Source organism: Cervus elaphus, chromosome X (genome assembly GCF_910594005.1).
Source record: "Cervus elaphus chromosome X, mCerEla1.1, whole genome shotgun sequence".
NCBI classification, from domain to species: domain Eukaryota; kingdom Metazoa; phylum Chordata; class Mammalia; order Artiodactyla; family Cervidae; genus Cervus; species Cervus elaphus.
Genome location: NC_057848.1, coordinates 138,464,738 through 138,536,826, shown reverse-complemented (window position 1 = coordinate 138,536,826; position 72,089 = coordinate 138,464,738). Strand labels below are relative to the sequence as shown.

Below are 72,089 nucleotides of genomic sequence, written 5' to 3'. Positions count from 1 at the left end.
TCACTGTATTTGTTCTTTCCCAAGGTTTTCTTCTCAGATCAGGTGTACTTGTTGAAGAGGCTTAGAAGTTATAGGCTCTGAATCTTCATTTCTGTCCTCTTTTTGTTCTGATTCTATTGTTGATCCCTTTTCCACAATTCTCCTCTTGTGCAGCAAGACACTCATTTCTTCCCTTAAAGCACTACCTTCTAAAGGAAGTTGGTCTAGTTTTTTCTATCCACTCTGACAATCTCTATATTTTAGTTGCGATGGTTAGACCATTCACATGTAAAGTGTTTATTTATATAACTAGATTAATATTTACCACCCATGTAACTGATTTCTATGTGTTATATTTCCTATTTGTTTCTTTCTGCCTCATCATTTTCTGCCTTCTCTGATTTTAACTGAGCATTTTATTTGGTTCTATTTTATATCCTGTCTCAGCCTATTATTTATATTTATTTTAAAAGTTTTTCAGTGCTTGCTCTAGGGTTTAAAATACACATGTTTTTAATTAGTCTAAGTTCACCTTCAGATAACTGTAGGGTATAGTTCTGGCGAGGCAGAAAAGGAAAGACGACCTCAACAGAAGTAGGTTACCTTTATTCAGGCAAGGAGGGGCGACAGTCAGCCTAATGACCAGGCTGAGCGCCGAAAGGGATCAGGGAGGCTTCATACTTATAGGGAGGTTTGTGGAAGCGATAAGGGAAACATTAATCAGGCGGGGTATTTTGAGTATTCTTTTGTTGAGATGACATTTGTAGTTGGGCAGGGGGTGATAAGTCTTCTGGGCAGGTGGAGGGGGTGCAAAGTTCCCGGACAGGGGGTGATAAGTCTTCTGGGCAGGTGTAAGGGGTGGAAGGTTTCTGGACAGGGGTTGATAAGTCCCAGACAGATGCAACCGGCCTGGAGCATCAGGGTGGAACTAAAATTCTGTTTTGTTTTCTCCGAAGTTAGATGATTCAGCAAGGGGCCTTTGAGACTGTTGTTCTCTTTTCTAGGCCCCAAAGACTCCTTCAATAACACTATATTGTTTTACATGTAGCACAGGTACCTTATAACAGAATATTCTCAAATCCTTCCTGCTTTCTCTGTCACCTTGCATGTGACCTTGTTTCACTTACCTATATGATATAGCCACTCCATACATTTTTTTAAGTGGTCATTTATTCATTTGTTTTTTTAAGTAGTTATTCATTTATTTTTTTTTTAATATTAAAAATTTTTTTTAAAGTTTTTGGCCGCACTGGGTCAGCTTTTGTGCGGACTTTCTCTAGTCGCAGTGAGCAGGGGTTACTCTTTCTTGTGGTGTGGGTGCTTCTCAATGCAGTGGCTTCTCTTGTCCTGGAGCACAGACTCTAGAACGCAGGCTTCAGTATTTGTAGCTTGCAGGCTCTAGCGCACAGGCTCAGTAGTTGTGGCTCACAGGCTTAGTTGCTCCGCGGCATGTGGGATCTTCCCAGACCATGGATAGAACCTGCGTTGACTGCATTGGCAGGCAGATTCTCATCCAGTTTGCCACCAGGGAAGCCCCGCCCCCCCATACATTGTTATTATTAATGCTTTAAAGAAAGGTATATTTTAGGTTAAGAAAAGGAAATTAAATTAAGAAAAGGAAAATATTTTATCTTCATTTATTTCTTCTCAGATGCTTTTTTCAATGAAAATCAAGTCTTCTGATAAATATACAGGTATATAGCAGATATACTTTTTCTTATACATAAAGATCTTCTCTGAATATTATTGACTGGGCAAGTCTACCTACTGGCACTGATTTGCCACATTTTTTCTCTCTGAGAAAGTTTTATTTTTCCTTTACTTTTGAAGGATACATTCATCACTTTTCATCACTTTTAAATATTTCACACCCCTCTTCTTGCTTACATGTTTTCTGACAAGAAGTCCAGTGTAATTCTTGTCTTTATTCCTTTATAAATAAGGTCCTTTATTTTCCTGACTTTTTTCAAGTTCATTCTTTTTTTATGTGCAGATTGAATATATGTCCAAGTGTAGCTTTTTTTCTTGTATTTATCTTGCTTAGTGCTCTCTGAGATTCCCAGATCTATAATTTATCCATCATTATCTGTCATTCATTTTGAGAAGTTCTTAGTAATTATTACTTCAAATATTTCTTCTGCTCCATTTTCTCTTTCTACTCCTTCTGGTACTCTACACATATATTACTTTCTTATATTGCCCCACAGTTCTTAGTTATTCTTTTTTGTTTTTTTAATTTTTTACTTTAGTTTTAAAAAATAAATTGAAATATAGTAGATTTACAGGGTTTTGCCAATCTGTGCCGTATAGCACAGAGACTCAGTTATACACGTGTACACATTCTTTTTTTAAAAAAATATTTATTTTCTTTGCATTTTACTTTGAGAACTTCCTATTGACCCATCTTCAATTTTTTCCCTCAAACATGTGGAATCTCCTAATTAGGTAGTTGACAGCATTTTTAATTTCTGTTTCTGTGGTTTTGATTTGTGGAATTTGTTTTTCTTAGAGTTTCTATCTTTCTGCTTATATTAAAGATCTGTTCTTGTATGTTCTTTACTTTTTCCATTAAACACCTTAGCATATTACTCAGAGTTATATTAAGTTCATTGATAAATCTAATACTTGTGCTGTATCTGAGTATGGTTCTGATGTTTGTTTTGTTTTTTCAGACTATGGGTTTGTGGTTTTTTTTGCATTTTGATATGCTTTGTCCTTTTTTGTTGTTGTTGAAAGGTAGATGTTTGGGTAATAAAATTGTGGTATAGAGTCTGTTATTGTGAAGATTTATGTTAATCTGGCTCAGAGGAGGGTTGTGTTAAATGTTCATGGTGGCTATAGGTGCTAGAAGCGTCAAATTCCTCTCGTGTCCTTATTTTAGTTCCCCATCCTGGCTTTGAGGTTTCTCTGTACACTGTTCCCCAAAGCGAGTCTGTTTCCTTTTCCAGCTGTTACCCAGAGTTACTATTTTTGCTGAAACTTGGCCTCCATTCACTGGTGCCAAATTGAAACAGGGAGACAGTTTTGGATGAAGTTGAAAGGAGTAGATTTTATTGCACTGACAGGCAAAGAGGGCCACAGCAGGCTAATGCCCTCAAGACTGTGCGTTCAAGGGGCAAGGTGTGATCAGCTCCTGGAAAATTCTGCCATCAGCTGGCATCAAGGTGGAGTTTCAAGTACCATCAGTCTTCTGGTTTCAACCAGTCTAGGTTCTATGTACTTGGGGTCAGCAGTTTTCATATGGGGTGGGGGGGTCTTCTTCCTTTAAAAACAAGTTAAGAATGTGTTAGGCCTTTATCTATATCTTTCAGAGAATTGGGAGTTTGGTAATGTTGCTCCATGGCAAATATATAGTCTAAATTGTTACCAGTTCCCCAGCCCAAGAGCCATTGGATCTTTACCTTTCCCAATCATTAATTCCCTGAGTCAACATTTTACTTTAAAGACAAGGACACAGGGGCTGGTACACAGTATCACTATATTGGAGCCTTGTTGATTCCCTGGTAGGGTATGGAGGACAGGAAGCTTTCCATAACCTTCTGATTGTTAGTCTTTTAGAGGGCCTGTGTTTCAGTGCTATGACCTTCACAATGGTTTCTGTCCCTCCTTCAGTGATATATCATTTTTGCCTTTTTTCTACTACTTGGACTTCTTAGACTGCAACATTCCCAATTCATTTCCTTAAAGTTCCCACCCCCCGCCCCCACCAAGTGAGGCCAGGAAAACCATAGGGGATGGATTGGGGAGGGATTCCCTTTTCCAGCCAGGATAAAATTTCAGAATTATGCTCTTTCAAAGTATCTTATCCTGGAGAGTAGGCTTTTGTTATGGGAAGGTTATGGGGGTATTTACAAACAGTTACTCTCCCCCTCCCTCTGCCTAAGCCAAAAGGCGTATTTCTTTGTTCTTTACCCTGAGAACTTAGTGTTGTCCTTGGAGGGGAAAAAAATCCATGATTATGTAAGCAGATCCATGGGGTTGCAAAGAGTCAGACACAACTTAGTGGCTGAACAACAAGGTGAGCACATCTTGGCTCCTATACCTGTCTTTCCAGATTTCAGGGTAGCATTTTTCAAAGGTAAAACTAGCACACACACTCAGGCAACCTGAAAGTCAGAGATTCTGCTTCACTAGCCAAAATTTTTAAAAAAGAAGATAGAAAAAAACCAAAAGCCTTGAAATTATAGAGCAGAGCTTAAGGTTCTCTTTGTAGAGCCCAATCTGAAGACAGGAAGGATGAAATGCCAAGAGGAAGTCCTGTTTCCCCAAATTAGTATCACTTGTATCCTTCAGTCAGATAAGTCAAATATGTTATTCTCCACAATTGTTTCAAGATTTCCCACTGACCTATTTTTTCCTCCTAAACACCAAAGATCCAGCTGTTGATTAGATAAATATCACAGGGATTTACATGGTGAAATATAGGAATGCCCTACTTGGATGCTTTAGGCATAAAAGAAGAATTAACTTAATCTGAATGAATTGTTGGAGGATTGAGGTTCTTATAGCAAAGAAAAAGGGCTTTCATAAAAGCTTTTGTATCCTTTCAGAAAGATATAGGGATTACCAAATATCTGCAATCTGTAGTGCTCTGCCTAGGTATTCTACTTGCATTGACTTTTCCCATCGTTAATGTGTTACACAACCTAGTTCCAGCTCTGCTTGTGAATTGTAACATTTCCAAATTTGTTCCACAGTGCCTTCCAATAGAAGTTGTACATGGATTTTTTTCTCTAATGGCAAAAAAGAAAGTTTAAGACCCCAGACTTCACTCCTTCTTGATACAGCTTTCAGGTTTGGCTCTGCATAGCCTCAAGGGATTTTATAAAAGCACTATAAACGCCCAGTTCTGTGTTTAATCTTGCTCTTGCTCTCTGGCAGATTTTACTTTTCATTTATGTTTGATTTCATGTGGGTAACAGTTCTGCTTTAATGAAGGCTGCCTGACTAACCTGTAGTTAAAAGTGAACGAGACCCACAGCACACCTATTAGAATGGTGAAAATCCAATTCCCACATGCAGCCTGATCCAGGAAGTCTTTGTTCCTGTGGGCCACAGACATTTCTTCCTGCCCAGAGACCCGGGGGCCTTTGGGGGTGGGGAGGGTGGCAAGAGAAGAACAAGGTAAAGGGGACCCAGTCAGGGAAGTAACTTGGTCCCAGATACCTCTATCCGCGTGAGACTCTTCTCACACCAAGACACCAAGGTGGTCGGCATCAGCACAATGGACCTAGTCAGAGCAAGCAGCCTGCTGTAGGAGTCTCCGTCTCCTTGGGGGTGAGACACTCTGCCTCAGGGATGGGGCTTCCTTGGTGGCTCAGTGGTAAAGAATCCACCTGTGATGCAGGAGATGTGGGTTCGATCCCTGGGTCAGGAAGATCCTTTGGAGGAGGAAATATAACCCACGCCAGTATATTTATATACGTATGTGTTAAGTCACTTCTGTCGTATCTCTGTGCAACACTATGGACGGTAGCCCCCCAGGCTCCCCTGTCCATGCGATTCTCCAGGCAAGGATACTGGAGTGGGTTTCCATGTCCTCCTCCAGGAGATCTTTCTGACTGAGGGATCAAACCTGGCATCTCTTACATCTTTTGCATTGGCAGGTGGGTTCTTGACCACTAGTGCTACCTACACCACATCTTGGATGTGGTATATGGACCTTGGATGACATCGCCCATTCAATGGACATGAGTTTGAGCAAGCTCTGGAGTTGGTGATGGACAGGGAAGCCTGGCGTGCTACAGTCCATGGGGTCGCAAAGAGTCGGACACAACCGAGCGACTGAACAACAAATACCACATCTTCTTTATTCACTCATCTGTTGGACATTTAGGTTGCTTCCATATCTGCACTATTGTAAACAATGCTGCAATGAATTGGGGTCCATGAATCCTTCCAAATTGGAGTTTTTGTCTTTTCTGAATATACGCCCTGGAATAGAATTGCTAGATCATATGGTAGTTCTAGTTTCTTGAAGGAACCTCCATACTGTTTTCTGTAGTGGCTGTGTCAGTTAACATTCTTACCACCCGTGCACAAGGGTTCTCTTTCCCACATGGTCACCAACACTGATTTGTTTGCTTTTTTTTTTTTCATTTATTTTTATTAGTTGGAGGCTAATTACTTTACAATATTGTAGTGGTTTTTGTCATACATTGACATGAATCTTATAAGCATTCTTACAGGTGTAAGGATTATACAGACATGGCTCAGATGGTGAAGAATCTGCCTGCAATGCAGGAGACCCGGGTTCGATCCCTGGGTTGGGAAGATCCCCTGGAAAAGGGAATGGCAACCCACGCCAGTATTCCTGCCTGGAAAATTCCATGGACAGAGGAGCCTGCTGGACTCCAATCCATGGGGTCACAAAGAGTCAGACACGACTGAGCAGCTACAGGGATGAGGAGAGCTCCCTGTGGTTTGATTTGCATTTCCCTGACAATTAGTGATGTTGAGCAGCTTTTTATGTGCCTTTTTGTCTTTTTGTGTGTCTTCCTTGGAAAAACTTCTCTCCCAGTCTTCTGCCCAATTTTTAGGTTTGTTTTTTTTTTAGATATTGAGTTGTGTGAGAGGTAGTATTTGCTTTGAAATGGTTTCAACAAATGCTCACCTGGGAGGCTTCTCCAGCACCGACAGTTCTGAGGTAGGTGAAGCAAAGGCAAATCTCTGAGCTGATTCCTCAGGGAGCCACAAAACAGGTCAAAATGCACAACCACAACTCTGAGAAAAACGTCTATATTTCTCCCTCTGGCACCAGCAAGCTGAATCAGGAATTTAGGCTGCCATCCACAGAGCTACTGCCTAACTGAGGAATGGGGATGGTAGGCAGATAACAAAAAAAGCCTTTCATTCATTAAGCACTCTTTGGTTCTAAGTTTTTAAATTAAATTCTAGAGTTTAAAACCAAGTTGATACTGAGTTGTTTTTTTTTTTTTTTGGCCAACGTTTGCTTGTAGAGGGATGGATTTTTAGATTTCTCTCCTCTGTCATCTTCCCAGGACTTCACTCTGATGACATATCAAATGTTTAACAATAGTTATCAATCACTGGAGGGATTGCTCGGGATTTAAATTTTGTTATCAACTTTTCTGAATTGTCTAACTTTTCTTCAGCAGGGTTTGTCAACCTTGACACTGTTGACATTATGGTTCTGATAGATAATTCCTTGTAGGATGTTATCTTGTGAATTGAGGGGGTTTAGCAGCAGCTCTCTCCTTTACATGCTAGATGCCCATAGCACTTCCACCATTACCAGTTGGGACAACCAAAAATATCTCCAGGGATTTTATTAATATCACATGTCTCCTCAGGGAAAAAAATGTACCTGGTGGAGAACTACTGCTCCTTAGGGGATGTAATCTATGTAAGAAAGCTCTGTAGGTATAAAGATAGGTAGGTTGAGAGATTGATGGATAGTGTGGTTGGTTCAATAATGATCCACCAAAAGAAAGACACATCCTAATCAATGGAAGCTGTTAACATTACCTTATATGGTAAAGGAAAAAAAGAAAAGGACATTGCCGATGTGATTAAGTTACAGATCTTGAAGTCTTGAGGTGGGGAGATAATTCTCTATTATCTGGGTGAGGTCTAAATGCAATCACATGTTCTTATAAGAGAGAGGCAAAGATGTAGAAAGATGTAAGAGAGATGTACAAATACACAGAAAAAGCCATGGGAAGACAGTGTGGAAATTGGGGTGATGATGGCAATCAGCCAAGGAAGGTGGGAAGCTACTAGAATTTGGAGGAGTCAAGAGCAGGTTCTCCTCCAGTGTCTCGGGAGGGACTGCAGGCCTGCCCATACCTTGACTGTGGCCCAGTGATACTGAATCTGTATGTCTTGCCTCCAGGGTTTTGAAAGAATACATTTCTGTTACATTAAGTCATCAAACTTGTGGTAATTTTGTTTACAGTAGCCAAAAGAAATCACAGATGGATGAATAGATTGGTAGGCAGGTATATAGATAGATTGTTGTTGTTGTTTAGTTGCTCAGTTGTATCCAACGCTTTTGTGACCCCATGGACTGTAGCCTGCCAAGCTCCCTTGTCCATGGGATTTCCCAGGTAAGAATACTGGAGTGGGTTGCCATTTCCCTCTCCAGGGGATCTTCCTGCCCCAGGGATCAAACTTATGTCTCCTGCACTGGCAGGTGGCCATCAGGGAAGCCCATATAAAAGTATATATTTAATGTAATATATAAATATGTAAGTCTATATTTAATGAAATTATACATATATAATCTATATATAAAAATATATAGAAATTTCTAGATATGTAATATATTTTTATTTAAAAATAATATCTTTATATGTGAATAAAATTTTTAAATTTTTATATAAAAATATATTTATATATAGAAATATATACATACATATAAGAGATACATACATGGAGAAATATATACATTTTTCTCTCCATTAATAGTTCTCCTTATATGTATTTATATATAGAAATAGATATATCTTTAAATGAGAGCAAAGACAAATGGAGGCATCTTAGTTATTATTAAGTCAAGGATCATCACTCAGTTCCAGAAAGACTACAGAAAGGAGTAAAGGAAGGGACGGATATCAGAGAGTAATCTGAAATGATACCCCAGAGGAATACAGGACCCATGAAACTGGTGAAAGTTGCCCTCTAGAGTATATGGAGTGTTATGAGGTAAGTTGGGGTTTGTTCCTCTAAATGAGTAGCACAACCACACAGGTTGTAGTGGTCAACATGGTCAGAACAGAATCACCAGCTTCGATTCTCTTCCCAATCTGCTCCTCTACTGAGCGAGTTTTCCCTCTTTCAGCAAGTTTTCCCTGTTTCATCCACCCAGATTCTCTGGCCGAATTCTAGGAATCATCACTGATTGTTCTTCCCTCATGACCTAGTAGCCATTCAATTTTTTCCAGCTGAGGGCCCAGATACAGTGGAATAGAGACAAACCCAGTCTGAACTGCATATGTGCAGAATCTATAATTGTTGTTTCACAGCATCAAGTTATGGAGCAGTAACTGATTTAAACACATTCTTTTAATGTATTCTTCATTTTAGTGCATCCTCTCATTCATCAGTAATTTCATTTTCCACCTTCCATTTCATTTTTATTCAATTTCTATCCCACCCTTTAAGACATTGTGTTTTATATTTCATTCCAAGTCCCATTTCACCTTTTCCATTTCATCTATTTTTAAATAGTGAATATTTCATAGTCCATTTATTTCCTGCCACTGCATTTTCAGTTCCATTCTGTATTCCTTCCTATTTAATTTCAATTTTGTTCTTTTTCCTAAAAATTTTATTTTATTCTATATTCCATTCCTTTTCTCATATGACATTATATTTTTTATTCTATATGCCATTAAATATTTACTTCCATCCTCCTTTCCATTCCATTTTCCCATTATATTCCATTCAATTTTCATTCAGTTTTCCTTTCCATACCCTCTTCAGGTCCATATTCTATTCCTCATCTTATTCTAGTTTGCTCTGCAGTCTCATTTCATTCCATTCAGTATTACATTTCAAATCCACCTTACATCCCATATTATTAACATTCCAACTATCATTCCATTCTGTTTTGTATTGTATTTCCAGTTGTTCATCCACTCCACTAAACATCCCATTCCATTCTGCCAAAATTGTAATAAAAATGACTTTCAGGAGATCAGATTGCTGATACTTTTATCAAAGAATTACATATGTCATACCAACAATTTCCACCTCTGGGAATTCATCCATAACAATGACAATCTAGGTTATGAACAAATTTTATTTAGTAAGAAGGATGTGTGCCTTGCAGTGATGTGTTAAGAGGGTTAAAAGTTGAAAACAACACAAATGTTTGCAATATAAGAATGATCGAAGATGTAGGTTTCTTCTCTAAGTGGAATATTTTCTAGTTACCAAATGGCCTTGTATAAATTTATTTATTGACATGGAAAGTGTGTTTTCTGGGTCCGAATCACAGGTTACAAAATAATTTTTATACATAATTCTACTTTTATAAAACAATAATGAATGGTTGTTCTGCCAACATATACTTGAGCATTTGCAGTAGTTACCTATGGGTGTGTGAAAATTTAGGTGCAAGTTTTTCTTACCTTTGCCTCTTTTTGGGGTTGTAATAATGACTAAAAATAAATGTCCAAATGTTAAACTTGAAGTCCGTGCAACACATTTACTAGACATCTGTGGCCAAGAATGAATATTAGGTCAAATAAGTTAGTATATACTCATCACTAGATTACTGTGTAGCCTGTACATACGTTGATGTATACTTAAGGGCAGTACCACTCTTTATTTCATGCAACCCTTTGCCTCAAGGAGCCAGGTAGGCCGAAGCAGTCTTCCAGGAAGATGTTCAAAACGCCTTCTGGTGCCAGGTGACTATGGAGGCAGCAGGGCTGAAACATTTCAAGAACAACGTGGGCCCTATCCCGTTTCTACCCTTTCAGAACCCATGCTCCAACTCTTTAACCCACACCAATTCAGTGTGGGGTAATCCAGATGCCAGGAGGAGTCCCAGGACTCTCCCTTTCGTGGACTCAGTGTTCTGACCAGACTCCATGAGGATGGCCCAGTGAGGGGATTATTTCTTTCTGACCAGTGTGGTGTGTCTTTCAAGTGATTTCTTGAGGTTGAGCTACCCAAAGGAGGCTGACACGCTGATGTGAGGTCATTCAAATTGTTTATCTCGAGAGCCCCACCTACCTACACACAAACACACTTTTAGGGGCTATGTTTAAAGACTGAGGAAATCCATGTTACTGAGCATTCCAGGGCAGACCCCAACGCGGTGATGCACACTCACCTGTTTGCTGTCAGAAAGATGTGGGTTGGGCTCTAGGGAGATGAGAAGGGTCATGTGATATCCAGCTCACCAATCAGAAACTAAGGTTCCACCAGGGTCCACCCACCTTCTTCCGTCGGCAAACCCCGGCTCTACCAGAGATGGCATTTGCAATGGAGGACCTGTTTCTGAGAACCTGGCAATGTGACTACCTAATGAGGCTAGGGGGAAGAGGAGAGCAGCAGTAGTAGTTTATTTTTTTTTTTCATTTGTTTTCATTAGTTGGAGGCTAATTACTTTACAATATTGTAGTGGTTTTTGCCATACATTGACATGAATCAGCCATGGATTTACATGTGTTCCCCGTCCCGATCCCCCAGCAGTAGCAGTTTAAATTCATGCAGGGTGAGGCGGCCAGTAGCCCTCAGAAGGAGGTCTCCTCTGCTGCTACCCTTACCAGCAGGACTGGCAACCCAGGTCTTGATGCCCGGCTTCCCCCGTTCTCAAGTGACCCTCCTGATGCTGAAGCTGACGCTCCAATACTTTTGGCCACCTTATGCGACGAGCCAACTCGTTGGAAAAGACCCTGATGCTGGGAAATATTGAAGGCAGGAGGAGAAGGGGAGGACAGAGGATGAGATGGTTGGATGGCCTCACCGACTCAATGGACATGAGTTTGAGCAAGTTCCGGGAGATGGTGAAGGACAAGAAAGTCTGGTGTGCTGCAGTCCGTGGGGTTGCAAGGAGTGTGGCACGACTGAACAAGTGACCCTTCACCACTGAGCTCCGCCCCTGAAAGCTTCCTCCACCGCAGCCTCCATTTCCATTATCACTGACGGCCCACACCTGCTCGCTCTAAACTCTGCGCAGGTGAAGAAGGTCTGGTCTTCGCAGCTGCACGAGTTCTTGCCCAGACCTCAGAGGTACGGAGGCGCAGAAGGGCCAGAATTCATCCCGTGAACCTGGGCGCGAAGCCGCTACATCGCCGAGCGGCACTGGCTCAGTCAGCAGACGAGTGCTGACCCTGGTTTAGGGAGAAAATGTGCCAAAAAGCGGCCCCACGGAGAAGACACTGCCCAGACCCGGGATCCTCCAGCGTGCTTTCCGTTTCTTTGAGCTTCTGGGACTCAGAGGCTTGACTCTTGCTGCCGTTTACTCCAAAACCTCAGCCCAGCACGCGCACTCCTTTCTCAGGCTTCTGTCTGGAGTCCTGCATCTCCACGACTACGACCCCACGCCAGGCCCAGTCCTCCTGAGCCAACACACAGGTAAGAACGGCGCTTCGCTGCCGCCCTGGTCCATCTTGATTCCTGCTTCTCCCTCTAGATTGACCTTAGGAAGGCTCGTCTCCCCCTAGGCACTGGTGGTAATGCCATCTGCTTTAGTCCCGCTTCATCCGGGTCTCTCGGCACATTCTCCTTTCATTTTGCTGGGCAGTGAGTGGACAGCGGCTCCTCCTTGGGGTCTCTTGGCCTGAGCCCCCTCCTCCCTCACTGGGTTTTCTGTCCGCAAGTGCTCTCCTGCCATGACGATGATGATTTGGTTCACCTGAGCTTCAACTCCAAGCCTAGTCCTCCTAGAGTTCGGCCAGCCTTGCTGCCTCGACTGGATGCCCCCCGAGCCCTGCCTCTCGAAGGGGAGCAGGCCACAAGAGAGAGCACCCACCCCACCCCCTGCTTTCTGAGCTGTGACCTCTGTAAGCCGCCTCCAAGAAGCCGACTTGGAACAGACACCCATCCACCCAATGCAGTGATCTGGCTGCCTGCTGGTGCTCACCTGTGAGCTTTCCAAGGGTTCTGCTATAGCCACTAACATTCCGAGCAATTTAAAAGCCTCTCCTCCCCGTGACTCTAGCAGTCAGCTCTTAATCTGATGTTAACCCTAGATTCCAGCCCCCCACCCCCTGAAAAGGGCCTGCCTTTGCTCTTGAGTTGAAATGTCCCTTTTCCAAGTTGCCTTTTTAGAGAATGAAATTTTCTTTAAGGGTGTCACCCTTAAAGACTCTCTCATTCCGACGTTTTCATAATTACAAGTAAAAGTAAACACTTCCTTTGTTCATGTCTTTGGGCATTTATGTTTCTGTGAAGTGCCTATTTATACTCATTGTTTTAAAAATATGCATTATGAATAACCCTTTTTCTGGCTAATGTGGGGCAAATACTTCCAGTTTGTTGTCTAAGTTTTAAAATTTTTATGGAGCTGAATTTTACTGTCTTTTACAGTTTGTGCTTTTTATATTTTAAGAAATCTTTTACTGATCCTTAAGTATATAAGATAGTCTTATTTTTTCTCCCTATGCTCTAAGTCCTACTTTTCACAGAATGTAACCTACCTGAAATTTGCTTCCATGTGATTCCCATTTTATTCCTTGTTTCCATGTGGGTAATCAATTGCCAGGAAGCATTTAAAAATTACCCCCTTTTCCCATAATTTAGCACTGTAGCCCTGAAATGGAATAGGTTTAATTGTGGATCAAAGTTTAGACTCTTCCGTACAGCTGGGTCATTTGTCTCTATGTGCACTTAGACCACACTGTTATAAAGAACTTTGATGTTGTAGGTCAAGTATCTCACTTCATTCTTTTTCAAGAGTGTTTTCATACTATTCACATTTCATAACCCTTTCCTTTTTCATATACATCCTAATATGTCAAATTGCATGAAATATCCCATTGGGGTTTTGTTTGAAATTGCTTTGAAATTACAAGTTATTTTGCAAAGTCTATATTATTGTAATAGTGAATGTTGTCTGTGAAAATAGTGTATTTTATCAAGCGCTTTTTGTGTCTTATTGATTATTTTAATACTTTTCCCAGTAGTTTTATTCTGATGCTTTTAGGTATGGTTTTCTTTTCATCTGTCTTGCTTGGAAGTCTGTAGGGGTTCTTTCTTTCTTTCTTTTTTTTTTTTTTTCTGTAGGGGTTCTTAATCATGTAGCTTGATATCTTCAGTCGGTTTTGAAAAATTATAGGCAATTATCTCTCCATAGAGTGATTTGCTTTTAATAAATTTAAGTGTTGGTTTCCTTTTTTAATGTAATTTTTTTATTCTCTCTGAAATTGTTTTGTGTTATATTTGGAGGATTAAAAAAATGCTACTTAACTCTTTATAAAGGGACAAAGAGTCATCATTTATGGCTTTTATTTGAAATGCAGTTATGACCATAAAATTTCTATTTGGACAATTCATACCCTATTAGCATAGGTGATTTACAGCTGGGACAAGAGAAGTAGAGTTTAACTCAAGGTGTCTAGAGAAATGGAAGGGTGATGGAGGTGCCCAGGGTCAGGAAAAAGCAGTGCATTATCAAATGTGTGAAGGAGGATAACAGAGAGAGAATACGGAGAGCTAGGAGGAAGACTCAGAATCAAGAAGGAAGAAACAGAAGAGGTCAGAACCCTGAGGGGGGAAGGTCTTGGTTTTTAGAGGAGGAACAAGTTTGTGTGTTGAGAACATGGGCTTCTGAAGATGAGGGTTGAAGGGAGCTGGGCAATTATTCAAAGTTAATGATTGGCATGATAAAATGGTCAAATACTAAGTGAAAAAAACATGTTAATAGATAATTGCATTTAAAAAAACAGTTGTGACTGAGTTGTGAGCAGATATGTGAGGGTGTGTATTTGTGCATGTGCATGGACAGTTGTATAGAATTAAATGGGGATACACCATGCTGTGAACAGAATATGTGTTCACTTGTGTTTTCACTTTGACCATATCATCATTTCTGTGATGAGACTAAACTTACCTGTTTCTCAGAAATTTACGTTCTGAAAGGATGGTAGGAAACCACATTCAAGTGAGTGAAGCAAAAACAAAAACAAAAAAACAAAAACAAAACAAAGCCCAAACACTAAAATGAACTCCTCCCATATTTCCCCTCTCCTCTGTTTTTTGGCCAGTCTTACATATACTCTGAGTAGATGTCTTTTTTATTACTGAAGTATAGTTGATTTACAGTGTTGTCATAGTTCCTGGTGTACAGCAAAGTGATGCAGTTATACATATATTCAATATATACATTCTTTTTCATATTCTTCACCATCATGGCTTATTACAAGATATTGAATATAGTTCCTGTGCTATACACTAGGTCCTTGTTGCTTATCCATTTTAGATATAGTTATTTGGACCTGCCAATGCCAAACCCATGATTTGTCCCTTCCCCCACCCCCTTTCCACTTTGGTAACCATAAGTTTGTTTTCTCTGTCTGAAGCTATTTCTGTTTCGTAAATAAGTTCATTTATGTCATATTTTAGGTTCCACACACAAATAATATCATATATTTGTCTTTCTCTCTCTGACTTCATTTAGTAATAGCATGGTGATCTCTAGGTTCTCCTCTCTTTTCTTCTGCTTTTCTGGTATATGCCGAGTACTGGTATTTGACTGGGTCAAGAAGGGCCATAGTGCTGAGCCCTGTATTTTTGAGGGCCCTACTTGGGGACTCCTCATCTAAATTTCATACCAGAGCTAAGAGTCCATAGGGACAAGGGGATGAGGCCCCTGATCTTCTATTACTTTTGTATAAAATATTGTTTTAGCCAAAAATTTCATTTGGGTTTTTCTGTTACATCTTATGGAAAAACTCAAATGACCTTATTGGCCGGTCCAATATATAAGGTACCCTGATTCCCTAAGGACACTTTCAGAGCCAGCAAGGTCCTATTCTCAGTTATTCCTAAGGATAGAAGAGCTGGGCCTGTGATATGCTTGATCTTGGGTGCAAAAAGTGGTCAGGTGGTCACTGTTTTGGGGAGCAAGGGGTAGACAAAATACCCCCTCATATCCCAGAGACTGAGGAAAGCAATAGTTCAAGCCTAGGTCTGGCTCCTTCCTTCATGGAGCCAGCATTGTAGGTGGAATCAAAGATCTAACTATCCTAGTTCATCTCCTGGGCATTTGATTTGCCTAATTGTGGATCCTAACCAAACATCCTTAACTCTGGCCCACCACACCGAAAATTACACAGCCCCAGTGGGCCATAGGCTCTTCTGTCTTCCTTTTGACATTGAGTCCTTCTTACACACTCTTCTTAAGGAAGTACCAAATACCATCATATGGCAGACCTCCACACTGTAGAATCCAGTGGAAATATATTAGACATCATCTTGCTTGACCTTTGGGCAGCATTTAATACAGTCGGTCACTTCTTTTCCTCTATACATGTCCTTTCTTGATCTTTAGAGACTTCCCTCTTATGTTCACTTCATATTCTCTTGGACCTTCCTCATCTTCCATACTTCTATGCGTTAGAATTCCCAAGGTTTTAGTTTTAGGTCATTTTTGTCCTAGACATATTCACTTTGTAGGGAATCCTATCTAATCTCATTTTTTAAAATGTCACTTCAGTTTGGTGAATTGCAAATATGTATGTTCATTTTTACTCATTCCCTTGTGTTCCATTCATACAGCTGCATAATTGTTTTTTTCACTCGAGGTATGTAATAGGCATCTCAGATGTCAATAATACCAAGAGCTGCCCATTGGCAATATAATACTAGCCACACAATGTAATTAACAATTATCTTGTAGTCAAATTTTTTTTCTAAAAAGAAATGTAAAATTCATTTTAATAATTTTTTAAATTCCATCTATTCAAAATATATTTTCCATATGAAAGTAATATAAAAATTACTGATGAGTTGTTTTCCATTCCTTTCTACTGAATCATTGCAGTCTGGTACCTGTTTTACTCTTCCATCGTATCTCAGTTCTGACTAGCCTCATGTCGCTCAGTGGCCACATGTGTGGACAGCACAATTTTGGATCTTCTTTCTTTGATCTCTCTTGTCAGTTTCCTCCTGAATTACTTCCAGCCCCAGAGTTACTGCTATTTGTGGAGTCCTGTCCTAGAAGGCACCGCTGGGGTACCAGTTCTGAGCGTTCACAGTGGTATTGTGCCCCAGTACCTTTGGTCCTTCTTGAGATGTGCTCCTTGCATCTGCCTGCTGTGGAAAAGCCAAAACCCTCCCAATTTTAGCTGCTGTTTCCAGTGAGTACCTAGTGACTAGTTTGCTGTTCTCTGTTATTTTAAAGTTAGATGCTGTGCCATTACTTCTTTTTTTCCCCTCACACACAGACACTGATATTATGTAGGTAATATGTTTCTTAGTGGTTTGTCCTCATCCACTTGAATTTGGAGATTTGAGCATGTTTGTACATTTCCAGTGCTGTGAGATCATCAGCTTTGTGTATTATCAGAGCATTTTCATCACTGCAAAATGAAATCCATGCCAGTTAAGTTAATTCTCATTCTTCTGTCTTCCAGGTCCTGGCAAGCACTAATCTGATTTCTGTCTCTGTGGGTTTGCTCATTCTGGATAGTCCATGTAAATAGCATCGTATGACCTTTTGTGTCTAGCTCCTTTCACTTAGCACAGGGTTTTCAGGTTCATCTAAGTTGTTGCATGAATCAGTGTTTCATCCCTTTTTAATGGCTGAATAACATTGCATTGAGTGTCTTAATTTTGTTTATCCATTCATTGGTGGACAGACATTTGGATTGTTTGGACATTTGAACCTTTTAGACATTTGGAACAGACATGTACAAGTTTTTATTTGAACACCTGTTTTCTGTTCTTCGGGATATATATCCAGAAGTACAAATTGTAGGTCATATGTTAATTCTATCTTTAACTGCTTGAGGAACCACCAAACTGTTTCCAAAGTGCTGCACCATTTTATATTACCCCAAGAAATGCTATTAGGTTTCTATATTCTCTACATCTACGTTAAAGTTTATTACTTCTCTCTCTCTTTTTTTATCTTATAGCCATCCCAATGGATGTGAGATGATGTCTTAACTCAATTTTGATTTGTATTTCCCAAATGACTAAGGAATTTGAGTATTTTTCATGTGCTCATCGGTCATTTGAATATCTTGTTTGGAGAAATGCCTGTTTAAATCCTGTGCCAGTTTTTAAATTGGATCTTTGTCATTTTGTTGTTGTGTTGTGAGCATTCATTATATAGTTGGGATACAGAGACATTAGTGAATATATGATTTGCGAATAATTTCTCCTCTTTTGTGGGTTATCTTTTAAATCTGTTAGTTACACCCTTGGTGGACAAAAGGTTTTAATTTTGATGAAGTCCAATTTAATTGCTTTTTCTTTTGTTACTTGTGCTTTGGTTGTCATGACTAAGAAACCATTACCAAGTCCAAGGTCATGAATATTTACTGTTATATTTTCTTTCAGGGTTTAAAAAAAAATCAATTGTGCTAAGAGCATTTAAGATTACATATTTAACAGATTTTAAGTATGCAATGTAGTATTATCTATAAACATATACTGTACAGCATATCTTTAGAATGTATTCACCTTGTGTAACAACAATTTTATACCTGTTGATAAGAAACTCCTTTTTCTGTTCCCCCTCCCAAGCACCTGGCAGTAAACATTCTGTTCTTTGCTTTTTTGAGTTTGACTATTGTAGATTGCTTATTTAAGTGGAAGCATGCAGTTTTTGTCCTTCTGTGACTGGGTTAGTTAATTTTGTATAATGTCCTTGGAGTTCATCCATGTTGTTGCACTGCAGGGTTTTGTGCTTTTTTAATCTGAATTATGTTCCATTGTCTGTACATACCACATTTTTTGTCCACCCATCATTGGACATGTAAGTTATTTCTACATCTTAGCTATTGTGAGTAGTCTTCTAATGAGCATTGGAGTGCTAATATCTCTTCTGGTTCCTAATTTTAATTCTTTACAATAAATATCCAAAGGTAGGATTGCTGGATCATATGGTAGTTTTAATTTTATGTTTTAGGGGAGACTCCATGCAGTTTCCCATGGAGGCTGCCCCACTTTAAATTCACACCAACAATTTGCTTCACATCGTCAACAACATTTACTGTTCCTTTTAAAAAAAAGTAATAGACATCCTAATAGATGTAAATGATGATTTTCTTTTTTCTGACGATTATTGATACCAAGCATCTTTCCACATACTCTTGGCTCTTTGTACCTCTTCTTTGGAGAAATGTCTATTCAAGCCCATTTTAAAATCAGGTTATTAATTTTTTTTTTTTGGCTATAGAGTTGTGAGAGTTCCTTATATTTTTTGAAAATTGACCCCTTATCAGAAAAATGGTTTTCAAATATTTTCTTTAGTTCTCTAGGCTGCTTTTTCATTCTACTGATAATTTCCTTTGTTGAACAGAAGCTTTAGTTTGATGTAGTCTCACCTGTTTTTGCTTTTGTTGACATATCTATGAAATTACGGTTAAGACCAGTGTCATGAAGCTTTCCCCCCATGTTTTCTTCTAGGAATTTAGAGTTTCAGATCTTCTTTTAAGTTTTAATCCATTTTGATTGATTTTTGTGGATAGTGTAAGATGAGAATCTAATTTCATTGTAAGAGTTTTCTGGTTTTAGTTTTTATATTTGGGTCTTTGATCCAATTAATATTTTAATGTGTGTCTATCCAGTTGTCCTTTTGCCATTTGTTCAAGAGAGTATTCTTTCTCCATTGAATGGTCTTGGTACCATAGTCAAAAATCACTTAACTGAAGATGAATAGGTTTATTTCTGGCCTATTAATTAGGCTCAAGTCAGTTCTGCCCTTTCCTTCCTATCTTAATCCTACTCTATTTATATACCTATCCTTGTGTCAGTGTCACATTGCTTTATTACTGTAGCTTTGTAGTAAGTTTTTAAATTGGGAAATGGGAGTACTCCAACTTTATGCTTCTTTTTCAAAGTATTTTTGGCTATATGGGGTCCCTCAGAATTCCATATTTTAGGGCCAACTTTTCAGTTTCTCATACATAGTCACTGGGATTTTAATAAAACTTACATTGAATCTGTAGATTGCTTTGGGAGTACTGCCTAAGTGGATTTTTTTTTTTGATGCTATTATAAATGAAAGTATTTTCTTAGTTTCTTTTGCTATTGTTCAGTGATGGTGCATAAACATGCAAATGATTTTTATGTGTTGACTGTCTATTCTGCAACTTTATTGAGTCTGTTTATTAGGTCTAATCATCTTTTTTTTTTTAGAGGAGTGGATTCTTCAAGATTTTCTTTATGTAAGATCATGTTATTTGCAAACGCAAGTAATCATTTCTTTTCTTCTACTTCGTATAGCTTTTATTTATTTATTTTTGCTTCATTATTCTGGCACAGACTTCTAGTAAAGTATTGAAAAAGCAAAAGCAGACATGGTAGTCTTGATCCTGATCTCATGGGGAAAGCTTTCAGGCTTTTGCCATTGAGCATGCTGTTAACTGTGGGTTTTTCATAAATGCTCTTTACCATGTGGAGAAGGTTCTTTTCTGTTCCTAGTTTGTTGAGTGGCTGTGGTATTGGAAGATGTAGCCATCATAGGGAGGACCTTTGCAAAAAATGTGTGACCAGGGCCTGCAGCCAGGTTAAGGTAGGATGAAACTGTAGCTGCATAGGTGGAGGTTACAGGCAGCCTAGGAGAGAAGTTGGTAGGAAGTGCATGATTAGAGCATATGGAAAGTCAAGGGGGGAATCCAACAGGAAATACATAGGTTGAAAGTGCAAGAAGACTTGGAGGGAACGTGTCTGAGTATGCTTCAATGCATGGTTAAGCCAGCTTAAGTGGCTGCATAGGTGAAGCGTGTGTCCAGCCTAGCCGAGTCAATGGAGGAAGGCGTGTGTTGAGGGGGGATTGTAGCCTGCTTTGGGGAAGATCTGACAGGAAGTATAGGGGGAGCCATCCAGCTCAGGAGTGGTTTTAGCAGAAGGTGTATCTGTGGAGGGTAAAGCCAGCCTGGGGGATGAGGATGTGGAAGGCGATGTATGGGTGCATGGTGCATTCATTCTTGGACCTGGCAGAAATGCAGAGATTGGGAGAATATACAACCTAGGGGAGGAAGTATGTGTGTGTGTTGAATACAGCCAGCCCAGAGGAGGTTCTGCAGAAAACACGTGAATGGAGGCTACAGCTAGCCTAGTTGTGTAATGGCAGCAAGGGGATTGGTCGAAGGAGCATCCAGTCTGGGGAGGGCCTCCACAGACCTTGGATGGGGGAATTGTGTGATCGCCTGGAGGAGGATCTTACAGGAAGTGAATGGATGAAGGGAACATCCAGCCCAAGGGAGGACCTGGCAGAAGATGCATGGTTGGAGAAAACGCCTTGTTTAGTGGGAGTCTACTCAGGTGATGCTTGGGAGAGAGCATCCAGTCTTAGGGAGGACATGACTGGAGAAGAACCAGCATGAGTAGCTTGGGTGCACAATGTAATCAGTCTTTGGGAGGACCTATTAGAAACTGCATGGGTGAATGTTGCAGCCAGCTTTGGGATACATGGTAGGAAGAACATGGGTGGAGAGTGTAGCCAGCCAAGGAAAGAACATGAGAGAAGATGCAAAGGTAGATGGCATTTCCAGCCTAGGTGAGCACCCTAAAGGAGGTGCATGGGGGCAAGATTCAGCCAGCCCGGGGTCCAAGGTAACCATTTGGTGCATGAATGTAGGGTGAAGCTATCCTAAGTTAGGACTCCAGAGGAAGAAGTATTTATCCTGTGGGAAATCATGGCACGATGTCCCTTCATGGTGAGGGACATCATTCTAGAAGGACATGGCTAAAGAGGCACGGGTGCATGTTGCAGCCAGCTCATGTGAGGAAATGGCAAGGAGTGCATAAATGCAGAAGGCAGCTAGCCTCAAGGAGGACCCTGCTGCAGGTTCATTAGCGGATAGTGCATCCAGTCTAGAGAGGATTCAGCAGGACATACATGGGTGAAAGGCACATTCTTTCAGAGGAAGATGCAGCAGGTTGTGCATGTGGGGAGCATCCAGCCTAAGATGGTTTCGACAAGAGGTGAATGGATGGATGGTCCAGGCAGCCTAGCAGACAGCCTGGCTGAAAGTGCACAGGTAGAGGATACAGACAGATTAGAGGAAGACCCAATGGGAAGGACATGTGCAGAGGGCTTATCCCAACCAGGGGAGGACTTGGTAGATGGTGGATGGATGGAGTGTGCAGTGGTCATTCTGGGTGTCTACTATGTTTTCAAGTTGAGAGCTGTAAATCCAGTGTTCACTACCTTGAAGTTAGGCTGTGGTATTAGTTGTCGAAAGGACTGTATAAGATTCTGTCCATCTAAGTTTGAGATGAATCTTTTGATAATGTCATTTCCAAAGGAGTTTATCCTCTAATTGAAGACTAAAAGAAGTGAGAAGGCAGACTTAACCTGCTGGTGATAAGTATGAGTATACTTAGTTAGTTCTTTAAGTACTTAAGGATGTTTCACTATATTAAGTTTGAGGTATCCCGGTAGAGTAAGACATTCTCATGGGCCTTCTGGTTATTATTTCATGTGTGTGCTTAGTCACTTCAGTCATGTCCCACGCTTTGCAACCCCGTGTACTACAGCCCTCCAGACTCCTCTGTCCATGGGATTTCCCAGGCAAGAATACTGGAGTGGGTTGTCATTCCCTCCTCCAGGGGATCTTCCCGAACCAGGGATCGAACCTGCGTCTCTTGGGTCTCCTGTGTTGCAGGAGGATTCTTTACCACTGAGCCACCTGGGAAATCCTATTATTTCTTAAGGAACTGGATTAATTTCCTGTGGCTATTGTAAAAAATGGCCACAGATTTGGTGGCTTCAAAGAACAAAAGTTTATTCTCTCACAACTCCGAAGTCAGAATCCAAGTGTCAGTGTCAGGAGGGCGGTGGGCATTCTCTCCAGAGGCTATAGAGAGAAATAGGTCAGACAGAGAAAGTTAATTACTGGATAATTAAAAAAAAATTTTTTTTTTTGGTCTTTTTGGCTACATTGACTTTTTCTAGTCTCAGCGAGTGGGAGCTGCTCTTTGCTGTGTCTTCTCTTATTGCAGAGCACACTCTCTAGGCCCACAGGCTTCGATAGTTGCAGCACGCAGGCTTCAGTAGTTGTGGTTCACAGGCTTAGTTGCTCCGCGGCATGTCCCCTGCATTGGCAGGCAGATTCTTATCCACTGCCCCACCAGGGAAGTCCTGGATGATGTTAGTTATATGTGTAATCTTTAAAAAGCAAACAAAATGGTGGGCTCATAGGGAACAGATTGGCAGTTGCCTGAGACGGGGGGCGGGGGGTGGTGGTGGTAAGGGATGGGTGAAATGGGTGAAGGGGATCAAAAGGTATGTATTTCTAGTTATAAAATGAACTAACAGATCATGGGAATGTAATGTACAGCATGGTGAATATAGTTAATAATACTGTATTCATGTTTGAAAGTAGCTAGGAGGGTAGATGTTGAAAGTTCTTCATCATGAGAAAAAAAGTTGTAACTGTGTGTGGTGATTGACGTTAACTAGATTTATTGTGGTGATCATTGTACAATATATACAAATCTCTAATCACTACATTGTACACCTGAAACTAATATAATGTTTGCTAAATTATTTGGTAGTAAAAGAAAAATAGTTTTAAAGCAGAATGAAATAGATGAGTTGATCAGTTTGTCATGGAAGGTGACATAGTGGGAGGACCCATGGGTTTCTGGCCTCCATCTACTCTGTGGACATGAATAGACTTTGGGGGCAGAGAAACTGACTTCATAATTTTGTTGGATTCATTTATCTAAAATAACTTCACCCCAGTTTGTCTACTGTCTTTGTTTAAACTGTTTATTCAGCAAGTATTTTAAATACCAAACATATATCTGCACTATTCTAAGCACCAACTCATATGTAAGAGACAGAATCACAAGGATACAAAGTATTGAGAATTCACTGTTAGTGTTTCAGAAAAAAATTTAGCCTTTTTCTTTCAGTTCCTAGATATATGGAAGGAAACAGTCCTGTGTTAAGTTAAATCCCAGAGGAGTATTTATTGAGTTAGTGATGTGGTGAGGAGAGGGAAGAGGGCAGAAGACCCGTCTAGTGAGAAGTAATAATGATTATTTTGATCTTGTATTAAGAGCCTACAATACCCATTTACTTCTTACAGCAACTCTGTATTTATTGACTATATTTATACATATGAAGAGGAGAAGGCAATGGCACCCCACTCCAGTACTCTTGCCTGGAAAATCCCATGGACGGAGGAGCCTGGTAGGCTGCAGTCCATGGGGTCGCGAAGAGTCAGACATGACTGAGCGACTTCATTTTCACTTTTCACCTTTATGCATTGGGGAAGGAAATGGCAACCCACTCCAGTGTTCTTGCCTGGAGAATCCCAGGGATGGGGTCGCACAGAGTCGGACACAACTGAAGTGACTTAGCAGCAGCATACATATGAAGAAATGGATCCTCACAGAAAATGAATAATGCATCCTGAAGCGCATAGCTGATAGGCAAACATCTTAAAATTCAAACTGAACCACATGTCTCATTGCAGCCCAAAATTTAGGGAGATAAATTCCCTCATTTGTTTATGGATAAACTGAAGCTGTGAGTGGTTTCTTTTCTGGCCCAAGATTGAATAGCAAACAAATGGCAAAGCCCAGCTGAGTTGATATAGGCCTTTGAAGGGGGGGGAAGGTATATTAGGAAGGAATAGGTGATTTGTTTTCTTTTTTTTTTAAATTTTTTAGTTTGTATTGGAGTATAGCCAATTAATAATGTTGTGGTAGTTTTAGGTGCACAGCAGAGCAACTCATATACATGTATCACACATGTACACGTATCACACACATACATGTATCCATTTTCCCAGGATAGGGGATTTCTAAAGTGAGTTATTTGGGGGAAGTATGTGAATGATTCAGATGGAGACAGTCTCTCTCCAAGAAGCTGAGTTAAGCAGAAAGCCGTGTTGTGAGTATAGACACCCAAATGAGTTGGTTAGTGGTTGGAATAGTGGCAAGGTGTGGTCTAATTCCATCCCAGAAGCTTTTTGTGTATTCTGAGGGAGGGGAGTTAAAAAATCTGAGACATTGATAATAGAGTAAGTGGCCTTTGTGTCCACTAGGAAGGTGATTGAAGATCCATTAATATATTATGATTTCTCAGTGTTTGAGAGTGTTCATGAACAGAGGGGCTTAATCCTTCAGAAGGATATCACTGGGGAAAAGATCTAGTCTCTTGTTTTTTCTTTTGCTTTAAACTGGGCAGTTCCTGATTTAATGATTACTTTCTTTAAAATATTTTCAAATATCTGTGTCAACAGAGGGTTTCCAAAAGGAATTAGGCCATATATATTAGATCCCTTTCTTTGTAATTGTCTAAGTTGATGAACCAGAAGCTTATGTTCTGTGGATTCAGATTTTTCAAGCATGACATCCTCATGATGTTGAGCCAGAGCCTAAATCCAGAGAGGAGATCTGCCTGCTGGTTTATGTTATGCTTGTATGGTTTCTCCATTAGGGACTTTAGTCTGTTAAGAAAACTGGTGACTAAAGCTGGAATTGTATGTTCACTTGGGAAGAGACTGAAAACTGTCCTTCCAAAATTGTTAACCTAGGTTTAAAGTTGGAAACAGATTTGTGCCATTGTCTGCATTCTTGTATTTGTGACCAATCAATTTTGAAAATAAAAGCCAACGTGATAGACAAAGGAAGCTTGTCACCATTTTTAATGGATTGTGGAAAGAAAGAATACTATATTGCCCCGTCAGAATGTCTTCATTTGTGGTGACTCATCTAGCCAAATCAGAGGGTTCCATCTCCTGGATCCAGGAGATTGACCACTCTGTAAAGGTCAGGAGGCTTGGTGAGCAGGCTCTGAGAAATAGTCTGAAGTAAGTTGAACATCCCTTGTGGTTTGTCCACTGATCCGGAAGATATTTAACAATGCCATGAATATCAGAGCAAGACCAGGGTTTGAAAATTGCCTTCTCACTTGGTTAATCTTGCGGCCCTTGAGTGTCTAAAGCGCCCCCAGTAGGAGAAGGGGAGCTTAATACTCAAGTGACTGGAGGGAATTGGGAGACCGAGAGGAAAGAGAAAGGTCTGACAGGGGTGGAGGAGGTTGAATAGTTGAAGGACAACAGAATAAAGGATTCAAGGGCATTTAAGCTTAGATCAAAATGGTTAAGAAAGAGGGGAGGAGAAAAGAGGGGTGTGATGGGAAGAGAGAGGTCTTAGGAGGCTTTGTGTAATGAAGATAGTCTTTGAAGGAAATGGCTTCTGACGTTTTTTTAAATTATTTAATTTATGACTGCACTGGATCTTCATTGCTGCTCACAGGCTTTCTCTAATTGCAGCAAGTGGGGCTACTCTTTAGTTACGGTGTATGGGCTTCTTCTTTGTGGCAGCTCCTCTTGCGGAGCATGGGCTCCAGAGTAGACAGGCTTCAGTAGTTGTGGCGCACAGGCTTAGTTGCTCCACCAGGTGGGGTCTTCCTGGATTGGGGATTGAACCCATGTCCCATGAATTGGCAGGTGGACCACCACCAAACCACTAGACCACCAGGGAAATCCTGAAGAGATTTCTGAAAATATTTATTTATTTGACTGCATTGGGTCTTAGTTGTGGCATGCAGACTCGTAATTGTGGCATGTGGCTTCTAGTTCCCCGACCAGGGAATGAACCCTGGGCCCTCTGCTTTGGGAGTTCAGAGTCTTCGCCACTGGACCACAAGGGAAGTTCCTTATGAAGAGATTTTATAGGAGATGAGTTTTTCCAACTCTTTATACTAGACGAAATAAGCAGGACACTGCTTGGGTGAGGTTTTAATGTGGAGCCCCTAGCAATTGAACTGGTTTGGAGAGAACCCAAGATCGCCAAAAAGGCTGTTCGGATCTTACATTGTTGGTCAGCAAATAGTTGCCTTTTTAAGAGAAATTAGATGGAATTAAAAGTGGAAATATGGAGCATGTATCCTGTATGAGAGGCACCTGGGGGTTATTCGTGAGTAGGAGGGTAATAAAATCGACCCCTGCCAGTGTTAAAGGGCTTGGTCTTAAACTCAAGATGTGGTTTCCAGAGAGAGACTCTCGGGGGGAGGGGGGGGGAAGGGCTTTGTGTGTGTGTGTGTGTGTTCAGGTGTCTAGATTCAGCATCCCTGAAGGCTCAGGGAGTGTGTGTGTGTTGGTCGTTCAGTCGTGTCCGACTCTTTGCAACCCCACAGAATATAGCCCGCCAGACTTCTCTGTCCATGGAATTCTCCAGGCAAGAAGACTGGAGTGGATTGCCATTCCCTTCCCCAGAGGAACTTCCCAACCCAGGGATCCAACCCTGGTCTCCTGCATTGCAGGCAGATTCTTTACTGTTTGAGCTACAGGGAAGTCCTTAGGGACATTAATCCTGTTCAAAAAAATCAGTGGCAGGAGTGGAGCTTTAGCACATTATGTTAAGCGAGATAAGCCAGAGAAAGACAAGTACTATAAGACAGCACTTTGATGTAAAATCTAAAAAAAAAAAAAAAAAAAATCAAACATTTTTAAAAAGAGTGAAATGGTAATTATTGGAGGGTGGGGGGGCAGTCAGAGAATAAGATTGATGGTGCTTAAAGATACAGATTTGTAATGAGTACTAAAATAATCACAGAGATTTAATGTATGGTTCATTGAACACAGACAATAATATTGTACTATAAGTATATAATATGATAAGTATCATTGCAGTGGAAATCATATTATAAATGTATCAAAGTAGCAACCTTAAATTTACACAAAGCTACATGTCCCATTTATCCAATTAAAAAAAAAATCATTCGAACTTTAGTCAAAAGTGTGATTTCCCATGAAAGATTTGAGGTCATTTACCCCCACTCAGTAACACAGACATGGAAGACAGAAAACCATAGAAGTTTGAAAGTCGGGGAAATAAGGTCAAGTCCTTACTGTATTAAGAAAGACAGATGTCTGGAAGAAGGGATAATGAGTTGTGACGCCCCACCAGGAATCCTGATTACTCCGGTCATGAAAAGGTTGCACAGAGTCCTGGAGGCCAGCATTATTAACTAGCTGAAAACAGTAGGTCTGAGGTTGCAAGCACCACTCCATTTGAGTCATGTCACCATATTGACCCTGGTGGCTCAGATGGTTAAGAATCCGCCTGCAGTGCTGGAGACTGGTTTGATCCCTGGGTTAGAAAGATCCCCTGGAGAAGGGAATGGCTACCTACTCCAGTATTCTTGCCTTGAATACCCCATGGACAGAGGAGCCTGGTGGGCTGCAGTCCGTGGGGTCACAAAGAGGTGGACATGACTGAGCGACTAACCCCATATTGTCAAGATAAAAAGAAAAAGTAAGTCTAGAGATTAGTAAGGAAAGATTTTATTAAGATGTATTATAATAAAAATATGCTCAAAATCCAAGACAGAAACCTCTCATTGAAGGTATGAATAAGCAGAGTTATTATATGTAGAGACCATGGGAGACCTGGCTGTGGAAAGAGGCAAAGCATGCTGAAAACTCCTTGGGTGGTTCGTGAGCCTTTATAAAGTGTCAGACATTGTAAAAATAGAAAATGTTTATTTCTGGGCCTGTGAAGCAGAGATTTGGGCCTGAGATGGAGCAAATTTGAGGGAAATTTGTGTAAAGTTTAGGGCCCAGCTCTTGTAGTCAGACCAGCCTAAACTTATATTACGGACAACGTTTGATCAGCCTTGTCCTGAGGGACCTTGAGGGAGGTGCTTGGTTGCAAGCTTTGGCAACAGACTGGCCAAAAGTGCATGTTCAAGGAGCTTCCAACTTAGGGGAAGACTAGAAAGATGTGCAGGAATGTAGGTTGCAGGCATTCTTGGGCAGAATCTAGCAGGAAGCAAGTTGACATAGGGAGTGTCCAGAGTAGGAGATGACTCTGCCACAGGTGCATGGATAGTAGATGCAGACAGCCTAGGGGAGGAGATGGTAGGCTTTGCCTAAGTAAAGGTTCCAACCTATGTAAGATATGGCAGAGGGCTTATGACTTGACAAGATATGAGGGGTTGGAGGGGGAGTATATGCCCTAGAGGACCACTTTGCAGTAGCTGCCTGTGTGAAAGGTGGTGGTGGTTTAGTTGCTGAGTTGTATTTGACTCTTTGAGACCCCATGAACTATAGCGCCACCCCCCACCCCCAAAGCGCCTTTATCCATGGAATTTCCCTTGCAGGAATACTGGAGTGGGCTGCCATTACCTACTCCAGAGGATCTTCCCAACCCAGGGATAGAACCTGGATTTCCTACATTGCAGGTGGATTCTTTACCTCTGAGCCACCTGGGAAGGCCATGCAAAAGGTAGAGCTGGCCTTATGTCACCTCCAATAGGAAGTCCATGAGTTAGAGGAGCATGCAGCCCGGGGTGAGGCATGGCAGGTAGTACGTGAATGGAGGGTGCAGCCATCATAGGGAAGCATATGGTGGAAGTGTGTGGGAGCAGGGTGCAGCCTGTCTTGGGAACACCTGGGAGGAGGTGCTGTAGAGTGTCAGCAGCCTAGGCAAAGGCATAGCAGGAGGTGAACCAGTGTAGAGTGTAGCCAAGTTAAGATAAGACCCAGCCAGAAGTACATGAGAAGGGGGAGTGCAAGCAGCTTATTCATAGGATATGGAAGAAGGTGCATAGTTGATGTATCCAGCTGGGGATATGTCCAGACAGGAGAACATTGATGGAGGAGGGAGTACGCAAATTGTAGAAGAAACATCGATAGAGACCTTCGACGAGGGACCTCAGAGAAGAACCAGCAGGAGGTACCTGGCTGTAGAGTGCACCTAGACGAGGGGAGGATGTTACAGTCTGAAGGTTTGTGTCCCTGAAAATTCATATCCTAATGCCTGATGTGATGGCATTAGTAAGTGGGACTGTTAGGAGGTGTTTTATGTGTTGTTGTTTTTTTTTTTTAATACTTATTTGTCTGTGTCAGATCTTCATTGTAGCACGTGGGATTTTCATTGCAGTATGTGGAATTCGGTAGTTCTTGTGCCCAGGCTTAGTTATCCCGCAGTTTGTGGGATCTTAGTTCCCCTGACCAGGGATCAAACCTGCATCCCATGCATTGGAAGGTGGATTCTTAACCACTGGACCACCAGGAAGTCCGTTTCAGGAGATGTTCAAGCCCTGGGGGGTGGAACCTCATGAGTGTAATTTAGTGCCTTGCAGAAGAGGCTCCAGAGAAATCCTTTGCCCTTTGGCCATGTGAATATACCATGAAGAGCCTGGGACCTAGGAGAAGGCCCTCACTTGACCCTCCCCGTGCTTTGCTATTAAACTTTCTGCCTCCAGAACTGTGGGCAAAACATGCCTGTTATTTAAAGGCTACTCAAGTCTGTGGTATTTTGTTACAGCATCCCCAAGAGACTGAGGACCTGGCAGGACATGCCTGGGTGGAGATTCAGCTGGGCTGGTTGGAGTATGACAGTAGGTGTATCAGTGAAGAAAGTCTAGGGCGAGACTGCAGAATGTGCATAGACAGAGACTGCAGCCAGCCTAGTGTATGTTCTGACAGGAAATACATGGATGGGGGAGGTATTCAGCCTAAAGGAGGATTCAGCTGAAATGCATAAATTAATGGTGCAGTCAGCTTAAGAGTTTCAACACGAAGTAGCTGGATGAAGGATGCGTCCATCTTCGGTGAGGCCTCACAGGATGTATATGTATAGAGGATACAGGAAACCTAGAGGACATGATGAGAGCTGCTGGAGTGGAAGGAACATCCAGGCTAGGAAAGTATTGTGGAGGACGTTCAGATCAGAGTACAAACTATAAAGGGAAGGACAGGGTAGGAGGTGCATTGGTATAGAATGCAGCCAGCATTGTGGAGGACTTGGCAAGATGTTGGGCTCACGGTTAAACTAGCCTAAGACAACCAGGCAGGAAGTACATAGTTATAGGGAGCTTCATGCCTAGGGAAGCTTTAAGGGTTTCCCTTATAGCTCAGACGGTAAAGAATCTGCCTGCAATGCAGGGGACCTGGGTTTGATCCCTGGGTCAGGAAGACCCCGTGGAGAAGAGAATGGCAACCCACTCCAGTATTCTTGCCTGGAGAATTCCATGGGCAGAGGAGCCTGGTGGGCTACAGTCTATGGGGTCACAAAGAGCTGGACACGACTGAGTGATTAACACAGACACAGTGCCTAGGGAGAGCATTGATCAACAGTGGGGACAGCCATTCAAGCAGAGATCTGGCAGAAAGTGCATGGATGAAGGGAGACTCTAAGCTAGGGGAAAATGATACACAAGGTACCTTATTGGAAGGAATTATAAACTTGGAAGAGGATAAGGAAGAATACGTATGCATGAAGGCATCCCATCTAGGGGAAGATTTGGGACGAGATACATTTGTGGAGAATGCAGCCAACCTAGAGGAAGATTGGGAAGAAGTGAACAGTGAATGGATCATTGAAAATACAGAAAGAGATCGCAGGTGGAGCGTGGGTGTAGAATGCCTCTAGTAGGAGATTCATGGATGAAGTTTTGGTTAGTGTAGGGAACATGAGGCCAGAAGATGCATGGGTTATAAGTATAGCCAGGTTATGGTAAGACTGGGTTGCATATGCATCATTAGAGGTTGCAGGCAGCCTCTGTCAGAAACCAGAGAGATTAGAGAAAAGGGAGTATTCAGGCTAGGTGAGATCTTGGCGGCGGGGGGTGGGCGGTGGACGGAATATTAATCCTATGGCAGATCAGGTAGGTCGTTTATGGGCAAAGCGAGTATCCAGCATAGTGGTAGACCAGAGTGTAGCTCATGGGAGAGGGGAGCAACTAGCCTGGTGGAGAACCTGGGATCCCTGTCAATCAGGAAGTTTGTATCTAGCCAACTAGCCTGGTGGAGAACCTGGGATCCCTGTCAATCAGGAAGTTTATATCTAGCTCGGGGAGAGCCACCAGAAGTGCATGACTGAATCATTTAGCTAAGCTAGGAAGGGCATGGAGGTGAATAGGTGCAGAAAGGATGCAGGCTAGAAGAGTATTCTGGTGAAGGTGCATCCAAGGATGCAGCCAGAATGTGTAGGACATGGTCAGTGGTGCATGAGTTCTGTATGGAGGTGATTATGTGAAAGATCTGGAAGGACACTATGTGTAAAGGCAGCCTGAGGGATGAGTAGGTAAAAGGAGCATGGATGAGACAAACTTTAATGCCTAGGGAGGGACTCAGACAGCATTCATGCTTCGTGGGAGTGGGGGAACACCATTCAAAGGAGATCGGGCTGTAAGTGTGTAGGTGGAAATCATCCAGTCTGGGAAAGGTTTTGGGAGTTCATTAAAGGTGTTTACAGACACCTTAAAGGAGGCCATGGTAAGATCTGCATGGGTGGAGAAGGCATGAGTCTTGGGCTAAGAATGTGGAGAAGGTCCATCACTGTGCATTGCTGCCAGCCTAGGGCAAGTACATTGCAATAGTGGTTTGTGTGCACAGTACAGCCAGCCTAAGGAAGGATCATCCGCCATATAGAAGGGTGTAGGTATAGAATGAAGCTAGCTTATAGGATGCCAGCAAGAGATGCATGGTGAACAGTGTAGCCAGGCTATTGTAGGATCAGGTAGGATGTGTGTGGCTGGGGGATGCAGCCAGCCTGGGTAAAAACCCACCAAGATGTGTGTGGAAAGAGGAAGCATCCAGACTAAGTAACGTCTCAGCAAGAGATGCAAGGGAAGAGGGAACATAGAGCCCGTGGTAGGACTATGCGGGCAGATAATGGGTGGAGGGAGCATAGAGCCAAAGGGAAGACCAAAAGTTCATGAGTGGAGATGAAGCCAGCCTAGGATAGGGCATGTCAGGGTACACAGCTATGTACACTGCAACCACCCACGGGGAGGTCCTGGAAGATGATCCATGGATGGTGATGACAGCCATCCAAGGGGCCGAGATATATGGAAGTGAAAGGTTGTTGCTGAACCATGCAAAGATGCCAGGATTCTTGGCCTCCAGAGGAGAAGAATTCAATCTGGTGCCAGAGATGAGGCTTGACTGCTCAGAGCTTTTGTGTAATAAAGTTTTATTAAAGTATAAAGGAGATAGAGAAAGCTTCTGACATAGGCATCAGAAGGGGGCAGAAAGAGTACCCCCTTGCTTGTGTTAGCCATGGAGTTATATACTCTCTAATTAGTTATTACAGTGAATCAAAAGAATATCTGGAGGTTGTAAAGACCTCACTAAACCTACTCCCATAATTTACACCTTAAGATAACAGGATTAGCCAGAAGGTTTTTTCCAGAGACTGTCCTCAAGCAGGATACATTATTGTTATATAATCTTAAGGAATGTAGAGGAACAAAAAAAGTTTGTCCTTTCCTCCTCCTTGAGAATTCCAGACCCCTCTCTCCATGGGGACCCCTAGACTTCTTATCAACCTGCCTAGGAATTGACTGTCTCAGAAGTACATGAGAAGAGGGAATATCCAGCAGAAGGAAGGAAATTGCAAAAAATACATGGGTTGAGAAAACACCCAGCTTATAGGATCAAGTGGGCTACTCATTGGTCGAGGGGGAATCTAGTGGAAGAAATGGCAACAGTTATAGGATAGGAAGGCTCAGCCAGCCTAGGGGGAAGGCCTGTAGGCAGTGCATGAGTGAAACATGCAGTGAGCCTATGAGAGCCAGCAGGAAGCCCATGAGTGCTTGTGGGGCAGTCATCAGCAGGTGTGTGTATAGAGAGTTTGGAAAGACTAGTCAAGAGGTGCAGTGGGTGGAGGGAGCATGCAGCCTAAGGGTGGCAGGGCAGGAAGAAGAAGGCTTGAGGGAGTATTCGAGTCCTTTTAAAGAACCAACAGCATATGAATCAGTGGACGGAGCAGAGGTTCATGGGAAGAGGTGTAGTATTCAGCCTCAGATAGGATTGGCGTTATCACTAGGGCTTCCCAGGTGGCGCTAGTGGTAAAGAACCTGCCTGCCAATGCAGGAGACACAAGAGACGTGGGTTCCATCCCTGGGTGGGGAAGATCCCTGGAGGAGGGGCATGGCAATCCACTCCAGTATTCTTGCCTGGAGAATCTCATGGACAGAGGAGCCTGGTGGGCTACGATCCATAGGGTTGCAAAGAGTCAGACACAACTGCAGTGACTTAGCAGGCAGGACTGGCAGGAAGTTCACGTGTGCAGGAAGCAACCATTCCATGTGAGAGTCTAGCAGACACTATATATGTGGAAGATGCAGGCAAATTATTGGAGGGATCAAAAGGATCTGCAAGCATGGAGGGTGCAGCCAGAGGACTGGGCTGGAAGTGCATGGCTGGAGGAATCTTTAGGAGATTTGTAGATACAGGGCACAGCAAGAAGGAGTCAGTAGAAGGTGAAATGGTGGAGGGTGCACACAATCTACAAGAGGAATTGTCAGATGGTGCCTGCACTAGGGGAGGAACAGACCAAAAGTGCAAAGATGGAAGGAACATGTAGTCCAGGAAAGCACATGGCAGGAAGTGCATGGCTGGAGAGAGTATCTACTCTAGAGGACGTCTTGGCAGGAGTTGCAAAGGTGGAGTGTGCAGTGAGTATGGCGGCCCATCTGGCTGTCAAGTCATGGGTAGTAGGAGCAGCCAGTATAAGGAGGACCCAGCAGGAAATGCATGTGTCAGGGTGTCACCCAGGTTTGGTGAAGATGATGCAGCATGCAAGTAGGTGAAGGGAGCCTAAGGGGTGACATTTTAAAAAGCGTATGAGAGGAGGGTGCGGACAGCCTCTAGGAAGAGTCAGCAAGACCTGCATGGGTCCAGGGAGCATCCATCCTAGGGTTGGACACAGTCAACATTAGTTGGGTGCAGCCAGAGCTGGCAGAGATACGGATCGAAGGCAGCCATGTAAGAGAGGACCTACATGTCTAGAGGACTCAGTCAGCCTGGGGCAGAAAGAGCTTGGGCAGGAGGAGTGGACAGCAGACGGGAGGACGTTTTAAGAAATGCATAAGTGAAGAAGGCATCCAGTCTAGGGAGGCTCAAGAGGGAAGGGATGTTTGTATACTTATGGCTGATTAACAGTTGTTGTATGGCAGAAACCGTTACAACGTTGAAAAGCAGTTATCCTCTGCTTGAAAATTAAAAAAGTATTCAGTCTAGGATGAGACTCACTCACCCTGGTGAGGACTGAGCAGGAAGCTCATGGGTGAGGGGTGTCACCAGACTCATGGAGGACACAGCAGAAGGTACAGAGTTTTAGTGACGTTCTCACCTAGGAGAGGAATAGGAAAGCATACACAAATGGACAAAGGTGAAGCCATCCTAAGGTAGAATCCGGCAGGAGGTATGTGGGTTGAGGGACCGTCTAGCTGAGAGGAGGATATGGCAGGGTGTGTGTGGTTGAGGATGTGTAGCATGTGTTATGTGGTACAAGGTGGAGCCAACCTAGGCTCAAGTTGGAGAGAAAAAGCAAGCCTAGACAAGGATTTAGCAGGAGGTGCGTGAAAAGAGGGAGCAGTGTGGTTAAAGGAAGACTTGATAGAAAGTGCATCAGTGGACGGTTACACTAGCCCAAGGGGGCCATGGCTAGTGCTTCCGAGTCGAAGAGCACAGTCAGCCTAGGTGAGGAAATGGCGGGAGGTGCAGGGGTAGAGGCAGCATCCATCCCAAGAGAAGCAGAAGCTGGGTGAGTAGTGGGGCCACCTCCTAGAGGACCAACTGACAATACATGGAGCCAGAGAGGTTGTGTCCAGCCTGCGGGAGAAGTAAGGAGGAGGAGCATCATCAGTGCAGAAAGGAGCCCTTGTAAGGAAGGATGTGGCCAGAAGCGCAGGAGAGTTGATTTCAACTAGTCTAGAGGAAGATTCAGAAGGAGATGCAAAGATGGAGGTTGCAGCCAGTCCAGAGGAGGAATAGGCTGGAAGTGTATGATGGAGGCAGCATTCTGTGGAGGGGCAGGCTGACAGCAGGTACCTGGATGGAGGCTGTGGCCAACTGCTGGTCATACTTGTTAGGTGAGGCCCGGGCAGAGGTTACAGCCAGTCCAGGGTAGGACTCAGCAGGAGGTGCCTGGGAGGATGGGCATCAGCTTAGGGGACAGGGCACCTGGAGGTGCGTGGCTAGAAGGTGCAGCTAGGGGAGGGCTTGGTTCTAAGTGCTTCATCGTAGGGCAGGATCCAGCAGGTACTCCATGAGTTCAGAGAGCAAGTGAACCTGAAGAAGGTAAGTGCAGAGGATGGGGATACTGCTGCCTAGAGGAGGACGTGGAAGGAAGTGGACGGTGGAGTCTGCATCTGTCCTTGAGGAAAGTATGGTGAGAAATGCAGGTGTGAAAGGTGCCGCTGGCCTCAGGGAGGGCATGGCAGGAGGTACAATCCATCAGCCTAGGGAGGAATCTGCCAGGAGGGTCAGGAGTGGAAAGAGTGTCCCACCTAAGGCAGAGTTGAGCAGGAAGTACATGCATAGAGGGGAAGCCAGCCTCAAGGGTTCACCAGTAGGCACCCATGTAAATGTGAATGGTAGTAGTAAGGCTATCTGTTAAGAAAAGGGACAATACAATATTTCATAAACTCAATTTTAAATAAACACAAATCCTTAGGACTTACAGAAATGTAGGGCGTTTGTTTATTTTAAGGAGGTAACCAAGGGCATGTAAATTAGAAACAAAATATACCATGTCATTTGGGTGAGATACAGAATCTTTATTTGCACATGTCACCATGAAAGATGAGGAGCAAATTTTCACAACCACTTAGTAAAAGGAGAACAGTACTCCAAAGACACTTTATTTTCAGAGAGGGAATCAAGTTCTAGGTTTGCATCACTGTAGTACCTGATTCTAAAGGAACCCCAAACTCTGCTGTACAATCTTATGAATAAGCCCATCAGAACTGAGCCAAATTTGGCAAAATTTTTAACACAGAGTCTTGAACTTTATGCAAGCCACGAAGCCTTATTACTGTGGAAATAAAAGATGGCTTGAGTGATGGTTCAATTAAATTTGATCTTCATAATATTAAATAACTAGAAGTAATGCTGCTAACCTGTGTAAGTTTAGGAAAAACATTGCCAAGTAGAAAAAATGTGTCTATATTATAGTTGACACTGGTAAATCAGAGAACAAAGTTCTTTTCATTTAACACTAAATATTAAACTAATCCTTGTCACCGTTATAAATTTGTTATATGAGTTCAAGTTCTTAAAATGAATCTGAGTTGAGATATGGAAGAATATATATATAAAGAATGTATATGTTTGTGTGTGTGTGTGTTAGGTGCTCAGTCGTATGCGATTCTTTGCAACCCCCTGGATGGTAGCCCGCCAGGCTCCCCTGTCTATGGGATTTTCCAGGCAAGAAGCCCGGATGTAGCCCTGGCTTCCTCGTCTGCACAGCACTCGACCCCCACAAGGTGCAGCAGGCGAGGCCGGGTTCTCACAGCCCGAGGCCCGAGCATCCAGCAATCACATGAGAACCAGGCCTGGCCGTCCCTTGGGGGACCTGTCTCAGCAGCTGGGGAGGGAGACACGGGCAGCCATCTGTTAGGGGCGTGGCCTGGGCCAGGCTCTGTGTTAAGTCACGTGGTGACGTCATCTCTGGGAAAACCCCAAGATGGAGGAACTCTGATTATCCCTCTTTTACAGATGAGGAAGCTGCTGCTCACAGGAGACAAACAGATGTCCAAGATCACACAGCCAGAAGGTGGTGAACTGGGATGGCGAACCCAGGTCCACTGACCCCACTGTTGAAGCCAGCTGGGCAGCCTCTGACCAGTCCCGTATGACAGGCCAGGAGGCAGAGAGGGGGGCCCTTCGGCATCTGATGAACGTCCACAGAGAGTGTCACAGCACTGCCCAATAAGCCCTGTCTCAAGTCTCTTTTTTGGAATGAGACGGGGTAAAATAAATAATGCATGAACTCAACAGGGCCGTAATTCTTTCTATGTGTATTTCTTTATGGCTTCCCCATCACTCCTCAATCTTCATGTGAAAGTCCTGCCCCATTCAGTTCACACTGACTGCTCCGCCATCCTCTTCAATCACCCCCTTGGCTTCACCTCCCACTTGTAGGTGGTCCCCACCAGGAATAAAGCCTTAGGCTCCTCCCTCACGGGTTTCAGCGCCTCCCCCATTACCACCATCCTTCTGGGAATACAACAGGCCCTCTCCGCGCCAACCTCCCAACCTCCCTGGTCTGGACTCCTTCAGAGCCAGTGAGCAAGTCCTGCCCCGCAACCTCAGCCAGCGACGCCCCCCAGGACCACACACCATCTTGTCACCATTGGAAACCGCTCCCCGATTTCAGGATTCCAGCATCCCTCCCTGACCACCCACTCCACCCCTCCATCCCTCATGAGACGACCCCCCTGCCACCCCATGTCGCCCAGACGCCTCAAGGACAAATGACAGAAAGCGAGCAGTTACAAGCACAGCCATGAAAACTTTAATAGCAGTGCTGATGGCAAAAGGCCAGGCCTCCCTCATCTGTGGGCAGTTTGGGGCGAGATGAAGCTACTGATGAGGTGTGGCTGGACTTGGGGGCCTGGGCATCCCTACTTCCTCTTGCGAGGGGTTGGTGCAGATGCGGGCTGAGCGAAGGCGTTGGGCTCGAAGAGGCGGCGGAGATTCTCATTGTTGATCAGCGCCCTCTGCACGTGCTCCGGGCTGATGCGTATCCTGTGGTTGGCGCAGGCCTCCTTCCCCGCCAGGTCCAGGATGTTGGCTGTCAGGTACTCAAGGATGCCAGTCAGGAACACGGGCGTTGCTGAGCTCAGGCGGTTGGCAAACTGACCCTCTCGCAGGAGGCGGTCCACGCGGCTCACGGGGAACTGCAGCTCGGCCCTGGTGGAACGAGAATGCCTCTTACTGCGATGGCAGTTCCAGATGCGTCTTCCCCGAGACATGGTGTCGGCTGGATGTTGCCTCGATCAGCCCAGACTGACGATCCCGCTGGCTGGGGCCTCCCTAGATGCCAGTGCCTTTCTGCTGGCTGTGCCCCCTTGCTCAGCTCTCTTATTGCTCAGGGAGCTGCCTTTGTGACAGCTCAGGCTTTGTGATGTCATCGGTGGCCAGCTGGCCCTGACCAGGACTGGCCTAGAAATGGCTGATAGGAAATCTGGTCTCTCTGTTGAAAAGACCATCTCTTTCTGTCAGACTACAACATTCTAGCTAAAAATGTGTTTCAATGGAAAACTAATCTCTGTCTATAGGACACAACTCTGGGTTATTTCATTCCAGTTTTATATCATCATTGAGCCCTTTTACATCCTTTTGGAAGCCTGTAGGTCACTGATACAACCTCTGCTGAAGGCTCAATTTCATTTTCATTCAGCAATCAAACAATCCCCATGGTCAGAGGAGCCTGGTGGGCTGCAGTCCATGGGGTGGCAAAGAGTTAGACATCATTGAGTGACTAGGCACAGCATATATATAAATATATATATATCATATTTTTTGGTTCTTCCATTCACCAACTGATAGACACGAGTTACTTTTGGCTATTAAAAATAATGCCCTGTAAACATTTATGTAAAAGCTTTTCTGTTAACACACAGCTTCAATTTTTTCTTTTTTTTAAAATGCAGAGTTTTAAGTTTTTTTCTTTTTTTAGTATTTTAAAATCTTTATTGAATTTGTTACAATACTGCTTCTGTTTTTTATTTGTTTTGTTTTTTTTTGGCCACAAGGCATGTGGGATCTTAGCTTCCTGACCAGGGATCAAACCCTTACCCCCTGCAGCCCGCCAGGTTCCTCTGTCCATGGGATTTTCCAGGCAAGAAGACTGGAGTGGGTTGCCATTTCCTCCTCCAGTATATTTTTAATGGAGTGTATTTAAAAGGTCAGAAATTCGGTACCTGGAGTGCCAGAGAAGTCCCTGGCTTCAATCTTATGTATATACCTAAAAGTACAACTGGTCATGTGGTGAAACTTTTTATTTATGATCTGACCATTTGAAGCTCTCTCTAGATTGATGGTTTGTAGAGATATAGTTCCCATTGGGTGAGAAACAACACAGAATCTGGTTCATCCGTCTTTTTTGTCTATTTTTGAGCTCAAATTAATGAAGAAGTTCATGTCCTCTGGGAGGCTGTTTCTATGTTTATACTTGACCTATGGCTGAAACTGTAGAATTGAAGCTGTAAGCTCTATTTCTCTGTGCCTGTATAACTGTGCCTGTAATTCAGAAATGCTTTCCCAAACTCTGTGTACATAAAGCTTTCTTACCTCTACATAGTATTAACATAGATTATAAATTATCTGAAATTAATGGGGCTCAGTTCTGATTGGCATATCTAGATGAACACTTGCTTACATAGATTGAGTATTCCTAAAATTTCCTAAAATAAGGAAACTGAATTTCCTTTAGGAAATGGGCAGATGTTATAACTAGTTGATGAGAGAAACCAAAGAATGGGAAAGTAATATTGATCACAAATACTAGGATAAATATGTTAATAGAGGCCGGATTGTTTGATTGCTGTATGAAAATGAAATTGAGCCTTCAGCAGAGGTTGTATCAGTGACCTACAGGCTTCCAAAAGGATGTAAAAGGGCTCAATGATATGAAACTGGAATGAAATAACCCAGAGTTGTGTCCTATAGAGAGAGATTAGTTTTCTATTGAAACACATTTTTAGCTAGAATGTTGTAGTCTGACAGAAAGTTAAAACTTCCCTTCAAGAGATGGTCTTTTCAACAGAGAGACCAGATTTCCTATCAGCCATTTCTAGGCCAGTCCTGGTCAGGGCCAGCTGGCCACCGATGACATCACAAAGCCTGAGCTGTCACAAAGGCAGCTCCCTGAGCAATAAGAGAGCTGAGCAAGGGGGCACAGCCAGCAGAAAGGCACTGGCATCTAGGGAGGCCCCAGCCAGCGGGATCGTCAGTCTGGGCTGACCGAGGCAACATCCAGCCGACACCATGTCTCGGGGAAGACGCATCTGGAACTGCCATCGCAGTAAGAGGCATTCTCGTTCCACCAGGGCCGAGCTGCAGTTCCCCGTGAGCCGCGTGGACCGCCTCCTGCGAGAGCGTCAGGGCGCCCAGCGCCTGAGCTCATCCACACCGGTGTTCCTGACCGCAGTCCTTGAGTACCTGACAGCCAACATCCTGGACCTGGCGGGGAAGGAGGCCGGCGCCAGCCACAGGATGCGCATCAGCCCAGAACACGTGCAGAGGGCTCTGATCAACAATGAGAATCTCTGCCACCTCTTCGAGCCCAACGCCTTCGCTCAGCCCGCATCTGCACCAACCCCTCGCAAGAGGAAGTAGGGATGCCCAGGCCCCCAAGTCCAGCCACACCTCATCAGTAGCTTCATCTCGCCCCAAACTGCCCACAGATGAGGGAGGCCTGGCCTTTTGCCATCAGCACTGCTATTAAAGTTTTCATGGCTGTGCTTGTAACTGCTCGCTTTCTGTCATTTGTCCTTGAGGCGTCTGGGCGACATGGGGTGGCAGGGGGGTCGTCTCATGAGGGATGGAGGGGTGGAGTGGGTGGTCAGGGAGGGATGCTGGAATCCTGAAATCGGGGAGCGGTTTCCGATGGTGACAAGATGGTGTGTGGTCCTGGGGGGCGTCGCTGGCTGAGGTTGCGGGGCAGGACTTGCTCACTGGCTCTGAAGGAGTCCAGACCAGGGAGGTTGGGAGGTTGGCGCGGAGAGGGCCTGTTGGATTCCCAGAAGGATGATGGTAATGGGGGAGGCGCTGAAACCCGTGAGGGAGGAGCCTAAGGCTTTATTCCTGGTGGGGACCACCTACAAGTGGGAGGTGAAGCCAAGGGGGTGATTGAAGAGGATGGCGGAGCAGTCAGTGTGAACTGAATGGGGCAGGACTTTCACATGAAGATTGAGGAGTGATGGGGAAGCCATAAAGAAATACACATAGAAAGAATTACGGCCCTGTTGAGTTCATGCATTATTTATTTTACCCCGTCTCATTCCAAAAAAGAGACTTGAGACAGGGCTTATTGGGCAGTGCTGTGACACTCTCTGTGGACGTTCATCAGATGCTGAAGGGCCCCCTCTCTGCCTCCTGGCCTGTCATACGGGACTGGTCAGAGGCTGCCCAGCTGGCTTCAACAGTGGGGTCAGTGGACCTGGGTTCGCCATCCCAGTTCACCACCTTCTGGCTGTGTGATCTTGGACATCCATCTGTGTCCTGTGAGCAGCAGCTTCCTCATCTGTAAAAGAGGGATAATCAGAGTTCCTCCATCTTGGGGTTTTCCCAGAGATGACGTCACCATGTGACTTAACACAGAGCCTGGCCCAGGCCACGCCCCTAACAGATGGCTGCCCGTGTCTCCCTCCCCAGCTGCTGAGACAGGTCCCCCAAGGGACGGCCAGGCCTGGTTCTCATGTGATTGCTGGATGCTCGGGCCTCGGGCTGTGAGAACCCGGCCTCGCCTGCTGCACCTTGTGGGGGTCGCGTGCTGTGCAGATGAGGAAGCCGGGGCTACATCAGGGAACCACACAGTCCTCAACTTGGTTCCCTCTCTGCTCCCCTCTGTCTAGTGACACCCTCTATTTTCTTCCTTCCACCACTGATAGAAGCTTGGCTCGGGTTTAGACTTTGCCGGCTTCTCAGGAGTATCTGAGTATAACTGTGTCTGGTGTGCGTAGAGCTTGGTGAAGTCGGTGCTTGTTTAATCCAAGAAACCTTTCTTGACATCTGATGCTCATTCCACAAATAGTTACAGATGCCTCACTGTCAAGATGTTCACCGCACAGATTTGTGAATCATTATAAGAGTCATGAAGCCCTCCTGGCCTTAACCAAGCCCCTCTCACTCTCTTCTTTTTCATCGCTGAGTAATATTCCATTGTATATATGTACCATGTCTTTATCTATTACTCTCAGTGGACATTTAGGTTGCTTCTATGATCTGGCTGTTGTAGATAATACAACAATGAACATTGAGGTTCACGTATCTTTTTTTTTTTTGTAGCCACAGATTCTTTTTATTTATTTATTTATTCCTATTTCATTTAAATTTATTTATTTTTTTATTTTAATTGGAGGCTAATTACTTTACAATTGAATTACAGTTATCTCCGATTATATGCCCAACAGTAGGATTGCTGGATTATAGGACAGTTCTGTTTTTAGTTTTAAAGAACCTCTGTACTGTTCTACATAATGATTGTACCAATTTGCATTCTTACCAACAGTGTGGGAGGGTTCCCTTTTCTTTACACCTTCCATAGCATTTATTTCTTGTAAATTCTTTGATAATGTCCATTTTGACCTTCTGACTGACTGGTGTGAGGTGATACCTCATGTAGTTTTGATTTGCATTTCTCTAGTAATTACTGGTGTTGAGCATGTTTTCATGTGCTTTTTGGCCACCTGTATGTCTTCTTTGAACAAAAGTCTATTTAGATCTTCTGCCCACTTTGATTGTTTTTTGTTTGTTTGTTTTGACACTGAGCTACATGAACTGTTTGTATAGTTTAGAAATTAATCTCCTGTTGGTTGCTTCATTTGCAGATATTTCCCCTTATTCTTTATGTTGTGCTTTTGTTTGGTTTATGGTTTCCTTTGCTGTGCAGAGCTTTGAAGTTAAATTAGATCCCGTTTGTTAATTTTTGTTTTTAATTTTCATTATTCTAGGAGGTGAATTGAAAAAGATTGCTCTAACTTATGTCAGAGTGTCCTGCCTGTTTTCCTCTAAGAGTTTTATAGTATCTGGCCTTACATTTAGGTCTCTAATCCATTTTGAGTTTAATTTTGTGTATTAGAGAGTATTCTAATTTTATTCTCTTACATGTAGATGTCTACTTTCCCGGCACCACTTAATAAAGAGCTGTCCTTTCTCCATTGTGTATTCTTGCCTCCTTTTCATAGATTAATTGACTGTAGGTGCAAATCTTCATGTTTTAATCTTCCAGTATCTACAGACTTCCCTGGTTCTTGAGTTAGACAGGCCCTGCAGTCCTATGGCTATGACTCTTTAGAACAGGCCTTTGTGGTGCCAAATTAGAATTTTAAAATGTGGGACCATGTAGTAACCTCTAACCTCTAATACATTAGTAACCTCTAATACATTCTTTCCTAGAGCTTAAATTGCAGAGTGAAAGCTCACAGATCTAATCTGGAGAACAGATGAGTTTGCTAGTCCTACACAGGCATTTTTTTTTAAAGAAAATTATCTGCTAGCATTTGAAACCTAATCACTTTTTACGTGAATAAAGGTCTTGGCAGAGGATGTGTTGGTGGAGATGCTAGAAGCTAGTTGAGAATCTAGCAGGAGCTGCACAGGTGCTCGAAGCAGGCAGCCTAGGTAAGGCCTCACCAGGAAGTTCCTGAGTGGAGGATGCAACCTGTCTAGGGGAGCCGTCCAAGGATGGCACATACATAGAAGGTACATCCATTCTGGAGGCTGATGGATTAGAAAGTGAATGAGAAACCTGCCAAGAGGAGTATTTGGCAGGAGTTGCACAAGTGAAGGAATATCCATTCTGTGGTAAGACCTGGAAGGCTATGCCTGAATGGAGGGAGCATCTAACCTACAGAAAACTGCTTTCAGGGGAAAGCAGCATGATGATGCAGTCAACACAAAGTGTAGTAGTGGTGGATGTAGTTAACCTTGGGCTTCAGTAGTTGTGGTGCATGGGCTTAGTTGCCCTGTGGCACGTGGAATCTTCCCGGACCAGGGAGTGAAACTGTGTCTTCTGCATTGGCAGGTGGATTCTTAACCACTGGACCACCAGGGAAGCCCTTGCACGAGGTTCTTGAGTGGAAGGTGTAGATACCCTTCGGTAAGGTCCTCCAGGAAATGCCGGGGAGGAAGGACTATTCAGAGGAGGAAGACTCCGTAGGACGTAAACAGTGGTTGGAACATCAACCCAAGGGGAAGATGCAGAAGGAAGTGTGTGGAAAGGCATAGCACTTAGTCAATGGGAGGAGTGGACAGGAGGGTGCATGGATGAAATAGCCTTCCTAGACAAGGATCCTATAAGATTGTGTAAGTCAAGGATTCAGACAGTCTGAGGGAAGAGTCAGCAAGAGAGGTGTAGGCGGGGAAGGTACGAAGAAGCTGGGGGCTCTGATAGGGAATGTGTGGTCTGTAGGGCCATGCAGCTCAGGGGTGTACTCAGAAGGAGGTTCCTGAGTAGCAGGCTGTAATAACTTAATTATTTTTTATATTTTCCTATTGCTGGTCAACATCTTGGAATCCTTGGACTGTGCCAGTGACCTAAGCTAGTTTACATCTCACCTCCCCAGAGATTTTGTGAGCATGGATCTTATTACAAATCTTTAACCACAAGCTGCAGCCTGTTTTACTTCCTGCCCAGTAGGAGTGCCCTCCTCTAGTTTTCACTTTTGAAGTGATAACAGTCCCAGGTCCTCTCTCACTCTCTCTCAACTTCTCTCTGAAAATGACATTGTGTGGCCCTGTGTGGTGTTGGGCCTCCTGTTCACTGGGGAACTCTGAGTATAAGTCTCTTTCAAAAGGCAGTTGTCTCCATGTCCGTTCCCTTACCAAAATGTGATCAAAGCAAACCTGGAGTGTATTTTAAAACAGATGGTACAGTGAGCAGGTTGATTTGGTGACAGGGGTAATGTGGTGTCTGGGTTTGCTAACTGAATTCATCAGACAGCAGATACTGTGTGGGAAGGCACTGCTGGCTGATGGCCAGCTTCTGCTTCAGCGGCTTTGTGTCGTGTTGTGTTGGTCTGGTATCTCCGTGGTTCTCTAGTCTGTATTGTAGCAGAGCTTGGAAAGCTGAGTCATCCCCGAGCAGCTCCCTAGCTCAGGATGCTGTGGTTTTGGCAGAGTGGTCTTCAGTTGGCTCCTCAACTCTCTTTTCTTAGTTTATTTTTTATTGAAGTCGAAGGCAAAGAACTTAGCCTCCTGATGAAAGTGGAAGAGAAGAGTGAACAAGTTGGCTTAAAGCTCAACATTCAGAAAACTAAGATCATGGCATCCGGTCCCATCACTTCATGGCAAATAGATGGGGAAACAGTGGAAACAGTGACAGACTTTATTTTGCAGACAAAATCACTGCAGATGGTGATTGCAGCCATGAAATTAAAAGACACTTCCTCCTTGAAAGAAAAGCTATGACCAACCTAGACAGCATATTGAAAAGCAGAGACATTACTTTGCCAACAAAGGTCTGTCTAGTCAAGGCTATGGTTTTTCCAGTGGTCATGTATGGATGTGAGAGTTGGATTATAAAGAAGGCTGAGAGCCGAGGAATTGATGCTTTTGAACTGTGGTGTTGGAGAAGACTCTTGAGAGTCCCTTGGACTGAAAGGAGATCCAACCAGTCTATCCTAAAGGAAATCAGTCCTGATTATTCATTGGAAGGACTGATGTTGAAGCTGAAACTCCAATTCTTTGCCACCTGAAGTGAAGAATTGACTCATTGGAAAAGACCCTGATGCTGGGAAAGATTTGAAGGTGGGAGGAGAAGGGGATGACAGAGGATGAGATGGTTGGATGGCATCACGAATTCAAGGGACATGAGTTTGAGTAAACTCCGGGATTTGGTAGTGGACAGGGTGCAGGGTGCGTGGACAGGGTGCATGGTGCAGTCTATGGGATCGCATAGAGTCGGACACGACTGAACTGAACTGAGAGTGGTTTTACAATGTTGTGTTAATTTCGGCTGTACAATAGAGTGATTCAGTTAGACCCAGAGAAACATTCTTTCTTTATATATTATTTTTCATTATAGTTTATCATAGGATAGTGAATATAGTTCCCTGTGCTGAACAATAGGACCTTATTGCTATCCATTCTGTAAGTAGTAGTTTGCATCTGCTAATCCCACCCTCCTAATCCATTCATTCCCCATGCCCCACTCCACCAGTCTATTTTATGTCTGGGAGTCCATTTTTGTTCCATAGATAAGTTCATTTGTGTTATACTTTTTCCCTGGACTTTGTGGGCCCTAAAAGTTTGTATACTTAGAGGTATACACAGTGTTGAATGAACAAAATGGAAGACTAAGGAGCATTTGGTCCTGGTACCTCTGAGAGCTCTTGCTGCTGTTCTCAATTTAACTAATATTTGTGAAGTACCACAGGAACACTCTGGAGTCCTCTCAATGCCGCGGTGGCTCAGCATTCTGAGAGCCTGATTTGATGAACACAGCGTAGGAATCAATCAGGCAGTGCCAGGATTGCCCTCTTGCAGGTGGACTCCAACCCCGTGGAGGTCAACTGGGATGCCTTAGAAAGGGAGGTCGAACCAAGCCACTGCTGCAGGTATTTCTGGTAAACACCCAACTTGTAGAAACTGTCAGGAGTGAACAAGAAATTGAGATAGAGATTTGAAGTTTTGTAAGGGTAGAAATGGGCTTCTCTGGTGGCTCAGATAGTAAAGCATCTGCCTGCAATGCAGGAGACCCAAGTTCGATCCCTGGCTCAGGAAGATCCCCTGGAGAAGGAAATGGCAACCCATTCCAGTATTTGTGCCTGGAGAATTTCATGAACAGAGGAGCTAGAAATACAAACCATCTTAAAGGACTTTGTACAGAGCCTTCAGGAAAAGGGCACATACTGGCTTAGTAAGAGTCTTTACTACAGGCCCCACACTCTGGCTCATGGTCTAAGAAATGAGGCAGTCAGTGGGAATAACTAGGGGTCCTCAGGTTCTCTGAGATTTGACATCAAGTTGGACTCCTCCCTGTCCTCTCTAGATAGATTCGCATCTGTACTCAGCACACCTGTCAAATAGATAAAAATGCCACTGGTCAGCCAGATCAGGAGAGCTCTTAGAAAATGACTGTGTGAAATGAACCCCTTCTATTACTACAGTGGACTTTTATGGCCTGGGAATGGGCTCACCCTAGCATAGCCACAGTCCCTGATGACCAATGATAAATGGCAAACAGCAGAAGAAGGCAAAGCATTATTACTCAAAATTGGCATGGTTGGGTGGCTTTATTGTTTTGTCAAAAACCCTGACCCTGCAGATCATAAAGCCATTTCAAACCCAGAGTCTGCCCTCCTTGACCCACAATCCAAGGAACTTTTCCAAGGGGACCCCCCCCTCCGCCTTGGAAAGCTGCCTTTCTTTCTCTCATGGCTCAGCCCATACAGTTCATGAAGCCTGGGAGGGAATAGCTGTCCCAGCTGACTTGAGAACAACTCACCCACCAATAAGCAAGTTTTAGTTGATCAGAGCCGGGAACGGCTTGATCCACCGTGCCGTTTTTTCCTCTGGGCAACATCCTCTGCTTCCTGTCTCCCTCAGGGACCCCCATCTGAATCTCTCTTTGGGTTTCAGTTAGTAATGATAGTTCACCAAGATCTCATAGCTGGACGGCCAGTTCAAAAACTGCAACTCCAGAAAGGAAGCATTTCTTTTCTTTTTTAAGAAAAATTACTTTATTGAAGTACAGTTGATTTCCACTGTTGTGTTAATTTCTGCTGTATAGCAGAGTGATTCAGTTATACACATACATACATTCGTTCTCATATTCTTCTCCATTATGGTTTATCACAAGATATTGAATATAGTTCCCTGTGCTGTACAGTAGGATATTGTTGTCTATCCATCCTATATAGTTCACATATGCTAATCCCAAAGTCCCCCTCCATCCCTCTCCCACACCTCTTCCCTGCTTGGCAACCACAAGTCTGTTCTCTGTGAGTCTGCTTTTCAGATAGGTTCACTTGTGTTATATTTCAGATTCCACATATAAGTGGTATCATACAGCATTTGTCTTTCTCTTTCTGAATTATTTCACTTAGTCTGATCACCTCAAAGTCCATCCATGTTATTCCCATTGGTATTATTTCATTCTTTTTATGGCTGAGTAATTTTCCATCATATATATGTATCACATCTTCCTTATCCATTCATCTGTTGAGGGGCATTTAGATTATCTCCATGTCTTGGCTATTGTGAATAGTGCTGTTATGAACTTTGGGGTGAATGTATCTTTTTGAATTGTAATTTTTTTCTGTTACATATGCCCAGGAGTGGGATCGCAGGATCATATGGTGACTCTAGTTTCTTGGGGAACCTCCATACTATTTTCTACAGTGGCTGCACCAATTTCCATGCCCACCAACAGTGTAGGAGAGTTTCCTTTCCTAGGCAAGGAGGCATTTTCTTTTTTTATTTTTTCCTTTTTGGGCTGTGCTGCCCGGCTTGTGGGATCTTAGTTCCATGACCAGAGATTGAACCCAGGCCCGCGGCAGTGAAAGCACTGAGTCTTAACCACTGGACCATCAGGGAATTCTCAAGGAGGCATTTCTTAATTTAGGACCTTTTCCTAATTCACAGTCAGTTTCTGCAGAGAAGTCTCGAGGCTGTCAAGTATCCTCCCCAGACAATCCTATCTATTGGCAACTTGGGGACATAGGTGTCCCTCATGAAAAAAATTGGGGCCAATCCTTCTATAAAATTCAACAATTAAAAAAACCTGCTATATATCTTAGGAACTCACACAGGAGTGAGTTCCCTTTGTTGGATGGATAGAGGAGGCCCCACTCACCCAGAGGGAGACACCATCAGTTCCTAGTTCTAGGGGCCCTAATGCCCCATACCCTGTTCTTACCTTACCTTCTGCAGTAGCAATCACCCAAGTACCTCCCCTAGAATGATGGCAACTCTCTGGAGCTTGTCCCACTGCCTAGGGGTTGTCACACATAAACTGCTCTGAGGGACCACTGGATCCCGCAAAATAACCAACTTTCCTGGCCCTTTTCGATACTGAGGCACAGGTCATAGTTATTCCTCCCATTTCAAAAACGACAGTGATTCAACTAAAATCGAGGGCATATCAAGTTGCCCCATGTGGGGCACATAGGTCCCGCTTGATGTTATGATCAGGTCTATCATATTAACTGCATTTCCAGTGCTAGTTACTGCCTCTGTCTCTGGTCCGTCTAGTCATAGGTATGGACACCATTATGGGAAGTCTCTTAAAGTGGAACAAGGGAAAATCAGCAGTAGTTCCTTTGGGACTTGGTTGGCAGGAGCCTGTGGACTTTGCACCTCATTAAGATTATCAGAATGTCTCAGGACAAACTGCAACAAGGTCCGGCTGGAGATAGGCTGCCATTACTTCAGGTCTTTTTAAGGCTGACACTGTGGTTCCTACCATCTGCCCTGTTAATAGCCCTGTCTGGCCAGAGTTAATGGCAGACAAATTAAGATGTATGACTCATTCTAGATGACCTGCATCTCAATGCAGTTGTTCTGTTCATCAAGACACCTTTTTTTTTTTTTTTTTAAATCATTGTTGCAATTATGTATGATATGAAGACTGCACGTAGTGATCCCTTCGCAGGACAGACAGGAAGTCCAGTTGGAGTGGGCATTGTGAAGGGGGCAAAGAAGAACCTTTCACCCTCAGTGTAGTGGAGTAACGGCATGATGTGAACAGGGCCAGGAGGACGACTGGCCATCCATCAGTGCATTGGTTTCTCCTGGCAGTGAATATGAATGAGGGTTCGTGCCCCATGAGTGCTGTAGGATAAGAAAGAAAGCAATATGTATGAACCGGACAAAGAGGCGTCATTGTGTGCAGCTAGTGCCCTGGGGCACGTTGGGAGATGTGATTGGGAGAAATGGAGCTTGCACAATCAGTGTACCGGTTTTGTAGTTAGAGAATGCGAACAGAGCAAAGAAAGGAGCTGTGTGTTGCAACGGAGAGGGAACGTGAACAAGGCCAAGAGGGGGTGCCCCCTCCCAGGAGTAGAATGCCAGAACTAGACAAAGGATATAGATGGCGAGAGAGCAGGCCTGTGCTTTCAGTCCCAGCGGAGGAACTAGGAAGGAACACGTGACCAGGCCAATGAGGAGGACCTCCTGCACCATCAGGGCTTTAATGGGACAGATTGTGAATGAGGCAAAAAGAAATTGAACAGGGAATATGAGCAAGGCAGTGAAGATGGGTCTCCCACATCCCTGCAGTGCACTTGACCAGGGATGTAGAAAGGGCAGAGGAAAAGGGGCTCCCATCGTCAGTTCATTGGAGCAACCGGACAGAGGCTACGCATGCAGTCCCGTAAATGCAGTGAGTCTCCAGCCTGGACATGTGTGTGAGTGGGGTAGAGAGGAGAAGCCCCAGCCTTGATGCACTGGTGAAGTGAAACCGCGGAGAGGTGCTTCGCTGATCATTTGGCGAACTGCAGCTGGGCAGGAGGAGAGATGATCGGGCCAGTCAGTAAGACCCCTGTACTGTCAGTGCAATGGAGAAACTGGTCAGGGGATGTGGACAGGCAAGGAGGAAGAACCTGCTCTGTCAGAGCAGTGGGGTGATAGGGAATGGAGGAGGGTCCGCAACTAATCAGTGAAGCGATGTCACATGAGAAGCTTTCTGAAAGGGGCAGAGATGAGAAGCCCCATATATTATGGGCATGGCAAGGGGACACCTGCACCATCAGTTCCTGGATGGAAGGGTATACAGGAAGTGAGACACATGCTCACACCAGCAGTATGGGGGTGACTCTGAACAGGGAACGTGATCATGGCAAAGAAAACAGGCCCAGCATCATCCGTGTGGTGGTGTAAATGACGAAGCATGTGAGGGGTACAAGGAGAATGAAGCTCCCTCTCCCATCAGTACTGAATACTGTGCAGGGTGTGCTAACGGGGTCATGGGGAAGAACTCTGGATCACTGCATCAGTACAATGGTGTAAATGGACAGGATATGGGATTGGGGCAAAGCGAATAGGGCCCGCAGCTACAGAGGATGATGCACGTTTACAGGCGATGTGAGAAGGACCCAGCATCTCTCACAAGAGGGAAGTGGAAACAGGGCCCAGGGCACAGCAGTGTGAGCTGGGCATAGAGGATGAGCCCTGACCCATAACCAGTGGTGTGACTTGGCCAAGAATATCAATGAGGCAGTAGAGCAACTCCTACCCACTGTGGAGGGTTAGCTGGACCAGGGATGTGACCTGGGGAGGTGATGCATTCCGGCCGCATCAGTACAGTGATGTCACTGAGTAGAGTATTCTCACCGAGCAAAGAAAGAGCCCTGCCCCGTCCACGTGCTGGTGTAACTCACCAGAGTTTTCTGTGTAAAGAACAGTAGCACTGTATACCATAACTGTAATAGCATCAGTGGACAGAGGAGGTGAACAGGATAAAGACGGTCAGCAACCACCTGCGAGTACCATGAAGTACCTGGGCAGGAATGTGAACATGGCAAATAGAAAGAGCCCCACACGCTCGGCGCAGTGGGACAACTGAACTACAAAAGTGAACGGGGAAAGAGAATGATCTCTGGTCTGTCGGTGCGCAGATGGGACACACGAGGGAGGTGAGAAGGGCAGAGAGGAGAAGAGGAGGTCCTCGCTTCCTCTGTGAGGATGTGAACAGACCACACAGGAGCATCTTCACACCCTTAGTACCGAGGTGGAAGTTGACAGGCTCTGTGAACAGAGCAAACCACCAGTTCACTGATGAGATGGGGCAGGGCTATGTGAACGGGGTCAGGAGGAGAAGCCCCGCAAACCTAGCACACTGGTTGCACTGCAGGGGCTGTAAGCAGGAGAAAACCAGCGTGTGCAGAGCAGTGTCTAGTGGTTCTGGGCTGGTGATGTGAACAGGGTGGAGGAAAGCATAGCCAGTGCCATGGAGTGAGTGCCCAGTTAATCCCATTAAGCAAAGAGCAATCCTCATGGCATCGTCAGCTTGGAGTGCTCAGACGGGATGTAGGGAAGGAGGAGGTGCGCCACACTTCAGTGTAACTTGCTGGGGTGTGAACAGGTAAGAGGAGAACCCAGCACACAGGGACGGGAAAGTGGCCAGGATAAGCATCCCCACGTCCGCTACGCAACTGTGTGAATGAATGAGCAAGGAGTGTGAAGAGAGCAAAGGGCAAGAGCCCGCCCCGCCCCACTCCCCCAACTCAGGCCCTGGGCTTGGTCAGAGGGGAGACCAGGGTAGGACAGGCACATTCAGACTGATCGCGATGGCAGGTCCAGACCTGGTGTGACCAGGGCACAGAGGATGGGGGGACCAATCCTGGGGTAGAACCCGCACAACCGCTGCCCTTAAGTACCACCCTGAGGTGTGAATGAGGCTCACGAGAGGAGGTGGACCACCAGGACTGTATTTAACTTGGGAGGGGAGGCGACAGTGCAAAGAGGAGGACCCGGAGGCATCAGTGCCGGGGTCTCACATGACAGGGAACACTTACGGGGCAATAGGAGCCCCTCAACGTCAGTACCGCGAGGAGACGGGGCTGGGTATGGAAGCAAGCAGCCAGGAGGAGCCCCGCCTGTCTGTGCATGTGGAGGAGTCACTGGAAGGCGCCTACCCACCTGCTCTGGCTGGCTGGGTCCTGCCCTTGGACCCCGGGACCCCTGGGGGGAAGCCAGGATATGACCCTGATGCAGGCAGGGCAATCCCCTCCAGAGTCAGTAAGGGCTGCAGCGCTTCTCTGTGGTTCCTCCCAGGAATTACGAGTTCGCCTTCCAGACGGTGAGATTTACAGTCACTGTCAGAAAGCGTTTCATCTGCAGGTGATCTGCTTCCCAGGGCGTGAGGTGATCTGACCTACACCACTGAGATAGTTCATGAAAACCATTCTCCTTCCGCCCTGCTCAGAGCCTGTCATGAATCTCGTAACATATAGCACTGAACACTCTGAAAGCTGAGCTCTTAAATCTTCAAACCTGGGAACTGTCCAAGATACATACCCTGATACAAACAAGCACCATGGTTACACTCTGGAATACTAGGTAACTAACGTGGGAACCAAGTCGGTGACCCACAGCCAGTCCAGCCAAAGTGACAAAGCCCCATCCTGGACTTTCTGGCAGCCTTGACAAACTGCACTTCAGCAGAAAAGAGACTGGATCACCAGACAACCCCGGCCACAGCTGGCACTTACTGACGTTTCTGCAGCCGTGGCCAGGAACTCAATGGGTGGTGAACACGGATTATCCCCTCACCCCGGAAGTGATCCTTGGGGGCAGAGCTGCAGGAAGCTAGCTGAATGATACGAGGAAAGTACCCATTCCCGGCTGCTGCTCCGTCTGCTCTGGGGCTGGAGGGGCTGCCTTGTGGACCTGACACTGGGGAGAAGCACCGCGTTCGCCGTGGAGCCCGCTCTTTGGCCAGCTGTCTGCCCAGCTGCGCTGAGAGCACATGGCTGTGCTGCATTAAATGTGCCAAAGTTAAATTGAAAAGGATAAGCCAAATCAATTGCGGTGACCAGAAACGCTAAACTTTTAAGGATATTTCTGGGGTGGGGGAAGTTCCGTGAGGAAAGGAGAATAAATTTGGGGGATGGAGCGGGTTAACCCTAAGGAGTGTGGGCAGGGCCCCCTGGAACAGTTGTGCAGTTCGTGGGCTTGATAGGGTGCTCGGTCATGGGGGTGGGCTGGGGGCACTGACATCTACCCTCCATTCTCTTCTCCTAGTGCCTCATGCAACACCCCCTCTCCCCCCGCCTCTGCCTGAGTGGACACTGCTTTCTGGGTCCTCTTCTCACAAGGGGAAGCGCTGTTGATGAGTGAGGTGGGGGCTTTTCCTGTTCATTCTTCTACAGACAGGACCTTTTCACTCTAGGAACTGCCTCTGTCTACTTCATCACCTGGAGGGGACTCTTTTGCTTCTTAACATCTCCTCCTGCTGGGAGCCCTCTGCACTTAAGGGGCTGCTCCCCTAGCCTGAGAGCTGAGAACACTTGCTGGGAATACACGCAGATGTGGCACACGTGGGGCTGGTGAGCGGCAGTGTGCGGCACCAAGGGGATTTCTGATGCAGGCCGACTGGTGTGCACTGTCCTGGGTCACATGGTCAATAAGCTGAGATGGTTCTGGGTGACCCAAGTGTTCTGCCCTCTGCTGTCCCGGCCACCCTCACCCATGCCCCAGGATCCAGTGAAAGTCCAGTCAACACCTTGTTGAATATTTCTAGTCACGTTCCTCAGGAGCCCCCTTCAACTTCTGAGACCCCTGAGCCCCCATCCCTGTCTCCTGGGGCCCTCTGTGACCTGGCTGACACTAGTTGAGCCCAGTCTTGGAATCCGCGGCTGTGTGAATGTTAACACTTCCTCTGTGTCAGAGCCCCTGAGCCACAGCCTCCCTGAGAGGCGGGCACAGGAGTGTCCAGGAGAGGCACGGCCAGGCTTCTTAACAAACCTGCCGAAGCAATGAGCCTCTCCCCGGAGGACTGTGCTTCCTGCCAGGAGCTCAGAAGAATGGCAAAGCCTCGCTGGAGGTCGAGACCCTCAGGGTTGTCCTGAGCAGACACGGGCACTCTTTTCAAAAGCTCAGCCCACTTCGACCTGCTGATTGTCACTGCCCTGCTGAGTCTCCTGAGGGATTCCTGGGCGACCTGAGGACCGGATTCCTGCTCTTCACTGCTGACCCCAGGGAAATTTCTGGATGGTGCTCTGGTCTGAATATCCACCCCCCCATCCACACCTTGAAAACCTAGTGCCCCAGGCAACAGTGGGAGGTAGGGCCTTTAGGAGGTGATCAGGTCATGAGGACAGAGCCCTCATGGGTAGGACCAGTGTCCTATAAAAGGGGCCCAGGGAGACCCCTCGCACCACGAGGACATAGTGAACAGGCACCATCTAGGAAGTGGATGCCCTCACCAAACACCAAATCTGCCGGCGCCATGATCCTGGATTTATTAACCTCCAAAACTGTGAAGAATAAATGTCTGTTGCTTAGAAGCCACCCCGTCCCTGACATTGTTACAGCAGCCCAAATGGCACAGGACAGATGGGTTTTATGGTTTTATGATAATTTACTAAAACTGGATACATTCAGAATCTGGTGTGTTGTGACCACCCTAGCCACTGGCTTCTGAGCATCCCCTCCCGTGTTGCAATGTGATTCCTTATAAGTCATACCTGATTTGATCTCCTAAGTACACAATGTTACTTTCCACAAGATTGGCCCCAGGAGCTGAAAGCAGATGCCCACCATGGCTTTAATAGCCAAGGACCATCTGCGGTAGAAAGACAGGGCAGAGACCTCCACCTCTGGCCAGAGATGCTCAGGCACTGAAACAGAGGCCAACCTGGCCCTTCAGGCTGTCCGCTCCGGCTGTCCTCCCCAGGTCCTCCAAACTTGACTGCCTCTCAGTGCGGCCACAGGGATCCGTGTGCACCCCAACCCTCTGAAACAGCGGCCTCTCAACTCCTGGCTTCTGCCCATGCCTGCCCCCGCGGGCTCTGTGACTTCACCGGCCCCGGAGGACTTTCCGCAGTAGCAGAGCCCACTCCGCTTGGTCAGGCATCTGGAGAGCTGGAGGGATCTGTCCTGGGCCGCGGCCCTCAGCCGTTCCGGGGCAGAGAGACCTCCAAGGTTCCCGTGTCACACTGGCTCCCTGGGGTCCCAGCGGGACGGAACTCCGTAGCTTCGCGGTCCATCCTGGCGTGGCTGGTCACATTCAATCCCAAACTGCAGGAGGTATGCTCCTTCTTCTGTGTGCACAGCCATCCTGGTGGCCCTGGCCCCCTGAAGGGCCATACTCAACAACCCCACAAAACTAGGAGCACTGGCTCCAAAGGTCTCCCCAGGGCAGATGGCTGGTCACCCTCTCAGGGACTTGGAACAACTGCTCTCTGCAGCCCACTGATGTCTGTGTACAAACCCATCATGATCAGACAGAGTTCTCTCTCGTCAGTGCTTTTCAGTCCCATTCTTCAGGCCTGACAGACTTGAGGAACTTAAACAAAAGCCAGACCAGGAAACACTACTTAGAAGTTGACCTTCACCTGTGCATACTTTGCCTCATGACTTCCCTTTCATCCTTTAAGTAAATTGAGTTGCTTTTTCCCCCAACACTCATCCTATCATGTCTAATTACAGGAATGGTCAATTCACACTACAGAACCACTTCCAGAAGACTTTGGATTTCATAAGAGGAATCATCAGTGTGGACCTTTGGGAAACTTCTAATTTCCCAGGTAAGTTCCATTCATTTATAAATCGATAGTACAAACATGTGTGAAGTATTTAATATGTATCAGGCACTGTTCGAGGTATTGTGTGTGATTCACAGACACAATCCCTTTGCGGAGTTTATACTCAGGTAAGAGTTAGACCTTAATAAATAACTCTACTTCCATCACAGTCCACATCACAAATTAGAGAAATAAAGTTAAAATCTCAGCATGATGAAAGATCCTTGATGTTTTACTGCAAACCACAGTCAGCCTAATGTTTGTTTTCAGCATATATTTGGAGGGGAGGGACTGTTGAACCAAAGTATTTTTTAAAATTATTTTTCAAAAACAAGTTGAAATTTGAATTGCTAACATTTGCAGTACTTTTGAACCATATCTACGGTAATTATTCAGATTTACTTATATTTAGTTGATTTCCACATTCACCTTCAGGAATTCTACTGTGTACTTCTATTTCAAAGGTTTTATTTTGATTAATTTTTTGAATGTTGATGAATCTTTTCAGAGAGGGTGGAATCTTCAGAGTATATATATAATTAAATTGATTTCTGTGGCTTTCACATAAGACTTGATATGGAATTATTGAGTCAAACACAACTTTTTCCCTTTACGATATTATGTTCTGTTCTTTTATCTCCTGTTACCCTGACATTCAGGAGAAGCCTGATTTTGTGCCTTTGAGGAAAATACTCTCTTTTCTTCCCTGAAAGTCCATGGCATTCTTAATCTTTGAAATTCAAAATGCCAACCATTCATATTCAGATATTGAACAAGTTTTGTTAATTTTGTTTTGATCCTGACAAGACCTTTTCATCTGAAGATTAACGCTTTTCTTCAGCTTCTGAAAACTTTATTGTCTTCTCTAAATATTGCTGTTATATTTGTTCAGGAATTTTCTTTCAAGCATGCCAATAATCCGTATGTTAGATCTCCATTCTCTGTATTTAACGTCTCATGCTCTACCGACTGAGGTAGCCGTGCGGCTTGTATGTAACATCTTTAATTCTCTACCTTTAATATCTCATTTTTGTTTTCTGCTATTGCATAGCTTTTAGGATAAAAGTGTGTGTTTATACTTTGAATAGTCATGTGTATGCTATAAAGATAGCCGTGGTGCATCACTGCTCAGTGAAATTTTTTGCCTTTGTTCAAGATTTCTTCAGTTGATAAATGACTTTCTCACAAGTATGACTCTTTCAAGTACAGTGAGTGCCCTGGTAAAATCAGGAGTATCCAGAGCAGTTAATGTGATGGGCAGCCATCTTTCCCTCCCTCCTCGTGTGCAATCCCAGAAAAACTTGGGCACCTCAGGAAAAGAGACAGTGTTTCCCAGTTTTCTTACTTCGTACGACTATGGCAGTGCCAACCAAATTTCTTTTGATGTGAAAGTAAGTTGCTTCCAATGGAGATGGCTGATCATAAAGCTGCTGTGGAAACTGAATAAGTTACTGAAAGTAAAATGCTTGGGACAAAGCCTGATGCCTGATTAGCACTCTGCGTTCTCAGAAACCGGGTTCTCCATCCTGTCACGATGGGTAGACTTTGTGGGAAGCTCTTGATGACTGTGAAGCCTGGAAAACCAGAGAACACTTCATTCATGTCATGGCTTGGGCCTGCAGGATGAGGGCCAGACTGCCTGAGCATCTTCCCCTCTAAGTCATTTTCTGACTGTGTGGTCCTGGGGAGGTTCATTATCGTGTCTGAACTCTGTATGAACTCAGAAGTTTCATACGCATGGGTCTGCTCTGTAAACCTGAGTTCTCATCCTTAAGTTCCTATGGTTCCAAATCCCCAGCCATGAGAACTCGCTCCCCTGTGGTCACTACCTTGACCCTGCCCGACAGATGAGCTGTGGTTCTCGGAGGCAGCACTTGAAAGAAGGCCCTTTTGAATTGTGGCCTCGTGGTCATGAACTGCGTTGAGTCCTGTAGCGACCAGGTGTCAGGCTTACATGGAGGTGCCCGTGCAAGCACAGGAGTGGCGCAGTTCTCATCAGGTGCCAGCTTGTTACAAGCACTCGGGCCTGGCAGTGGCATGATAACTTAGGGGCCGTCTGGTCACTGCAGGGACATAGCAGCAGTACACCCGCCTCATCTACGTTCTTTCAGCCTACTTTTTGTTTTTAAACTAATAGACTTTATTCTTTTGAACAGATTGAGATTGACAGATACATTGAGCAGAAAGTAGAGTCCCATATACCCTCCTAACACAATCCTCAGTTTCCTTTAACATCGTGCATTGATGTGGTACATTGGTTAAAATTGACAAGCCAGTATTGATGCATTAGTATTAGCTAAATCCATAGTTTACACTAGGGTTGTCTCTTTGTGTGTAAAATTCTCTGCATTTTGACAGATGTATAATGACATGTGTCTGCCATTATATTGTCTTACAGAATAGGTTCATTGCCCTAAAAATCCTCAGCGCTCTGCCTTTATATCCCACCCCTGGCTGAACTTTTTTTTTTTTTTTTGCTATCTCCATAGTTTTGTGTTTTCTACAATTTAGTTGGAATAATGCATTACATAACCTTTTCAGATTTTCATTATATACAATAATGTATGTTTAAGCTACCTCCATGTCTTTTCATGGCTTGATCACTCATTTCCTTGTATTGCTGAATAATACTCCATCCAAACTGTGGACACACCACAGTTTATTTATACATTTCATTTATTAAAGGACATCTTGATTACTTTGAATTGTACAGAACCGTATTATCTGTAGGCACTATGTGGTAGATAGACTCGTGACTAAGTTCTAGAGATCTGTTGTACATCTTAGCAGTGTCTTTTGCAGGGTCCTCAAACTCTGGGGTGGTATTTATCAGGAGCTAGAGGAGGAGGCAAAAGAGAGTTGCTCAATGAGTATAGCGTTTCAGTTTTATAAGATAAAAAATTTCCAGATGTCTGTTCCACAACAGTATAAATAGATTTAACAGTATTGAATTGCACACTTAAAACAGGTTAAGATGGTTAACTTCATGATATATTTTACCACAATAAAAGTAAACTTGCCAGAACTGCATTGAATCTGTAAATCAAATTGGAAAGACCTAATATCTTAACAGTATCAAGTGTTCCTTCTCATGTACCTACGTTTTTCCATTTGCTTAGATCTTTATTTTATCACAGATTTGTAGTTTTCCTCATACAGATCTTGTACACATTTTGTTAAATTTATACTTAAGCATTTATCTTTATTTCATGCTAAAATAAAAATCTTGCATCCTGAAACCTTATTATAATCACTTAATACTTCCAGGAGTTTTTGTTGTTTTTGATTCTTTGGAATTTTTTACATAGAAAAGCATGTCATCTACAAATAGTCACAGTTATCTCTTCCCAAATCTGTACAGTTTTATTGTGTTGGCTTCCCTGGTGGCTCAGTGGTAAAGAATCTGCCTGCCGTTCAGGAGGTGCAGGATCCGTGGGTTCAATCCCTGGGTGGGGAAGATTCCCTGGAGGAGGAAATGGCAACCCACTCCAGTATTCTTGCCTGGGAAATCCCATAGACAGAGGAGCCTGGTGGTCTACAGTCCATGCATGGGGTCACAAAGAGTTGGATATGACTTAGGGACTGAACAACAACATTCCAACATTAAGAGTGTCTTTTCATGTTTTATTACAGTGTGAGCTATGACTTCTAGTACAGTGATGAATAGGAGTAATAAAAGTAGACATCCTTGCCTTGATGCTTGATCTTAGTTGGGAAGCTACTAGTTTCTCACCACTCAGTATCCTGTTAGTTGTAGTTTTTAGTAGATGATATCTTTAAAGCTAGACAACATTAGTTTTCAGAGTTTTTTTTTTTTTTTTTTTCATCAAGAGGGTATTGGGATTTTGTCAGATGTTTTTTCTGCATCTGTTGATATAATCATATAATTTTTCTCCTTGAGCCTCTTGATTTAGTGAATTATGTTAAAACTACTTATTGAGCAGAGATGTATTAACATGTCTTTTGTTACCTGAACCTTATTGACCAGAGACTTTTCAGTATTAACTTATGTAGCAAATCGCTGGCCACAGGCATTCCTTTCTACAAAAATCTGACAGTCAATAATATGTTACAGATTATCAAATATTGAACCAGCCTTGTATACCAGGAGTAAGTTCTACTTGGTCATGGTGTATAACACGTTTTACTCATTGTTGGATTTGATTTGCTAGTGTTTTGTAGAGGAACTTTGAATGTACATTCATGAGAGAGATTAGATTATAGTTATTCCTTTCTTGTAATATCTTTGCTTTTGTTATTAGGATAATTCTGGTGTCAGAATGAGTTAAGAAGCATTTCCTCTCTTTCTATCTTCTGAAAAGGGCTTGAGAGACTTAGAATCATTTTTTCCTTAAATGTTTGTTAGGATTCATCAATGAAACCATCCGGCTCTAGTGCTTTCTGTTTGGGAAGGTTATTGATTGATTATTGTTGATTTCTTTTCTTATACAAATGTACATACACACACACACACACACACACACACACACACATAACTATTCAGAATACATGTTTCTCCTTGTGTGAATTTTGGTGGATTGTGTCTTCCAAGAAATTTGTGCATATCACGTAGGCTATCAAATTTGTGGGTATAAAATTGTTCATAATATTCTTAACTATCCTTTTAATGTCCATAAGATCAATAATGATGTCCTCTATTTACTTTTTAATAATAGGAATTTGTATCTTATCTTTTTTCTTAGTCATTCAGTCTAAAGTGTTATTAATTTTAGTGATCTTTTCAAATATTAATAGATGGTCATCTTCTCACTGAGTCCTCACAATGGTGGAAGGTCTGAGGGAGATCTCTGATCTATTTTATAAGGGCACTGATCTCATTTATGAGAGATGCAGCCTCATGATCTAATCACTCCTAAAGGCCCTTGGTTGTTGTTCATTCACCAAGTCATATTTGACTCTCTGAGACCTCATGGACTGTAGCCCTCCAGGCTACTGTCCTTCACTGTCTCCCAGGGTTTGGTCAAACTCCTGTCCATTGAGTTGAAGGCCCTACGTGCTAATAACTGTCACTTTAGGGATCAGGATTTCAACATATGAATATCGGGATATTATAAGCATTCAGTCTATAATAGGGGGTTTCCAGCTATCTTTCTGTTATTGATTTCTAGCCTAATTCCATTATGATCTGATAGCATACTTCGTATAGTTTTTAGTCTTTAAAATCTGTTCAGGTGTTTATGCAATCAAATGTAGTGTATCTTGGTGAGTGTTCTATGTGATTGAGAGGAATATACAACGGCATACCTCATCTTACTGTGCTTTGCTTTATTGTACTTCCTATATATTGCATGTATTACAAACTGATGGTTTGTACCAGCCCTGTGTCATGCAAGTCTATCATTTTTCCAATAACATTTGCTCACTTTAGGTCAGTGTCACATACTGGTATTCTCACAAGATGTCTTATGTTTTTGTTACATGTTATGGTAATCTGTGATCTTTGATATTACGGTTGCAAAATGATTATGACTTACTGAGGCTAAGATAATGGTTAGCAGTTTTTATCAATAAAGCATTTTAAAATCAGGGTATGTACATTATTTTGACATAATGCTATTGCACACTTATTAATAGATTACAGTATATTATAAACATAACTTTAATATGTACTGGGAAACCAAAAAATTTATGTGACTAATTTTCTTAAGATGTTCATTTTATTTTGGTGGTTTGATCCTGAATCCACGGTATCTCCAAGGTATGCTGGAGATCTGCCATTGATGGATGAAGTATTGTATAAAAGTCAGATCCAGTGTATTAATGAAGATGTTCAGTTCAAGTATGTCCTTATTGTGTGTCTTCCTGGTGGACCTGTCCATTTTTAACAGAGTGGTATTGAAGTCTCCAACTATAATTTTGGTTTCATTTATTTCTCCTTGCAGTTCTAGCATTTTCTTTGCCTCATGTTTTTTGATGCTCTGTTGTTAGGCAGATATTTATGTACTTTGTAGAATTGAGTCCTTTATCAATGTGTGAAAGTGAAGTTGCCCAGTCGTGTCTGACTCTTTGTGACCCCATGGACTGTAGCCTGCCAGGCTCCCCCGTCCACGGGATTTTCCAGGCAAGAGTACTGGAGTAGATTGCTATTTCTTTCTCCAGGGATCTTACGGACCTGGCTCTAATGCCTCTCTTTATCCCTCATAACATCCCTTACTCTTGCAAAGTAATCTTCACCTCTCGGCACCTCCCGGCACCTCTGGGCACCTCCTGGCACTGCACTTAAAGAAAACTCAAATACTAGACCACTAAGCTAAGGAAACAGGGACGTTAGCAAATACGATAAACTTACAGTCATTACAAAAGTAGTTTAGAAAAGTCATTAGACTAACTATAAACCACTATGCTGCTAAGTCACTTCAGTTGTGTCTGACTCTATGCAACCCCATAGACGGCAGCCCACCACGCTCTGCCGTCCCTGGTGCTCTCCAGACAAGAACAATGGAGTGGGTTGCCATTTCCTTCTCCAATGCGTGAAAGTGAAGTCGCTCAGTCGTGTCCGACTCTTTGCAACCCCATGGACTGCAGCCTACCAGGCTCCTCCATCCATGGGATTTTCCAGGCAGGAGTACTGGATTGGGGTGCCATTGCCTTCTCCGATAAACCACTATAAGCAGTAACAAGTCTTAGGGAGAAGGGAGAATCTTATTTCAAAAGTTACCACATTATAATATTCAACATGTCCAATTTTTAACAACAAAAAAATATATTCAGAGAACCAGGAGAGCATGGCTCATTCACAGTAAGAAAAGATATTAACAGAATTTTTTCTCTCTGAGAAAGCCCAGAGGTTGCAATTTTTAATGAGAATCTATTTTACATGTTGAATAGGTTAAAAGCACTAAAGAATATGATGGTAAAGGAAGTAAATGAGACCAGAATGACAGCGGTATTGGTGTGACAATGAGAATATCAATAGAAGGATAGAAATCATTAAAAGGAATCAAATGGAAACTTGAAGTTGAAAAGTGAAATAACCGAAATGAAAAATTGCCTAGAGGGTTCCAGCCGTAGATTTGATGAAGCAAAGCAAGAATTAGCTGACTTAGAGGTAAGTTGATTGGAGTTATTGAGTCTGATGAGCAGAAAGAAAAAAAGAGTGAAGAAGGATGAATAGAGCCTAAGAGACCTGCAGGACACCAGCAAGCATACCAACACAGGCTTAACTAGAGTCCCAGCAGAGAGGAGATACAGCAAGGGACAAAAATAATATTTGAAGAAATAATGGCAGAAAACTTCCTAATTTGATGAAAGGCAAAATTGAACAAATTCCAAATAGCATAAACTCAAAGAGATCCCCATTGAGACACATTATAGTCAAACTTTTGAAAACTAAAAAGATGACAAAGAGAATATTGAAGTAGCAGTAGAACAGTCAATGAATGACTGGTTAACAGTTTTATTTTCTTTCAGCATTTTAAATACTTCATCTCACAACCTCCCCGCCACACCACCCCCGGCATCCATGGTTTCCGATGAGAAACTGGCCGTTAATTTTATCAAGGATCCCTTTTAAGTGGTTTAAAATCAGTTAAAATCAGTATAAGAAAATTCCCCCAAATAACTACGGTAGTCTCTTCTTAGCCGTGGTAGACGCATTCCAAGACCACTGTGGATGCCTGAAAGCACAGATAGTACTGAACCCTATATTTTCTCTTACTCATACATAACTATGATAAAGTTTAATATATAAATTAGGCACAGTAAGAGATTTACAACAATAACTTAGAAAAAAACTGTTACAACAATATACTGTATGAAAAGTTATGTAAATATTGTTTTTCTCTTTCAAAATGTCTTATTGTGCTATACTCAAGCTTCTTGTGATGATATGAGGTGATAAAATGCCTCCATTATGAGTCAAATTGAGGTGAATTCAGCTGTTGTCTGCTTCACTGATTATGTGGTAGACCCTTTCTGGCCCTTTGGCATCCTGTTACGAGTGTTGCCTTCATGACTTCCAGGAGCAGCAAAGCAGGCATAGGACCCACTGACAGGCTAGGAGGCACAAGTAGATTACTCCTATGAGCTTCATTTCTACTGTTAGCATAGGCCCCTTGCACTTTTTGCCAGAGTTATCTGAATAATTTTGCTTTACTTAGCCACAGTGAAAAACCTCCTAGTTTTTTTTTAAGTATATAATAATTTTTTAATTATTTATTTTTAATTGGAGAATAATTGCTTTACAATGTTGGGTTGGTTCTTGATGAAAGTGAAAGAGAATGAAAAAGTTGACTTAAAACTCAGCATTCAGAAAACTAAGATAATGGCATCTGGTCCCATCACTTCATGGCACATAGATGGGGAAAAAATGGAAACAGTGACAGACTTTATTTTTGGGGGCTCCAAAATCACTGCAGATAGTGACTGCAGCCATGAAATCAAAAGACGCTTACTCCTTGGAAGAAAAGTTATGACCAACCTAGACAGCACAGTAAAAAGCAGAGACATTACTCTGCCAACAAAGGTCCGTCTGGTCAAAGCTATGGTTTTTCCAGTAGTCATGTATAAATGTGAGAGTTGGACTATAAAGAAAGCTGAGCACCGAAGAATGGATGCTTTTGAACTGTGGTGTTGGAGAAGACTCTTCAGAGTCCCTTGGACTGCAGGGAGATCCAACCAGTCCATCCTAAAGGAAATCAGTCCTGACTATTCATTGGAAGGACTGGTGTTGAAGCTGAAACTCCAATACTTTGGCCACCTCATGCGAAGAGCTGACTCATTAGAAAAGACCCTGATGCTGGGAGGGATTGGGGGCAGGAGAAGGGTATGACAGAGGATGAGATGGCTGGATGGCATCACCGACTCAATGGGCATGAGTTTGAGTAAACTCTGGGAGTTGGTGATGGACAGGGAGGCCTGGCGTGCTGCGATTCATGGGGTCACAAAGAGTCAGACACAACTGAGCAACTGAACTGAACTGAACTGAATGCATATGTTTCAGTGCTACTCTCTCAATTCGTCCCACTCTCTCCTTCCCCCACTGAGTCTGCACGTCTCTTCTCTGTCTGCATCTCCATTGTTGTCTTGCAGATAAATTCATCAGTACCATCTTTCTAGATTCCATATATATATATATGTTAATATGCAATATTTGTCTTTCTCTTTCTGGCTTGCTTCACTCTGTATAATAGGCTCTAGGTTCATCCACCTCATTAGAACTGACTCAGATGCATTTCTTTTTATGACTGAGTAGTACTCCAATGTGTATATGTACCACAACTTTCTTATACATTCATTTGTTGCTAGATGTCTATGTTGCTTCCTTGTCCTGGCTATTGTAAATAGTACTGCAGTGAACAGGTGTCTCACTGGTAAAGAATGCACATGCTAATACAGGAGGTGTAAGAGACACAGGTTTGATCCTTGAGTCAGCAAGATCCCCTGGAGGAGGAAATGGCAATGCACCCCAGTATTCTTGCCTGGGGAATGGCATGGACAGAGGAGTCTGGTGGGCTATAATCCATGGGATCACAAAGAATCAGACAGGACTGAGCACACACGCACGCACGCACACACGCGCACACACACATACAGAACATTGGGGTGCATGTGTCTTTTTTGATTATAGTTTCCTTGGTATATGCTCAGTAGCATGATTGTTGGGTAGTGTGGTAGTTTTATTCCTAGTTTTTTAAGGAATCTCCATACTCTTCTCCATAGTGGCCGTGTCAATTTGCATTCCCATCAACAGTTCAAGAGGGTTCCCCTTCCTCCACACCCTCTCCAGCATTTATTGTTTCTGACTGATTTTTTTTAATGTACTATTCAAATTAGGATTAAAGAAAAGGCAGAGTGTATCTTTGCCAAAATCTGCAACAAATGAATGATAGATTATGGATGATGTTTATGAAGTCTGTGTTATATGTGTGAATCTTCACTTGTGCCAATATAGTTTCCACTTTGCACATCCCTTAATTGCCCGTCTTGTGTGGCATAGCAAACCAATAGAAGGTAATAGGCTAGTAACATATGTACTTTTAAAAACCTGACAATATTAACTGTGCAGACAGTAAGACTGTAGAAATTTTGCTTCAGATTAGGACAAACTTCCAATATTTGTGTGATTTCATTTCTTGGAGCCATTTTACTAAGAGTATGTCTCTAGGACCCGCAGTGCTTTTTCAGAACTCATTAGCCAAAGAAAAATGCATTTCACTCACAGCCCTAGGGAATCCTGTCTGTGTTCTGTGACACTTCAAGTACACTATTGTCCTGTCACCTTGGGTGTCTATTGCCAAATTCCTTAATCTTCATCTGATCAATTGCTGAAGAAAAAAATGTGTTACACAGGCACTTTGGCTGAGGAATGGAGACATTAGATCAGAGAGAAGCAGTGTGTTTGAAATGTTTTCTTTGTTCAGAAATTTTAAATGCCAATTCCAGAAACAAAATGAAGCAAAGTCAAAGAAAATTAAACCATGATGCTCATGATGTAACTTGGGGCGTTTTGAGCCCATGATTCTGTGATTTGGCCTTGTTTATGATTCCAAGAGGATTGATCCTGCCATGCTGCTGCTCTCAAAAACCACTCTTTCTTTTCTTTTCTAATTGTAGCATATTGAGACTTAAGATGCGGAGTATACGGGGTTTAAGGTATAATTTTACACAGGTGGTTCTCCTGCTTTTTCCTTTTTGGCCTACTGGTTTGCTCCAGTTTCCTTTTAATTAATTTACAGATTTCAAGATGTGTTTTGTTTATTAGCAACAGATCCGAATTTGTATTGTGTACCCTGCAGGCCAGCAGTGCAGTGCAAACCAGTAGAAGGGCCTGTAACTCATTCCACCTGTTATGGTGCTCATGTCCCACGTGGCCATGTCTAGAGTCCTTTAGCACCAACATAACTCGTCTACACTGTCCACTAACACAAGTGCACCAGCCTCTTCTCCCTGCTATGGTATCAGCCCCAAGGACAGGTGATTTCTAATTAAGTTGAACACTCCTCCCTAGCATGGGCCTCTAAATACTCCAGCACAGAAGCTGGGGCATGAAATAGACAGATGGTGATGAAATAGACAGGTGGTTTAGATGCTAAGCTGTGTCCAACTCTTGTGACCTCATGGACTGTGGCCCACCAGGCTCCTCAGTCCATGAGATTTTCCAGGCAAGGATATGGGAGTGGGCTGCCATTTCCTTCTCCAGGGGATCTTCCCTACCCAGGGATCGAACCTGCATCTCCTGCATTGCAGGCAGTCTCTAGCATTGCAGATGGATTCTTTACTGCTGAGTCACCTGGGAAGCCCATGATACATATTGTGGACCAAAAATCTGACCTGGAAGATATGGCAGTTATATTGATCCCAAGAACTTGAGTAAGGTGTTCTTACTGATTTGTGACTGTAGGACAGAGAATGAGTGTTAATTGTCAAGTGTTTGCTAAAGTTTTATCTTGAAACAATAACATTAGAGTGGGGGGGGGGCAGCTTACTATGCTGTTCATTGATCTGCCTAATAAATAACTCAAATATAAGCAGTTTGAATGGTTTTTGGATAAGTAAATGGAATATTTTGCCTAATCAACTTTTTTGAGGGATAGTACAGAGCTCTGGTTTAGTCTTAAAATTATTCTTCTTGCTGTTTATGTTGAGTGAATCAGGTATTACATTCCCTGGTTACTATCTCTTGCCCAGTCCTAGATTCTATTTGAACCATTTGTCATATGCATGATCTAAGTGACCCATTTTTGCATTTCAAGTGTGAACACTTTCGTAGGGTTTTAAGGCTCTACCCTTCCCCTATGAAGAGCTGCAAGACAGTGGCAAATAATTAAATTGTCTCTGAACATCAAGCGTCCTGAAAACAGGATGCAGTCTTCGTGCAATTCCTAGTAAATGCAGAGTTAGAAAGGCCAAACCGCTTGACATTAAAGCACTTTCTGTGGCCTTGTGGCTCCACCTAAATAGACAGTTTCCATTTCTAAAGCACGAGCTGAGGCTAAAACCTCCAGTCACCATTTCAATCGCTCAGGCATCAAGCACTGCAGTGTGGGCCAAATTCTCTTCTACTTTAGTAGGTGTCAGCACCAAAGAGACATCTGACACCCTTCCACAGACCCCTGCAGTCACAGCAGAGAATTTAGTTGTTTCCGTATTCAAGTAGAAAACCCACGGAGACCTACAAATCAGGGATAGAAAAACACTAAGTGGAGCCTGCCTTCCTGCATTTTTACCTGAGTCAGGACAGTATAAGTCATTGAGGCAAACCACACACACTCATTCAGAATGTTCTCTGGATTTTATAGTTTCAGTGTTTGATGTCAGTCCAGTGGTGTGGCTTAACTCAAACACTATTCGATTAAAAAAGAACATGAAGTTTTAACAATTACAAATCAAAATAAGAGTGATTAGCTTAAGCTGGTCCAAAGATACTGACAGATGACAGTATATAAAAATGGATTTATGACTTCCAGTTCTCTTGGTTGTAGGTCTTTAGGGATTTCTCCTCGATTCAGTTAGTAGCACTAAAACCCTCTTTTGTGTACAAGCCAGATGCCATCCTTGTCACTTCCCCACCAGTTGACAAGTTCCCTTTAACTGTGAAGCCTGTCCTTGGTGACATTTCCCAATAATTCCTCATTAAAGCCACCTGACACCTGTCTATTCTTTCCTTAGATTTGACTGTTGGGTCTCTTTAGAACTATGCTGCATTTGAACTCAGTCTGGTTGGTGGTCCGTTTATAATGCAAAGCAACGTTCTTGACTTTCTATGAAGCATGAATATAAAGAGGGAGAAGATGCTGTGAAGAAGCTGAGAGGAAAGAGAGGCAGTAGCTTTCAGGGAAAGAGAAGCTGGGGATCCTGCTTGCCTGAAGTCCTATGGCTCTGAACTTACTGAAGCAGATGTACAGCGTGTAATCAAATGTGATTTCTCCCGATTATCTCAGAAGTAGTTAGGGAGTAAGTCCTCACCCCAGGCCTCTACTTAATTATAGAAGTGTCTGGTAAGGAGCTATTTGCATTTCTTCAAGTCATATTCTGTCATGAGGACATTTGAGCTGATGAAAACTGACATTTATTAGGAAATAAAAATGCATCACATTGAAACCAGGAGTCATGAGAAACTCACAGCTGTGAGTTTGGGCACCTATTTTAATTGATGAGACACAGCAGCTCTGCCTCCTGAAGCAAATCAGAGTGTGAAGTAGGCATGTAAATAAGCAGAGGTCAAAACATTGCCGTGGAGGCAGAGCTCCTGACACCGTTTGGTTCAGGTCCCCTGACTGCCGGCTCCAGGTTTTGTCTTCTCTTTTCTCTTCTCTCATCCCTTGGGATTTATGAAGCAGGATTTAGGGGAAAAGACTTCTATCACTATCTGTCTCTCGCTCTCTCGCTCTTCGCTGTTTGACTTTTGCTGTGTCATTTCTGTTATTAGAGAAGTACCACCAAGTGGTTACAGTGGCAATGATTTTTGGACAGAAGGGAGTCACGGAGAAAGAAGCCATTGGGCAGTTGATTCTCAGGAACATACTATCATTTCACGTGACTGTGTTTGTCTTCCAGTAATTACTGAGTAGCTGTTACAATTACAGTAATAACCACTGCTCACTATATGCCAGGCATTGTCCTGTGCCCTTCACATGAGTTCATTCATCTGATCCTTACAGAAATGCTCTGAAGTAGGTTCTCTTTTTATGTCCATATTAATGCTTAGGGAACAGGGCCTAAGTGATGGAATAAGTTGTTCAAAATCACCCAGTTTGTAAATCGAATTCAGAGTTTGAAATTAACCAACCTAATTGCAACGCCTGAGCTCTAAAGAGTGAAGTTTTGTTGTTAGTTGTTATTTCTCCATTATGTTATTTGTGCACACACGATCATAAATCTATATACCATTATATGTGTTTCTTTGGTGGTGGTGAATTTAAAGTGTCTCTAGTCAATGAATAAAAGCAACTATAAATTTCTCTGGGATAAAGATGGGTACAGTGAGTACATTTAAATCAAACATCACAAAGAACCTTTCCCTGCTGTTTTCTCTATCTTTATTGGTCATACGTAAAGTGTTTTTAAGTGTTCCAATTTAGAGCTCTGGGCTTCCCAGGTGGCACTAGTGGTGAAGAACCTTCCTGCTAATGCAGGAGACAGAGATGTGAGTTCAATCCCTGGCTTGGGAAGACCCCTGGAGAAGGAAATGGCAACCCACTGCAGTATTCTTGACTGGAAAGTCCCATGAACAGAGGAGCCTGCTGGGTTACAGTCCATGGGGTTGCAAAGAGTGAGACATGACTGAACAACTAACAGTTTTCCACTGGATTCTAACCATCTTTGGATTCTAACCATCTGTATGTCACAGTAGTGTCCAGAACAGGTGCATGAAAGATATGCTTTCCTGCAGTGCTGATGAGAGTCATACAGCCTATCTGGACTGGGGAAGAGCACCCAGCCAGGAAAACACCCACCATTTGCTCCTTCCTCAGCGTTTTCAGATACATGTCCCAGCAGTCACCCTCTTCCTCTGTTGTATTTGCGCATGCAGACATATACATTTTCTCCAGATGTATCCAGCTAATTTGCATGGTGACTTTTCCAAATTATCTCCTCTATGTTAACGTTAATTGGTGCAAAGGGTTCTGTGAGAATCCGTCCCAGGTGTGATCAAATTTCTCTTTGGGGAAACATACTTACATTAAGATGCCTGGTGAAGGAAGAATGTGAATAAACCTTGGTCAAACACATTAGTACCTAGTGACATATATGGGTCAAGCATTTGGTAGTTTTAAAAATATTCAATTTAATGTCAAATTCAAATGTCCAGTTTCTTGCTAATCTTAACTGTGACTCTGTGAATAAAAAAACCTTACCTTTTCTTTAACAGTAGACTTTAAAATCAATTTTAGGTTCATAGCAAAATTGAGCAGAAGATAAAGTTTTCCCATATACCCAGATTTCCACAAATGCAGAGCCTCCTTGTTGTCAACATGCCCCAGCAGAGGGGCACATTTGTTATGATTGATGAACTTACATTGGCACATCATCATCCAGAGTCCATAGTTTACATTAGGGTTCACTCTTTGTGTTATGAATCCACCATTATAGCATCATGCTGAGTAGTTTCATGGCCCTAAAAATTCTCAGTGCTCTGTCTTTTCAATATTTTCTCCCTCCTAAACCCTGGCAACCACTGATCATTTTACTGTCTCCCCTTTTGTGTCTTTTCCAGCATGTCAGAGTTGGAATCATACAGTATGTACCCTGTTCAGAGTGACTTCTCTGACTTAGCGATTGGCAGTTAAGGTTCTTCCTTGTCTTCCTGGGTTGATAACTCATTGCTTTTCAGTACTGAATCATATTCCATTATTGGTAATGCAACACAGTATCCATTCACCTGCTGAAGGATATCTTTATTGTTTTCCAAGTTTTGGTAATTATGTATAAAACTGTTATATCCATGTATGTGCAGTCTTTTGTATGAACAAGATTTTTCAACTAATTTGGGTAAATGCTAAGGAATGTGATTGCTGGATCCTGTGGTAAGAATATGTTTAATATTGTAAGAAACTGTCAAACTGTCTTTCAACAGCAATGAATGAGAGCTACTGTTTTGTTCCATATCCTCCCAAGCATCAGTTCAGTTCAGTTTCAATCGTGTCTGACTCTTTGCGACCCCATGGACTGCAGCATGCCAGGCCTCCTTGTCCATCGCCAGCTCCTGGAGTTTACTCAAACTCATGTCCGTTGAGTCGGCGATGTCATCCAACCCTCTCTTCCTCTGTCGTCCCCTTCTCCTCCTGCCTTCAATCTTCCCAGCATCAGGGTCTTTTCAAATGAGTCAGTTCTTCACATCAGGTGGCCAAAATATTAGAATTTCAGCTTC

General features: G+C 43.5%; 2 protein-coding genes across 2 annotated transcripts; one reads left to right on the top strand and one right to left on the bottom strand.

Moving 5' to 3' along the window:
• Nucleotides 1-37,831: 37,831 nt before the first annotated feature.
• On the bottom strand, nucleotides 37,832-38,426 carry LOC122690124 (histone H2A-Bbd type 1-like). The gene has a single exon (XM_043897110.1). It carries the CDS (start codon nucleotides 38,312-38,314, stop codon nucleotides 37,964-37,966), a length of 351 nt encoding a protein of 116 aa, XP_043753045.1. The 5' UTR covers nucleotides 38,315-38,426; the 3' UTR covers nucleotides 37,832-37,963.
• A 1,866-nt stretch (nucleotides 38,427-40,292) lies between these two features.
• On the top strand, nucleotides 40,293-40,767 carry LOC122690827 (histone H2A-Bbd type 1-like). Its single transcript, XM_043897787.1, has one exon. The coding sequence runs from the start codon at nucleotides 40,332-40,334 to the stop codon at nucleotides 40,680-40,682; it is 351 nt and encodes a 116-aa protein (XP_043753722.1). The 5' UTR covers nucleotides 40,293-40,331; the 3' UTR covers nucleotides 40,683-40,767.
• Nucleotides 40,768-72,089: the final 31,322 nt, after the last annotated feature.

What these genes read in the sequence shown, in the direction of transcription:
- LOC122690124 (XM_043897110.1), bottom strand. Translation starts at nt 38,314, where the DNA reads ATGTCTCGGGGAAGACGCATCTGGAACTGCCATCGCAGTAAGAGGCAT.
- LOC122690827 (XM_043897787.1), top strand. Translation starts at nt 40,332, where the DNA reads ATGTCTCGGGGAAGACGCATCTGGAACTGCCATCGCAGTAAGAGGCAT.